Here is a 72,089-nt window from a genome sequence, read left to right on the forward strand (position 1 = left end):
AATATTGCCTTTGGCGATAACGATGAACGATAACTGAAAAAATAATTAACCGATAACGATTGGCGATAAAAATTTATCGCCGGTAAATTATCGCCAATAATGCCCATCCCTGGATGGCTGAGTGTTAAAAGTGTCACAGTGACTACAGTCAGCTGGTTCATAAAAAAATTGTCCTATGTTCAAAGCGTCTACAGATCAAAACATTCCTTCCGCTGCAGCAACCTACAGATTTCTAATACGCTCACCATATCATTTCATTGCAGCCTATTTTGTCTCACTTTACATTTACCGTTTTCGTTGGTCAAACTTGTTTGGAAGATGTAGGCTATTGCTCCTGTTTAACTTGTTTTATGCCTGTAAAAACACAAGATCCTGCCCCTTCTTTGTATTTTCAGCCTGTGCATTACGACCAAAAATAAGGCTAGGATAGCATAACACATATATTAGTATGCTATAATAGTATAGGATTGTTTTTTTGTAATGTTGACCCAAGCCTTCAAGTAATTTTTTTTCAACAGATTTTTTTCAATTCTATTTATGGCTGGCTTGGAATCTCAGTTTAAATACTGCTGTGAAAAATACCTTTCCAGTCAATTGCACAAAAGTGAATCGTGCTCTGTCTAACTCAGGGGCGGGAGACATGTGCCCCGAAAAATGATTTTATAAGGACAGCCGCTAAATTTTGTTACAATATGTAAAAAACTAAATTATCGAGTGTTTAACTTAAAACTACTAAATGTTTTTTGATTGACACACTAACATAAAACAGTTAAATTTTAGCTATTTGTTTCAGGCTGGCTACGTAGATTAAAATAGATAGATAGATAGATAGATAGATAGATAGATATATAAAATAGATAGCCAACTTGCCTTGCATAACAATTTATTATCATTAAAGTGAGGCTTCAGCATTCTGCATTTTGAAAGAAATTAAAACTGATTGTACATCACAAGCAAAGCAGGTTGAGGAATGAGGAATCCATAAAATCCAAACAACACGTTGAGTGTTGACGTCTAGCAACCTTTCAAATGCAATACAAGAGAAACTTCAATTTCAACCGTTTGGTTGATTTTTTATGCAAAACCAGTGACCGAATCTGCACAAATGATTGTTAAAAAAGTCTTTGAAACTCAATAAAATTCTGTATTTTTTTTTTACTTTTTTCAAAATTAAAGTTAGATTGTAGACTCGGTTTGAAAAACGAGACAAACCAAATAAGAACAGTTTTGTAAACAAATTTCTTTAATAATTATTTTCGATTTTTTTCTTTGAAAAATCAAAACGGATTTGAGGTAAACTATTTCTATTTGTCTTGGTTTATTTTAAACAAAGAGCAATTTCGGTTTTATAGTAAGGCTACATTAGGCCTACTGCTTTCTGCTGATGTGAAATCAAAGTAACTTCCATAATTCTTTCTTTATCTGGTTAAGTAGGTGTTTTTGGAAACAGAGCCTGCCCAGTTTATAATGCTGCCCTTGAAATGCGTTGCTCTGCAGTAGGGCAGGTTTGTGCAAGCATTCAAGGACAAACAGGACCTAATGAATCCAATATTTTACAGTAACAAGCGGAAAACTTTATTCTTTCAATCTAGAAGGTGACCAGTTTTGTGTCATTGGTTCAAAGTTTCTACAAGTAGGCCTACGCGAAACTGTTAAAATTAAGCTTCCAAAAATGCTTTCGCAGTTCAACGAAAAAATTCTCACAATCAACAGTTAATTTTAATTGAAAATAACGATTTTCAATTAAGAAAAGAAAATTTTTTTGCGTAAAAGAATTAAAGAACCACAAATATTACGATGTCACACACAAGTGCAGTTTGTTAAAACACACGGTAGAGAAATCATTCTAGAATCTATAAAGGAAACACATTGTTAGCTTAGTTACGAATCGACAGTTTAACAATGAGTTTAATCTGTTTATGAGAAAGAAACTGCATTTTCAATTACTGAAATTTCTCGAGCACGTAAGAAGTTGTTCAACAAACACATTGCGTTTATAAAATAATTATGCCTACTTCTTACCAATGACTTAACCAGATAAATTTTATAGGGGGGCAAAAAAATGGCAAGGCTTTTTCCAGGAGGGGCAACGTTTCTGATGACGTCATTGGTTGTAGTCGGTACAATAGCAAGCTTGATATCTGTAACACATAACTACTTCACTGGGAATCATGTTGTCAAGTTCCTCGTGGTGAGTCCAGGTGATGGTGCAAATCAAGCTAATGACTATTACAAATGAGTCTCCTACAACTCATCAGTTGTGAACTCCGCACATTGCAGTTGAGTAGGAGAAAGTGGCTGAAAGTGGCAAATGATTAAGCTAAGCAAGTAGAAACTGACCAAGCCGATATTTGGCATGTCACAAGTCAGCAAATGTAGTTGAGCAAGCGATGATAAAACATACACGATGCTAAATGAAAATTTCATTTGCTGACTTGCGAAGTAGCTGACATGATTGCACTTGCTGAGTTGAAGCAGTTGCTGAGTTGTCGCATGCTGGGTGGTCTGACTACTATTAATAATAATAATAATAATAAAAGTAATTTGCGTTCTTCTGGTGACTATTTACTAGGTTACCTCCTGATGTTAAAGATGATAACTAGCTTTTGTATTTCCGACGTTTCGTCAGTCAGCACGACTGACTTTATCAAGGTGGCTAAAACAGGTTAACACAACCTGTTCAGCAACGATGGCACAACACAAAAACGTACTGATAAAATGAATAAAGTAAGCAGCAAGAATCAGAATTAAAACACGCAACAAGACACCTAGAGGTTAAACTGAATGCAGTGAATGCCTAAAACCAGTAGGCTGCTTTCCAACAGCGTAAATTTATCTATCTATTGGGCCACCGTCAAGAAACATTAATACCAAACACCATACAGTTTCTGCCTCTTGACGGTGGCCCAATAGATAGATAAATTTACGCTGTTGGAAAGCAGCCTACTGGTTTTAGGCATTCACTGCATTCAGTTTAACCTCTAGGTGTCTTGTTGCGTGTTTTAATTCTGATTCTTGCTGCTTACTTTATTCATTTTATCAGTACGTTTTTGTGTTGTGCCATCGTTGCTGAACAGGTTGTGTTAACCTGTTTTAGCCACCTTGATAAAGTCAGTCGTGCTGACTGACGAAACGTCGGAAATACAAAAGCTAGTTATCATCTTTAACATCAGGAGGTAACCTAGTAAATAGTCACCAGAAGAACGCAAATTACTTTTATTATAAAATGCCTGGTGAACAGTCTCTCTCTGTTTTTAATAATAATAATGTTATGGTTTTATTTATTGTCGCTCTACAACAGCTAAGGTCTTTTAGCGACAGGGCTCATTTTTAATTTGTATCAGGTTTACGATGTTATCACATTATTACCCGATTCATTCTCACTGCGCTATGCAGGATAGAACACACTCGGTACCGTTTTTCAAGTCTTCGGTTTGACCCGACCTGGAATCGATCTCAGATCTACCAGCACCAGAGCCGAAGGCGAAACCACTCAGCCACTAAGCTGGTTTCTGACTACTATTACAAACAGGTGTGATGAGAGGAACAACTCTTGTTACAGTTTCTGCCTTGAGCATCAACTCCTTTCCTTGCCGTTTGCTGTTAACGACTTCTGCTAAAAGCAAACGTCCCAATTTAGTTTCTCTCTCTTTTGTTGTAGACGCTCTTTCAGTTAGTGTTGTCAGCTGTGAAGATGGTTGTGGTTTGGTGTATGCTATACGTGAGAGTATCTCATTGTATTGTACTTTATGTTTTCAGATGTTTCGTTTCAAGTGAATAAAGCCTTACGTTAGGTTAATCTTGAGTCTACTTTATACGACAATTTATTCACTTAATAACATGAATAAGCATTTGAGGCCAAAAGAATTTGATGTTGATCCAAATGCACATGAAGCTGCTAGAAAGTGGGAACACTGGAAACTTATCTTTCAAAACTACGTCAGGAGAATCGACGACGCTACCGACGATGACAAACTGGCCGTTCTGTTCAACCTTCTAAATACTTCCGCGTAGCCTACTCGCTCATCAGTGAAGCCACAATCTATGACGATGTCCTGGCACGTCTTGAAGGGATGTATCTGAAGCTGGTAAACAAGGTCTTCGCTAGACACAAGCTTAATACATGTCGGCAAAAGCTGGGTGAGCCTCTCGAAGAATTTTTTCAAAGGCTGCAGAAACTTAGTACCGACTGCAATTTTAAAGCCGTTAGTCTTAAGGAAAACAAAGAAGCAGCCGTTCGAGATGCTTTTATTGCTGGAATTAACTCTGCGTATATTCGTCAGAGACTGCTGGAAGACAATGTGCTGCAACTTCAGCAAGCATTCGACAAAGCTCGAGCACTTAACGATGCCCGGTTAAATGCCGAGTCGTACCATACACCGGATGCTTAGGATGTTATCGCTTGCCCTCTTGCTGAAAACGTTTCTACCGCAAGGACGCCTTGTAAAAGTGAGTGTGCTGCCATGAAGCTAGAGATGTGTTTCTTTTGTGGTGCTAAACGGCACTCTCGGGAAAGCCGTCCAGCGAAAGATTGCATTTGTTTTAACTGCCAAAAGAAGGGGCATTTCGCTAAAGTTTGTCGAATGAAGAGGGGTTCCAAGGAAACGCCGAAACTTACAGCAGCTGCTTGTGACGAGTCAACAAATCTAGCTGTCTTGTGTCCTATGCAAAATTCTGATGACGACAAAGTTAACGTTGCTGTCACAATCAATGGTGTTTCTGGAAGAGGGCTCATCGACACAGGTGCTACCCGTAACCACATCAAGATGGACTTTGCTCGCCTCGCTAAACTTACTGTTGTCAAAAGAAACACGGAGAAAATTGACTTGGCAGTTGAAGGCGCATCTGTCAATACTTTTGGGTCTTGTTCTGCCTCAGTGGATCTATTAGATCGGAGCTATCGAGATATTGAATTCTCGGTGATGGATGGTTTGCTTTGGGATGTCATTCTCGGACGTGAGTTCCTAAAACAACACCGTAGTGTCAATTTCAACTTTGGGGGACCTGATAACTCTTTACACTTAGGGGAAGGTCTAGTTAGTTGAGCCAGAAATCGATGTTTCTGCAATAAAAATTTAAGGACAAACTTTACCAAAAATCCGAATCCATTATGATAAATTTCAGTCTTTTGCGGTTCTTGTGAGCATGTTTGTGTTTGCGTCTGACCCCGATTCATATCATTTATCAGCATTTTAAAATTTAAATTCAGCCGGCTCAAATGATACCCTAAACTTCACGGTTGAGCCACCCATTGTTCACGGTTGATCCATTATGATTTCACTTCCAAAAGATATCCCAAAAGAGAGCTCAATCTGCAACAAACACAATAAACTCTTCTCTTAAACATCTTGCAAATAAACAATCAAAAAATGTTTAAACTGTCTGTTGTGTCTAGTGTCTTAAAATGAAATAACAGTGAAAACTGAACGAACAGAAATTTATATTACTGAAAACACTGAGAATCATTGAATAGGAAACTTTGACGAAGGTGCTTTTACCTTTCTGAAAGGATTTTGCGAGGCCTGTGAAGAAAACGAACATTAGCAACCAGTGGCGTTGCTATCGAAAAATAAAAGGGGAGGAGTGCTCAAAAAAATACCCTCAAACTGGCGCATTACAAAAAGAATTACTCTTAGTCTTATGGAAGTTTAAGAGGGCAGTGGACCGCCCCCGTCTACGCCACCAGTTCTACCCATCAATTACAGTAGCCTACGGTACTACAAAATTAGGGCAGTAGGCCTACGTAAGGACCATCGGCTCAAATACTACATTCCTTATGACAAAGACATGGCTCAACCGTGAACATTGCAAGTGGCTCAACTGTTAACATCGCCGCCATTTTCAAAGTTCACGAAAAATTGCCAATAACCAACTGGCTAATCAAGCAACGAGAACTACAAAAACAAAGAGTAAGTTGCGTTTACCTATCCCAGACTTTCAATTAAAACAACGATGAAACATCGTAGGAAAAAATGACACATTTCTTATTTCTCTCAAAACTACTTTTACCTACCATTTTACATTTAACTGCTTCACAATTTTTCTGCTTGTAGAAAATCCCTAAAACTACATGATTGTGCTGATGGACTTCAAGTTTTTCCATATTTTCGTTAACGGTTGACTAATCATGCACGACGTTGCGATAAAACCGGATGGATCAACCGTTACCCGGCTCAACTAACCAAACCTTCCCCTAGGTGTTCTGGATGCGTTAAGAGCGGTCAAACCAGTGCAATTATTTGAACATTTGACCTCGGATTGTCGTCCAGTTGCTTCAAAATCTAGACACTATTCAAAAGCTGATCAGGAGTTCATTGAAAGTCAAGTTACTCAACTCCTTAAGGACGATATCATAGAACCCAATTCTTCACCATGGCGGGCGCAGCTGGTTGTTGTCAAAAACGAAAGCCACAAAAAGCGAATGTATGTGGACTACAGCCAGACCGTAAATAGATTTACACATCTGGATGCGTATCCCCTTCCCAGTATGCAGAGTATTATCCATTATGTTTCACAGTACAAGTATTTCTCCACTTTGGATTTACGGAGCGCCTATCATCAGATCCCTCTTCAACCAGAAGAACGCAATTATACAGCTTTCGAAGCTAACGGACGGTTGTTTCAGTTCAAGCGGATTCCATTCGGACTGACAAATGCAGTACTCTGTTTCCAACGGGTTATAAGCGATATTATTTCCACATACAAATGCAAATGAACCTACGCTTACCTCGATGACGTCACCGTATGTGGCAATACGCGCGAGGAACACGACGAAAATTTGAAGACGTTTTTGGATGTAGCCAAAGAATGTGCTGTAGGTTAACATTAAATGAAGACAAATGTGTTTATGGTACAGAGACCATAACATTGTTGGGGTACTGCATATTAGGGTGGATCGAAAAATCCAAAAATTTTATTTTTCTGAGCTAGTATGTCAAAAAGGTGCGAAATACCCATAATAACATACATGCAATTTTTTTCGGGGTTTTGACAATTTTTTGATCGCTCCCCGCAAGGTTTTAATATCCCTAATATCGGGTTGGAGAAACTCTCCCACAAAATTGGTCAAAAGCATAAATATACTGTGTGACTCACTTATGCGCTTTATGATGTCATAATAAGCGACTTGTGTTTAAACAAATAGGTTACAATTGACCGTTTTATCACCATTGCTAAAATACTTGGTTGTGTATCTCAACAATTAGCTGATGCAGTATTTGATTCTTCACAAGAATACTAGATATAAAAGAAGCTTTATATAGTACAATTATTGGAATTTGCTTGCACTGCAGGTTCCACAAAGTAAAAGTTATATGCGCTTCTTACAGATTAAAAGGCAGTTCACTTAGACTAGTACGGGTAACCCTACTGGACGATGGCCTAGTTTTATTATTACTCGGTGCTTCCCTTCACCAATCTTCACCATTCAGCGTAGCCTATACCAGTTTGACTGCACTGGTGAATGTAGCATTGATCTGGCGATGCGAAACCCAGGATGCTTGAATCACTCAGACACTCACGATGGCTGACTACAGCTAATTAATAGAGCACTTATATGTCAGCGATAACAATCCGTATGGGGAAACTGCAAGCATTGGTTATGTTCATTATCCGTGTTTATGCTCCAATTTTTGGTTCACAATAAAATCACACTCATTTTGCAAAGATGGAGCTATAAACACATTCACCAAATGATAACCACATCACGATATCTTAGTACGAAGCACAAGAAAATCATCAACCCAGTTATAGGCTACACCGCAACTCATACTTTGCTCATCCGGAAAATATAATTTTGGCTATGATAACTTACCATCGACCACATATTCGAGAACTAGGCCTGCGTGGAGTGATGAAAGCAAGAGCTGCAAAGCCCAGCAGAAAAATACAAAAAATTAAAGTTCCCGCAAAGCTTAATTTTGATGCAGTGAAATACTTGGAATTGATTAACTGGACAGATCTTGCTATCACGGAGCCTCATATAATTAAAACAATGACGGATGCTGAGCTCCGGCAATTCATCATGATAGATGTGACTCCCAATGTATTTTTCCCCAAATTTCCATGTGACACGCAGGCTGTTGAAAGGCTCTTGAAGCTGGTTACATACGCATCTAAAGCAGTTAGTGGACCGAAATATCGAGACGGCTTCATTCGTGCCCGAATTGCTTCTCATCAGTTAATGCCAAACATTTGAGTCTAAACGTGACTTTACTCACTTCAATTTGTAACTGTTTGTTATAGTGCTTGCAGTCTTTGTATGCATGAGCGCATAAATTAATAGGAAGTGACTTTGCCAATGGGCCACCTGTCAACCCAGTCATATAAAGTTTAAAGCTTGTGAGTCTATAGTCGGCCATCTGATGGTGAATGTTAATAGGCGTTTATCTGTTGGAACCGCGGGTGGTCCATCCGCCAAGTCACTTTAAAATTAATATGCTGCAAGAGGGTGAAGTCAAAACTCTTAATTACCGTACGCACACTTTCCTTGTATTTGGTGTTATATTAGAACCTTTTGCCATGTCTGCAAAGCGAGTTAAAATCGAAAAAATAATTTGTCTTTCAGTTCTTGTATGTAGGCTACAAGTGACTAAATTTGAATGTCGCGGGGGGAGATCAAAAACTTGTTCAAACCTCTTCAATTTTTTACATTGTGTTTTGGTGATACGTTGGCAACTTTTGCCATATCTAGCTAATTAAAATTAAGAAAAAATTTTTTTTTGCCATTTTTGATCCACCCTACTGCATATCCCATGGAGTAATGAAACCCGACCCTGACCGTGTTACACCTGTCCTTGACTTGCCAATCCCAACAAGCCCGAAACAGCTCCAGCGCATGGTGGGAATGTTCGCCTACTATGTGCAATGGGTACAGGGGTACTCCAAGAAAATTAAACCTTTAGTTGCGGCACGAAGATTTCCACTCGACGACGAAGCACTGCGAGCAATCAAGGCAAGAGGATCTCTCAGCAGCTGCACTTGGAGTTATTGATGAGCAGCTTCTTTTTGTGCTAGAAACTGATGCCTCAGACAATGCTATCTCAGCAACCCTAAACCAAGGTCGCCCTGTGCCCTTCTTCTCAAGAATGCTTAATAAAAATGAACGTCATCAGTCCAGTGTTGAAAAAGAAGCCTTAGCCATTGTGGAGGCTGTACCGTACGGAAATGGTCGTATTTCCTGGCAGGTAGACATTTTACCATAATTACGGATCAAAGGTCAATAAGATTCATGTACAACTCAAAGAACTATGGTAAAATCAAGAATGACAAAATTTTGCGTTGGCGCATGAGTCTTGGCGAATATGATTTTGACATAGCATACCGTGCTGGACACTGTAACTCTGCCCCCGATGCACTTTCTCGGGTTTATTGCGCCACTACGCATAGCAACACCTTGTATAAACTTCACGATTCATTATGCCACCCTGGCGGTACGCGTTTGTACTATTTTGTTCGGGCGAAAAATTTACCATATTCTCTCGATGAAGTTCGTAACGTTGTACAAAGTTGTAGTATATGTGCCGACAGGGATGGAGGAACCATTTTAAAAGTAGGTGGGCCCAAAGGCGTAGCAGTCAAAGTTAATCAAACTTCTGGGGGGCTTCGCCCCCCAGGTCCCCCATAACAATGTTGCATTCCTAATACTTCAAATCGTTTATACATTGTGTTTTCATTATTGGATTTTGTGTCTACCAGCGAAAAGTTTCCGTTTTTAGGCCCGATTTGGCCAAACAAATTACAAAATTGTTAAATTGCTTTATAGCACTGTACAAAATATGGCGATGTACACACAAATAAAAAGGCAAAATACACACACACTTATAATACCAACCTCGGAGAAATAATCTGCAGCATTACTGTATACAGTAGGCCTACGTGCATGCACTCCATAATATGTAATGTTATTATTGTTTTAACTTTAGAGAACAATTAGATTGATTTATAGATTAATCCACCAATCACACGCAACCACACCCATATGTGCTGCCCATCAACAGTTGGGCTCAACAGAAAAGTTTGAAGATTAGATTTCATCATTCACAGGCCAACAAAATTTTTTTTTTAAAAGGCACGGTGTGAGAGTCATTTTAAGGTATTTCGAGGCCCCTGATTCCGAAAATACACTTGTTTTTTTTTCAAATTGGCTCTAGTTTTTGAGATAGCCTACAGCAAAAACATTTTCTTTGCAATTTTGAACCCCTATAGATTTAACGTCGTGTCGTTTATTATATAGACAAAACTGAAAGTAATCCCAGGCGCATTCCTGAGTTTTATAAACGCTATTTGGAACCAATCACGTTCATTACAACCCAAACAAACGGCTATTTAACGTTTACTGGCCTAGTAACAATCAAAATACGACGTGAAGCAAGCCTTAGGATACAATTAAGATGTAGAATAAATAACTTATGCTTTACGTTAATATATTTGTTGACTTCAACAGTATCAGACTTACTAACTAAGCTACTAAGTACAAACAACAAAATACATATAGGCTACATTGTTTTGCTTAACAAACTAGACGAATAAGCAAAACAAAGCCATCGATGAACAAACGCAGATCTTTATTATGGTAGGCCTACTATAGGCCTACTGAGCAACACCCATCAAGGTACGAAGGCCATTTATATAATTAGAGAATACAAAGTTGTGCTCTTCAATGAAGTACCTGCTTAAAATTTTATCCTTGTTTCGGAAGAACGTAATCTTGGTTCGAAATTCAATTCCTGGTAGTTTCGAAAATTCAAAAAAACTAAGTGCATGCTTAGAATCAGGGGCCCTAAAATACTTTAAATTGACTCTCACCTTTTGTACCAAAATTTTTTTGTTGGCCTGTGTATCAAATGAGTGAAGAGCTTTTTTTTGAAACTCCTTCTCTAATTTGCCGTTTTCGTTACCTATTCAAAGAAATTTGGCTTTTAAAAGTGGGTGGGCCAGGCCCACCCAGAAAATAAAGTAGGTGGGCCCAGGCCCACGAGGCCCACGTGTTTCCTCCATCTCTGTGTGCCGAAGTAGAACCCAAATTTTACAAGCCTCCTCCAGCGCAAGTTATAAAAGCTACACAAACGTTAGAACGTATAAGTTTAGATTTTAAGGATCCCTATTGCCATCCTCAACTAAAAATCGATTTGTACTGACAATTGTTGATGAATTTTCACGCTTTCCATTTGCGTTTCCTTGTCGCAGTACGGATGCACAGCACAATCTGTAATTTCTTGTTTGAACAAATTGCTGTTTATGTTTGGAATGCCTGCTTATGTTCATTCTTATAGGGGCTCTGTATTCCTCTCGCGTGAACTCATCACTTACTTGCATAGCAGAGGAATTGCGTGTAGCCGCACATCTGTATATAATGCTCCTGGTAATGGTCAGTGTGAGCGGTATAATGGGATCATATGGTCCGCAGTAAAACTTGCTTTGAAATCACGTAAACTTGACATATCGCAGTGGGAACTTGCATTGCCTGATGCTTTGCATTCAATGCGGTCACTGTTGTGTACTGCTACAAATGAAACACCCAACGAACGGCTATTTTCATTTAAACGTCGCTCATCCTTTGGTGTTTCCGTGCCTACGTGGTTGAGTACACCAGGCAATGTGTATTTGAAGTCTCATAGTCACTCTACTAAATACGATCCACTTGTTGAGGAAGTGGAGCTTGTTCATGCCACTCCAAACTATGCCCGCATTCGATTCCTTACAGGGAGGAAAACAACAGTATCGCTCAGAGATATTGCACCGATAGGGCAGTCTTCATGTGAGTAGAATGTTTCGATGGACGCAGAACTGCCAGAGTCGGCGGACTCATTGCAGAGACATGACGTTGATGTTCCTACTGAAATTTCACAAGATGTTCCTGATAATTGTGATAATACTGATCGTGATCTTGACGTTTCATGTGAATCTAATGTACTGTACCTACTCCTGTTGATTCCTCTCCGACTCCTCCAACTACCTTAAGGAGATCCACGCGTATAAGAAAACCTGTAGATCGTTATGAATGTGTTCCATACGTTTAAACTGTTTGTGCATAAACCTGTTTGCAAGTGTTTATGGTAATATTTTAGGGAGGATAAATGTGATGAGAGGAACAACTCTTGTTACAGTTTCTGCCTTGAGCATCAACTCCTTTCCTTGCCGTTTGCTGTTAACGACTTCTGCTAAAAGCAAACGTCCTAATTTAGTTTCTCTCTCTTTTGTTGTAGACGCTCTTTCAGTTAGTGTTGTCAGCTGTGAAGATGATTGTAGTTTGGTGTATGCTAAGCTATACGTGAGAGTATCTTATTGTATTGTACTTTATGTTTTCAGATGTTTCATTTTAAGTGAATAAAACCTTATGTTAGGTTAATCTTTAGTCTACTTTATACGACAACAGGCCAGGGCCGGATTCAGCTGATGGGGGGCCCGGGCACTTTTAGATCTGGTCCCCCCGTGCAAAAACCACCTCTACGTCTACAGTATAGCATTAATCCAGCACTGCACAGCATTTTGCAGAAACTTTAAAGGCTAAACGAAAAACAAAACAAAACACAAAATCACATTTTTTTCACGTAGGGAGCCCTTCAAAAGTCGGGGGGTCCGGGCACCTGCACTCTCTGCCCCCCCTAAATTCGGGCCTGCAGGCTAGAGACATTTCTATCACTTGCCCTGAAACCTAAAAAAATTCGTCTCACACGAAAAAAAAGAACTACTTCACTACCTTGCTCGTCTTGTCAATGAGCTAAACGCATCAAGATGTGTTCTCCTCACGATCATCAGCACTCTTGATATCGCACCATATCCACTAGGCTACCCAATCTTCATACCGTGTCTATACAAATCTTGAAATACCGTACCTTAGGCCTATAGGCTGTATTTCACAAATGCAAATGCAAGCGACCTGTTTTTTAACTTTATTCTATGGGCTCGCTGTGGTAGTAGCCTAGCAGTTTGTCACTATAGCTTTACAACTGTTAAAGGTCTGTAGCGCAACTTTACGCCTTACAGCTGCTAAGGTCTTTTAACGACATGGCTTATTTTTAATTTTTTGTCAGATTCAGAATGTCATCACATTATTACCCGAAAAATCTTCACTGCGTTATGCAAAAAAGAACACAATCTGTTCCGTAGTCTTCACTCAGTATGACCCGACTTGGAATCGATATCAGATCTACCAGAACTAGAGCCCAAACAGTGTTCCCTCTAAGAAAATTTTACGCTGAGCAAATATTTGATTTAGTGAGCATGAGCATTTTAATGCTGAGTTAAAATGAATTACCAACTTTTTGAACCGAGTTTAGGAACCACTGGCCTAGACTCTAGACTCTCTAGAACAGGGATGTCCAACCTGCGGCCCACCAGAGATTTTTGTGCGACCCGCTAGTCATTTTCTCTCCAAGTAGGCTTAGTATTTTGAACTTCATGAAGAAAAAGAAACAAAATGTGAATTTTATAGAAAATGAAGAATGGTTGAATGATTTTTCTTTCCTAGTTGACCTCACAGAAGTGCTAGCTGAGCTCAATTTTCGTTTACAAGGGAAAGATCAGTTGTGTAGTTCAATGTTCGAGTGAATAAGTAGCTTTACCAGGAAATTAAAACTTTTCATACGGTAGCACAATTGAAAGCTGGCGAAATTGTACATTTTTGTAGTCTACCTGAAAGAGCTCAATAAGACAGGTCTGTAAACTATGAAAAGTACGCTAAGTTATGTGAAGATTTGCTTGAAGAATTTACAGTAAGATTTTCTGGCTTCAAAAAGATTTAAATTAAATTAAAATTATTCAGTTACCCAGTTTCATTTCAGTGTGATAAAGCGCCACCCGAATTCCAACTTGAACTGATTGAACAGCACAGTCGAAAAAGTTTGAAAACTTTTCACAGAGAACACACTCTTCCTTTATTTTATAAAGAATTACTATCATGTAAAAAAGGTAAAGGGGGTCCCATACTTGATTCAAGTGTCGGGTATGAGAAGATAAGATTCTCATTGTACTAAGCCTTCGGCACTAAGGAGAGTATAGGATGGCTAGTTCCTTTCTCTCGGCCGCCTTTACTTCAGCAACTACGCCCACCCAGTTTATTACACCCTGGGTAGAGGTGAGCGGTGATTTCAACCACCAGCTGAAGCCGGGAGCCGAACCAGGTTTGCATAATTGGAAAGCCAACGCCTTATCCGTTGCGCCATCCCACCACCATCCTACCACTATCGTGTAATGAATTTATTAAATTAGTTAATTTGTCCAGAAAATTATTGTTTATGTGGGGCAGCACATGTTGTTGCGAGCTGTTATTTTTATCTATGAAAAACATCAAAACTGCAAAAAAAAGACCGGCAAACACTTAGCAAACATCCTAAGAATCAAGACAACGTCCTTTAATGCAAATGTTGATAACCTCTTAGCTGGAAAACAATGTCAAAAATCTCATTGACTTTGTATTGTATAAATAAATTTTTGTTTCTTTCTATGTGTGTGTTATTTGTTCCTATTTTCAAAGATGAAATTAATGGTTTTTAATTGTTTCTTTATGTACCGGTACCTATTTTTCTTGAAATTTATTAGGTCCTGCGGCCCATTGATTTATTTCAAGTGACAATGCGGCCCACTATAATAAAAGGTTGGACATCCCTGCTCTAGAAAAAGTTTAATAAAAAGCGAACAAAGCGTGTTTGTGTTTGTGAAGCAAGGACAAAGGATTGTGATGTAACAAAAGGGCATTGTATGCTCATGTGCATCAGCACACGGTATAAATGCAATAAGCGCAGAAGCGTTCTGTCCAAAAATAATGTTGAAGATCATTTTACTTTTAAATTTGGAAATTGCAAGTGCGCAAGAATGAGATTTTACTGCGCAACTTTAACTTTAACTCAAAGTCACAACTAACCCTTTAACTCAAAGTCACACTACATTAAGCAGAGTTTCCCAAACTTTTTTGGGCCAAGGACCAATATTTGTAAATCTGTTTATTCGCGGACCCCCAATACAAAGGTAAAAATGAACAAAACCGCCGAACTCTTTGCGTAGGTACCATGCGCACTTAAAAAGCTCTCGCATACCACTAGTGGTACGCGTGCCACAGTTTGAGAACCACTGCTCTACGTGGATGAAGATTCTCACAATCAATATCAATAGGCTAATAAATATTAAAAAATACAGACAAGCGCGGCAACTGCACGATTAGAACTATGAACTTCTGAGTCTGATCGGGCACAGTATCCTGCTATCTTAAGTCGTTTCGAAAGCCTTCAACACGCTTCCATCCTTGAAAAAAGATAGTGGTGTTGCTTTAGTAGAGCCCGCTGCGAAGTCGAAAAAATAAAAGTAACCTTTTCCGATGGAAGATGACTTTCTTCCCTGTGTGTGATTTGGTTTAAATTAGACAAACGTAGGCTACGAGAGAGAGAGAAAGAGAAAAACTTTTATTTTGTCTGTTGCGAGAAAAGCACGATAGGCTACAATTAAACAATAAGTTACGAATAAAATAGCACCATAGCAATCTAGATAGGCTACCAGCCAACCACAACAGACAGGAAGCAGCGAAAGACTATAGCAGTCATCAAGTCAGCTACTTCCTTGTTCTTAATGTTTGATTGATCGATTGAATCTTTATGCTCGGATTGGGAAAGCTTCGTGCAGAGCTTAATCCTGGCGGTTCCACATAGGCTCAGGCCCGGATTTAGGGGGGGAGAGGGTGCAGGTGCCCCGGGTCCCCCGACTTTTGAAGGGCCCCCTACGCGGAAAAAAAGGTGATTTTGTGTTGTTTTTTTTTTCTTTCGACATTTGAAGTTTCTGCAAAATACTGTGCAGTGCTGGATCAATGCTACTGTAGACGTGGTTTTTCGCGCGGCAGGCGCGAAATTTTTTTTTTGCACGGGGGCCCCCCGATCTAAAAGTGCCCCGGGCCCCCATCAGCTAAATCCGGCCCTGCATAGGCTACTTGTAGAGGCTTTGAATCACTGACGCAGGCCCGGTCACGGAGATTGACAGAGTGAAAGTTTCCGATTGTTCAAGTGTTTTTACCGAGGAATTATTCCATCCATTAGTTGCCTCTGAATGGAAAGCAGTCGTTAACGTATGTTGCTCAAGCGCATGGGCTACCCCCAGAGTGGAACCATCGCCGCTTGATCTTGAAGCTTCTTAGCTCCAGAAGTCAAGTGCTAACCACTGAGACAAATGTCTAGCCATGTAACAAATGTCAAACGATGAAGCACATCCTCACCAAATTCCTCCTTAGCTTTTCCTGTGACGTCAATGACCTAAAAACATCATAGATTGAACTGAACAATGCTCTTATTTGGCTCCGACACTGGCGTGACAAGCCATAAATTACTGAATAAAAAATACTGAATGCGTTGCCCAGAAATAAAACCTTCATCGTATGCCTGTCTGTAACTTTTGTGGTTTGTCACTTTTTCTTTTTGTTGGTCTTGTTTCCTTACTCTATTTTAAACATCTCTATTCTCTATTGCTGGTGCAATCTGACAAAGAAAAATATAGTGAATGGAGTTGAATGAGTTTGAGAACCACAACTTTGATTCATTTACAAAATCTTTATTGGCACCAAGTGGTAAAGTTTACGTTTTCCTAATAAATAAAAAGGGACAACAAAATTGAGCTTTATTTGATTTTAGCTTTGAGATCATTTGGTTTGCAACAATCATCAGTGTGTCAAATGAAAAATTAAATCATTTTGTTTTCAACATGTAGTGAATTTTTAAGATCTCTAACCGGTTCATTTGTTTCACATTTGCTTGATTGCGCAATACACGCAACGTATCAGTTTTGTGACGTCATTCTTTAATGATTCACCATCCCTCCTTTTCAAAGTCCTCTGAGTCGGAGTGGCTGTTTCAAGTTTTACAGTAGAAAACTAAGAAAAAAAACAAGCAAAATGGTAAGTAGTGTGAAACAATATTTTAATAGTACTATTCAAGAATGTGTTTTTTTCAAAAACGAGTAGTTACTTTCACTATCCATTTGATCTAACATTAGGATTAAGCAGATATAAAATGTCAACTCTAATCTAAAATGTTACATAACGTTCTACAACTTCTCGAAATATCTTCCTTTTTAGCAAGTTCATGTTTGTAAAACTTTCTCACATAAAACTGAAGATTTAATGAAATCGCTTTTGTCCTTGTCTTTAACTCTGCATACTGTTAACTGTCAAAAGAAACAACATTAGTGTATATATATGTGATATTAGAAGTTCTAAAAACTTAAATTTATTATATTGTGATAGTGTTTTATGTTGCATGTGAGAATATAGTTTATATACAAACTTCAAATATGACACTGACTTTAAATGCAAGGTATGCATTTTATAGTATCATCTGGCATTGTTAGGCAATGCTCAACAAGCAATTCTTTAACTTTCAAACATTTTTTTTTAAATTCATGTAATTGCCAGCCTTACGCACACAGTCATTTGTAAAGTTTTAGATTGTTAATACCCTGTTAAAACAATAGACTGCAATGTCGAAAAACACATAATAAAACAAGATATTTTAAAAAAAATTGTTACTAATTTGGCTAGGCTAATAACTCCATAATTCATTTTATAAAGAGACAGAATTTTAAAAAGTAAAGCCTTTTTGTTAAACTTAAGTAAAAAGTTATCAGTGTAAAAGTGTTTAGTAAAATTTTAACATTTTTAGGTGAACTTCACCGTTGACCAAATTCGTGAGATCATGGATCGTAAAGCGAACATCAGAAATATGTCTGTCATTGCTCACGTTGATCATGGTAAATCAACCCTCACTGATTCATTGGTGAGCAAGGCTGGTATCATTGCTGGCTCAAAAGCAGGAGAGGCACGTTTTACTGATACAAGAAAAGATGAACAAGATCGTTGCATTACAATCAAGTCCACGTAAGTTTGTATGTATCAGCCTATTTGTAGATTGCTGGGAAAATTTCAAGAGATAAGCTACGGTACCGTATTGCAATCTACAAGTGCCTTCACTTTCTGGCTTGTATAGAACATTTGGACATTTTGTCAGCTGTTAAAATGCAAAAACATTTTGTATCTACAAAAAGCCTTGATTTAAAAAAAGGGCAGTTGTTAATTTCTCCATAGCGATGTTGCTTCATGTTGTGCAACCTAATTCGTACCCTGAAAGCCGAAATCGCTAATCGGGGTTTCCGCAAAAAAATAAAGTTAGGTTTAGGGCTGAGGGTAGGGTTAAGCGGAAACTCGGATCCGTGTGCTAGTTTGGCTTTTTTTTAATCCTTTTCTCGATTTTTTCAGGGTACAAATTAGGTTGCATCCTTGCTACATCTTCCCTAATTTGAGAAAAGCATGAAGTCGTAAAAAAAAGCAAAAAATTGTGATTTACAAAATTTTAAAGGCAGTGGCTATTTGACCGGCTCCGGTCTTTTAATCTGGAACACTATTTGACTGGTCATGACGTTTGTTTTTATCTCTTTCAAAGCAAAAGACAAGGGAAGAAAAATGTGCCTATATAAATTCTAAAGCCAATAGTTTTATTATACTGAGTCAGCGGTGTGTACAATGTTTCTCGGGCTGGTATCCCCCAAGGGTATGAGTTCGACACTATCCAGAAGCGTTTTATTTCAAACTAAATTGCCTGCTAAAAAACACTGCCTAGAAGTAAACTTGACATTGATAGAACCATTTTTTTGAAGAAGTATTGTAACTTTACAGCCATCAAACTAACTTTTTGAGAGCAAAAATGTAATGCGTTTTTAGGCAAACACGGTCACATCCTCTTAGATGAACAGAAACTTACCCAGAGAAATTCCCAACTTCCAGCAAATTAAAAATGCTCTAACTTTATTACTCACATTTGAAAAGATATAAAAATTGAGCTGTAGACTACTCAAAGTAAAAATTGACCACAAAAATGCAGAAGCCTAACGATTGAGTCACTTCGGGTCAAAATTTAGATTAAAAAAAAAAACGCTTCAGAGTAGTATCGAAATCATCCCTTGGGAACACCAGCCCGAGAAATATCGCACGCACTACTGATCTAGTTGAATACAATTGTTGAATTTAGAAGTTAAATAACCACTTTTTTCATTTTTTCTCTTGTCTTTTGCTTTGGAAGAGAAGGTGAAAGAAAAAATACGTTATGTCATGTCGGTCAAATAGTGTTTTAGATTAAAAGACTGTAGTCGGTCAAATAGCCACTGCCAATTTTTAAATCTTAGAAAGAAAAAATATCCTATTCCTTACCCTTCCTATCTCTGACAATGCCTGCCATGAAACAATGCTTTTTGATTGCAACATTATCAACTAATATGAATAAATTGCCACTGCTGGAGAAAAATCAAATTTTGGAGCTTTTCAAAACAAACTAAACAAATAAACCCTGTTTTAAAACAGTGAACTGACAGTTTTAGAAAATTTCAATGCAAATGTATGACCTTTCAGGACAAATATTTTTTGCAAAACTAGAGAGCTAGGCAAAGTTGCACTCTAAAACTTATTTTGCCTTTCACTTCTCTTGGCCACCATGATCAGTTTTGCTCATGCACTATGCTAACCACTGCTTTATAAGTTAGCGACCACAACCTACATGGACTGGTATCTTCAAGGTAATGAGCTATGACGATATCATTCACTCGCCGTTCATAATACTCTATGCGTTTGATGATTGGTGCTTTCTGAGCTCATTGCCATTGCATGTTTCCAGCTACTTACCAAGGCTAGTTACTATTTTTAAATTTACAAACTTTATATAACAGAATTATTTTGACAACAGCATATTTCAAAAATAGAGTTAATTAACCTAAAAGTGAGCTTTAGTGAAGTTGTTTGACTTTTTATTGAGCTATAAGTGTACTTTAGAATTTAAAAACCTATTCCCATTTTGCCCAACTCTTACCAAAAATCACTTCATGCCTACTTACTAAAAAAAATTTGGCTTTATGGAACTAAAACTTGGTATAAGTTTCACTTAATATCGACCTTTCTGTTATGAAGAAGACTTGGGTTATTTTAATTTTGTAAAATTAGATGTGGTACCTTGCTAAACTGCCATTTCAGTAGCAAGACAAATTTGTTTGATCAATGGGTTATGATTGAAGCATTCATACAGACTGGGTTTTTTTTTTCGGTCATTTATCGGTCATTGACCGATTTTTTAGCAAAATGTCCGAAAAAAATATAGTCAATTCGGTCAAAATGTCCGAAAAATATATAGTCAAATCGGGTGTTGCAAGGTTGAGTTTCGCTGATGAACGTTGAAGAAAGTTTTCTCAGTTAAAACACGACAACGTTTCTCAGCGAAACTTAATGTTGTAGCTCATAGGTGCCTAACTATTTTTTGGCCGTGGGTGCGAAAAAGTGTTTCATCAGCAGCAACGTAAATTCAGCAAAATGTCACGCAGATGGATGACGTAATTATGTCGTCACACTGGGATTGCTTTTATTGCCACACTCGGAGTTATCGCTACGTTCGACCTACCGTTAATTATTATAAACAAAACTCGACCACTTCGGTTAAGCAAACACATGCCATGCGTTTGCGTAGGCTAGCGGTTGATGGACTGCGACTCTTTAAGCTAAGCACAACATAAAGTTTAGCAACGAATTAGATTTATTACCATGAAACAAGAGACGAAAAGGTTCTCTAAAAAGTAAAAGGTGTACTGTAAATGGAATGACAATGTCTTGAAAATGGAATGCAAATACTAACTTGATTATATGCTTGAAAATGTACCTGTTGAAAGTAAAATCATTCACGTTTACATCAATTCAACAGCACGTCACCTTGAATAAATTTAAAAGTTACTGACATCCGTAAACAGCCCTTGAAAAATAGTTACGGACAGACGTTTGATTAAGTTTTCGATATCTCAACTTATGATTGACCTGCTTTCAACTTTATGACTGACCTGTTTTCGCGTTGCAGATGAAACAAAAGATGCGCATATTCCCCGCCTTTGATCGGGTTTCTATGGCAACGGTCGTGTGTGCGCCATGCAGTTTGCGCTAGTCCGTTACTGCGTTGATTATGTCGCGTGTGCGCAATGCGGTTTGAACCAGCCCTTGTTGCGTTGGTTGGTGGTTACGTCGTGCCGAGACTTCAAGTTCATTTTCACAGCGAGCGATTCACTGCCGCGACAATTCACTGTAGAGGTTTCGACTTTCGAAAGCAACATCGAGTCTGTTTGCAAGTGCATAAAGCCAAACGCACGCTCCGTCTACGTAGCAAATTATGTTGTTTTTGGGTGCATTCAACATCTGATGACATTGAATCGACACAAAATGGTAGATTTTTGCTATGTCGCAGGCAGCAAAATCAGTCATTTTTACATTGATTCAACGTCTGCAGACGTTAAATCAATGTAAAAATGACAGATTTTGTCTGGTGTGGAATTGTAGCATCCTACTCGTTCTAGTGATTATTTATCGCGAAGCTGTTGCGGTTTGCTTTCAAAAAATGTTGTTCTGCTGCCTATCGCTAGTTCATCTATTGTTTTATGTATCAATTCAATACAGCATAAAAAGTTGGCGCCTATGTTGTAGCTAGTCAGGAAGTGCAAATTTTGGTTTGTATCAGCTACTTGAAAGGAAATATTTTCATCAGAAAAAATGACCGAAATAAATAAAAAATGACCGAATTTTTTCAAGTCATTTCGGACAAATGACCGAAAAGTTTCAGCGAAAAAAAAAACCCAGCATACAGAACGTATTGCAGTTGACATTTTTACACATGTTTTACAACTAAAGACAACTGTTTGTTCTAACAATTCAATAAATCTGTTTTCATCTCAGGTTAGGTTCTTATAGTCAGTCCAGGCCTCGAAATATCCGGCGGTCATGGCGGACATGACCTCCGGAATGACCTCGAATGTCTGCCGAAGCCGACTCATTGGTCGGTCATAAATGACCGCCGCAAAATTCTTGACAAAAATAGAGATAATGCAGCAAAAATATATTTTAAATTTAAATTGTTATAATTGTTTGTTTAAAGCGTACTAATACGGAGCTGAAACAATAATAGTACAGGCAATTGCATTAAAGATCACATTAGAGCGGCGTGGTTAACGAACTGATGGCAAAAGTAGCCATTTTTACATCATTTAAACGCCTTGCAATGTTGCCTTAAAGTTGTCTGAACTTTTCGGCAGGATATGTATTCTAATTGTAACAATGAAGATTATTACGTTACATTGATCGTTTGTTAAAAAGAAACGACACAGAGTAGCAAGTCTCAACTGGGTTCCGCACGTGCTTACAGGCGAATATGTGGCGACCTTATTCACGTTGATAGTGATAGAAATAGAATTTCTGCACAGAAGGGAAGGTGTTATAATAATAATAAATATTTGATGTTGTAAGCACCGAGGTGCTTTTTCATCCTTCTGATATATACAACGCATTCGCTGTTAATTAGGTTAACAGCTAGTTTCATAACTAATAAGTAATAACTCTAACCATCAATAACATCTGATAACATATATCATACGGTATAAACTTTTAGAAAACATATTAGTGGGAGCAAAAAATGAAAAAATACGGTCATATACACATGAAAAATACATACACAATAACACTGTCACTCAATACATAACATCATAAGATGATTTCAAGGTAAATTTCAATGGATCACTGCTCGACACATTTGTCTGACACCATTAGATAGAAATAGAATTTCTGGTGAAGCTGCTGTATTTTACGAATAAGGTTCAGATGAATTGAGTATAGCAACAAACAGCTTATAGAAATGCAACGAACGAATTAACGACCCCTCGCCCGCAGTAATCGCTTGGCACAAAGATTCTATAACGCGAAAACCATGGAACAAGTGATTGTAGTTGCTTTTGCAATAAGAAAATTTGGATTGTTGTTTTCAATTGTGTTTATTGCGTCATTACACGACTGTCATTAACGCACTGATTTATTTGCAAGCAATCTGCTCCAGTAGGCTATACTTCAGGGTCAGTTAATTAAGCCATCAACCATTGCAGAGTTATTCAGTTGTAGAAAATCTTCTTCTACAAACACGACTACACAATACTGTAGTGCGATTTTGTGCAAATCTACATGCAAAAAATATGTCTGGTTGAGATATTAAATGTCCGCTGAAAGGGCCAGTCCGGTAGGACATGCTTGACCGCCGGAAAAAAGTACAAATTTTGAGGCCTGCAGTCCATTATAAATGGAAGTGGACTGACTGTTCTTTATGTAATCAATGGTGTACAACCACAGTGACTTTTTCTTGGTACCGTATTGCCATAACATGTAAATGTATTGATTTAGTGCTATCTCGTTGTACTATGAGTTGTCTGAATCTGACATGAAATGGATCAAGCAAGATATTGATGGAAATGGTTTTTTGATCAACCTTATTGACTCTCCTGGGCACGTTGATTTTTCATCTGAAGTAACGGCTGCTCTCCGTGTTACTGATGGAGCCTTGGTTGTGGTTGATTGTGTTAGCGGTAAGTAAAACGCATTAAGTTTTGTTGACAGTTGTTGTCTGACATCCGTTGCCTATCCCAGATTAAGTTGGTTATTTGAGTTTAACGTTCATTAACTTTTTACTGCTTTTTATAAAACAAAATATTATTCAGTTTTGTCATTTTTCTCTGTTTATAGTTTGTTGAACCTGTGGCCCTCTAGCACTGCACTTGCATTATCTCCTATCTTCTATTTTTACATCATTTTAGTAGGTGCTGCGTTTTTTCACAAATGGAATGCATTGCTTTTCCAGGTGTGTGTGTGCAAACTGAAACTGTGCTTCGCCAGGCTATTGCTGAACGTATAAAGCCTATTGTGTTCATGAATAAGATGGACCGTGCTTTGTTGGAGCTTCAATTGGAAAAAGAGGACTTGTATCAAACTTTCCAGCGTATTGTGGAAAGTGTAAATGTCATCATTGCCACTTACAGTGACGAAGACGGCCCTATGGGCAACATTATGGTAATTTATATTATAAGTGTTCTAAGATTAGGTCTAGTGAACAAATACTGAAAGTGCTCGACAACAAAATGATTCAAAACAGTATGATTTTAAATCATTTGAAAGCATTTAAAACTGAAAGATAAACCATGGTGTTTCACTCATTGCCATAGTGAGCCATAAGTGAAATATAAATTTTCAAGGTGATGAAAACACTGACTTAAAATCAAATTTTATTATTTTTGGCTTTTTTATGTAGCTATTGGTGTTTGGTGTTGGGTTGATTAAATTGTATATTTGTGACGTGTTGTTTTCAAATTGTTATATGAAATATGTAAAACCACAAATTTGCAAAAAGGGATGTTGGATTAATTTGACCAAGGTCTTATGTCCTTGCTGTTCAAGCTTTGAAATATCAGTTATTTTTTTTCAACTGAGCAATGATGATAATATTCACTCGCCGTTCAAGATTTTCCATGGTGATCAGTGTTCTCTGAGCTCAATAGGTTATAAGACAGAAATTGTATATGATGCCTTCTTACTGATCTGTGGTAATATTTTGTGTGGCATCGTGTGTCCCAAAAGAAAGTCCCAAGTAAAGATTTGAGATGTTTTCTCTGAAGCATTTCTTTGCTCAAACAAAAAGTTACACTATGTGGTAACACTATTTTCAGTGTAATTAGTCTATTTTTTTTTAAATTTTAGGTTGACCCACAGAATGGAACAGTTGGTTTTGGTTCAGGGCTCCATGGCTGGGCATTCTCACTTAAACAATTTGCTGAAATGTATTCTGCTAAGTTTAAAATTGATGTTCAAAAGCTGATGAAACGTCTTTGGGGTGACAATTCGTTTAACCCCAAGACAAAGAAATGGGCTAAAACGATGCAAGAAGGGTTTGTTCGTGGATTTGTCCAGTTCGTTCTTGATCCCATATATCAGGTATGCATGTCTATCGTTGTTTTGTATATTAGACTGTACGGAATGGCCCTCTTTTGACACCCCAATTAGGCGATATCCCAATTCGGAAACAGCTTTTTCTGAGATTTCCAACAAATGATCGAAAAGTCTTGGTGAAAAAAAACAGCTACCAAGCAGCGTTTCATCATAAACGCGTTGGTAATTAAAATTGCTTGTATATAATCGCCTAATGCAGGGGTTCTTAACCAGGGGTGCGAGACCTGTGCCTAGGCGGTGCGGGGATGCTGAATTATCAAGGTTTGTAATATGTCGTAAGAAGCAAGGTTGTTTTACTAGGTTTCAACAAAAATTTCAAACTGTAGGCATCTATTATTTTTCAGCCAATCTTAGGAGGGGTTACGAGAACTGATTGGTAATTTTAAGGTGGTGCTGACAAGGAAAGAGGTTAAGAACTGCTGCCCTAATGTATGGAATAATCGTTGCTAGATATACCCCATGTCTCCCAAGATTCAGTTAATTTACATTTATCTCGTTGTGAAACAATTACAACATAAACCGTTTTGTTTGCATGGGTATGGGAAGGTAAACACAAAAACCGCCTTCTTAAATGATTCGTACAAGTTCTCTAATAAAAAATAGAAGCCTTCGCTGGATTTAAGAAAACACCGAATCGCTTGTCTCCGAAAAAGGCTCCCTCTGAATATTTAAATTAAACTATGCTTTGTGTTTTACTTGTATGAATAACAAAACATAGGGTTTTAAGTTCCAGTCAACTTGATTGTAATTTTGCATCAATTGAAAGTGGAAATGCAGGCTGCTAATTTGCAGGATGAAAAGTTTATATTTACAACAACTCTATTTTAGGTATTTGACTCAATCATGAACGACAAAAAAGACAAAGCTGCCAAGATCATGGAACAGATCGGAGTGAAACTGAAGGGTGACGACAAAGACAAAGAGGGAAAACAGCTGTTGAAAGTGAGGTTTATTCACCTGAAACATTCCTGTAGAATCTATCCGATTCTAGTACAGTCCCAGTTCGTCATGCAAAATTATGTGGCGACAGTCTCAAACATATCGACGTGTATTTCCAATTGTACCACATGTTGTCTGTTGTGGCCGAATTCGGCGAAAATTTCTGACTTACGCGTGCGATGCATCAGCGCCCTATTCTCTAACACGCCCATGAAGTGGCGACAATTGTAAGATTTAAAACAACCATCAATATTTATGATTTTCGATAGCTTACTGTTAATTGCCGCATGTTCATTGCTTTAGACTGTGATGCGAACGTGGCTACCAGCTGGAGAGACTCTTCTCCAGATGATCACTATTCATCTTCCTTCTCCAGTCACTGCACAAAAATATCGCTGTGAGATGCTCTACGAGGGACCACAAGATGATGAGTGCGCGAAAGGTGAGCCTGTTTTAAACCTACCATCTTCCCGTTGAATAACTTAACGCGTGTGTGTTGATTATTAGGTTTTGAAAATTCATCAATTTTTATTAACCTTGCCCTTTTCTAATTTAATGTTACTTATTACAGTATATAGCAATAGTGACTGACTTAACCAATATGTGGCCTTTTTTTCGCTTCTCTTGTCCACCCCACACGATTCTGCAAAGTTAACACTATAAATTAGTGACCTCATCTACAGACACTGTTTTTTTAATTTTCTTCAATGTAATGAGCTATGACGATATCATTCACTCGCCGTTCATAATACTCTATGCGTTTGATGATTGGTGCTTTCTGAGCTCATTGTCATTGCAAGTTTAAAGCTTGTCGTTTTAGGCAAGTTTTAAGTTACAAACCTTGACGCATAGGCACCTTGTTCTTGGGGTAAGAGATTGAGCTAATCGCGTTTACATTAGGCTTTTCGTTGTGACGCGAGATAATTGTATCTGTAAGCATTTTGTCACCCCTATTTTGATAAGATATGAAACAGAATCGTTGTGCTCGATGCCATTGGAAAATTAAAACGATGCACGCACAGTTATTTGCATTAGACCTACAATACAGTGTCACAAGAAAGAGAATAGTAGGCGCTTCATACTAAACATTAATTTTCCAGCTATCAAAGCATGTGATCCCACTGGACCACTGATCATGTACATTAGCAAGATGGTTCCTACCAGCGATAAAGGTCGTTTTTATGCGTTCGGGCGTGTTTTTGCTGGAAAGGTCGCCACTGGGCAGAAGGTCAGAATCATGGGACCAAAGTATGTTCCCGGAAAGAAAGAAGATCTTTACAACAAACCTATTCAGAGGTGTGTATGATTGTTGATTGTGTTATCAATACAAGAAGCAGATGAAATAAATAGTGAATGCTTTAACAGTGTAGATTTTATGTCTATTTGTTCTGGTTAACTATCATACGCGCCGACTTCCGGGGGGAGGCGCCCCCCGTAAATTTATGGTTGAGGGGCAACAAAAATGGCTATTAGGCCTACAAGTGGTGTTTCAAAGATAAAATATACCGCGAAAGAGATTAAGATCATTTAAACGGACTTAATAAATGCCGAAAGCGAAAAACAGCCTACGTTGCTCTTGCCCGCAAAACAGCAGCTGAACGCACGGCTTTCTCTGGAACGTGAATTACTACTGAGATGCGCACGGCACGCACGCTCAGGTGCATCCCTGGCTCAGGTCACACACTGCTTATCTTCCGGCGCGTGAGGCGCAACTTCAAAGTCAAAACGCGTGGGAGCGAAAAAGTGAATGTGATGTTGAATGTTCATTCTCATTTCACGAGTTATCCAAACGTCCGTTAGATTTTTTGTGACTTCAAACATGAAATCGATTTTAGCAAACTTTATCGAGTTGAAATTACGACACAACGAACAATTACATGAATACAGCTTACAGAAAAAATGCATTTTTCAAAACTGTCATCCGTGTTTTGCTTCAGTTTTGAAACGGGGTTAATAAAGCTGATAGCGGGTTTCCACTCTGCTTGAGATCATGATTTTTTTGCGTTTTATTTCGATAACTTCACTGTCTTGATCGTTGTTATTTACTCGCACGAAAAGGAAATGAATCGGCTTGTTTTCCAACTGTTCCTATTATGAGCTAACAATATCAAAATTTTTACGACTAGGCGTACTGTATGCGTAAAACTAATCCTTTCAAGCAGCGGTTCTAATAAATTCGGTTTGCGACCTAGGTGTCAATATAAGCAAGACAGTAAGCTTAATCAAAGACTATTTTAATTGAGTAAAATAGCGCTATAGTTACGGCGTCATCACCTTTCTCGCCCCCCAAGGTTTTTTGAAAAAACGGCGCCTATGCTTGTGTTATTGTTAAAAATAATCTTATCAGATCCGCGTTTTTAGTGAATGGAGTAACATGCTGATTTTTCGTAAAAAGATAATCGTTTCAATTTATGCTGACTTTTATAAAGCATTGTGGCATTGCATTCGGTTTTGCTCATTTGTAGTATGCTTGTTTCAGAATAATGTACATGGTCTGCTATTTGTTTTAGAACCATTCTTATGATGGGGCGCTATGTCGAGGCTATTGAGGACGTTCCTTGTGGAAATATTGCTGGGCTTGTTGGTGTGGATCAATTCCTCTCAAAGACGGGCACCTTGTCAACCTCAGTCAATGTAAGTTGCGCCGCGGTTAAATGTGTTTATTTTAAAATGGCGACTGAAAATGATATCACTGAAAGGAAAGCCACAATAGTCAGAAACCTTCAATTTGTTCGCCTTGATTTCAGTGACCGGGAATTATTTGCTCGCTTATATATATTTTGTATCCTTAGCGTCTTCTAAAAAAGACATTGATCAGAGCTGAATTTTTTAATCAAAAGTTCATAATTATTTCCGGGAGATGATTTGACGGGCAGTGTTTAACACCGGCCATCCAGGCTTGCTGTGTACAAAGAATATAAATCTACTGACGGCTGAAGAAGCGCAAGCATTGGAGCTCTTCGGATTTGAGAACAGATTACAGTTGTACACGAGCCGGAGTCTGATTTTTTTCCCAGTGGATACTTCTTGCGTATAGATTACACTGGTCTACAAAAACAGAATTTTTTTTTGCTCCATGAACTTTGAAGACTGATTTAGAGTAATTTTGGGGTGCTGAATCCGAATCTGACCTCAGATTTATCCTATCACGTCAGGTTTGTGAAATATGATAACAACAAATTGCTACTTTCGTCAAAAGTGGAAGATTTGGCGTTGCGTTTACCACCAACATATGCAGTGCTGTAACGAAAGGTTAGTGTTAGACAGGCCAAAACAGCCTAAATATGGTTACTGAACAAGCATTGCCATAGGCTTGCTTAAATCTTTGTGGTTTCATGCAAAACATTGACGGGAGAGGGGGTCAGTTACACTTATAGCCTCCCTTTTAGCTTGTTATTACTGCCTTGTTAATAATGTTGCTTAGAAAACAAATTGGTATCAAAATTGTAATTGGTAGGTGTATTTCAGCTACTTATGCACCACATGGCCTGGATTTCTGGATCTTGTACAATGTGTATGTGCAATAAACGCAACGTCAAATCTTCCACTTTTGACAAAAGTAACAACATGTTGTTATCATATCTCACAAACCTGACGTGATAGCATAAATCTGAGGTCATATTCGGATTCAGCACCCCAAAATTACTCTACATCAATTTTCAAAGTTCACAGAGCAAAAATCGTGTAGACCAGTGTTATTGATTGTGATTTATGCTCGAGTCGGAATGAAGTTTAAGAGCCAATATCCCCAAAATATTTGAAGCATGGAAGTCACAGACGTCAGAGTGGGGTAGGTCTAGAGGACCTGATTCCGTGCACCTCTGAAACAGACCCAAGTAAAATCAGACTGGCCTTTAATCTTATTAATTGTTTTTAAATGTTCAGTTCAGTAACGAAATGGAATTGTGGCACGACGACAGTGATGTTTAACATTTATATTGAACTCTTCATTTTAAGAATTGTTCATTTTATGTCTGCACCGTACTTCGTATTTTTATATCACGTCCATTTTCGATCAGGCTCACAACATGAAGCAGATGAAGTTCAGCGTCTCTCCCGTCGTCCGTGTCGCTGTGGAGGCGAAAAACCCCGCTGATCTTCCTAAACTGGTCGAAGGCTTGAAGAGGTAAGCTAGTACAAAGCACAAAAAGATCAGTCAACCACAGTTTTAACTTAAATGGCTAGCTTTTGTTTTTCTTAAATTACGTTTGTTAAAGCGAACTTGTCATGTGAAGTAGGGTCCGAAAGATCAGTGAAATGCACAAGACATTTTATTTATTTTTTGAACCTGATTGATAGCCAGTAATATGGCCATTGGCCAATCAATGAGGTGTGCAGCAACAAAAGCTGCCTAATTTTGTTAAAATCGGTGTCGTTCCGCTACTCGCGTCTTTTGTGCTTAGACTTATGAAGTCAGATCCCATGGTGTTGTGTCATATTGAGGAAAGTGGTGAGCATATCGTGGCTGGAGCAGGAGAACTGCATCTTGAAATTTGCCTCAAAGATCTTGAAGAAGACCACGCTTGCATTCCAATTAAGGTTTGTTTAATGTTTATATATACTATCTACAGTACACTCTACAGCAGTAGTTTTCAGCCAGGGCTCCGCGGAACCCTAAGGTTCCGCCAGTAAGTCTATGGGTTCCGCAAGTTTACATTCAAATCCGAGAGTCTATTTTATTATTATATGCATATTGTTTAAATATCATCAAATATTAATTAGGTTTGCCACTATTAATAAATTTGCTACACTTTAACACGTTCGCTGCGATCTCGAATTTTCGTTGTTTTCTTGTGGTGCGATACCTTTAAATTTTCTGCTTTCCCGCCTAATTTTGTCGACATGTTTTCTTCGCTTCAAGGAGTTCTTACAGACAGTTTAATCGTTTATACACCGGTCACCGGTGGGTCAAATCGCCATGAACGTGTTCGAGATGGGGTTCCTCGAGCTTTTGGAATGTTTCATTGGGTTCCGTTCCACCAAAAAGGTTGAAAACCACTGCTCTTTACAGTATTCCCCATTATAGCAATACCAGGCCTCAAAATTTGTTTTTGTTGACGGCGGACAAACGTGTCCGGTCTTAGCAGCTATCTCGGCGGACAAATATGACCGATCTAGATGGTACTTCCCGCGGACATCACATGCTGTAACGGCGGCCGTGAATTTCGAGGCCTGCAATACTGTAACCGAAAACAGCATGTAATCTTTAACGAAATTTTGAAATCTACCACTAACAATTTTAATTAATAGCGTTATTTAAAATGTAGCTTTGTGCTGTTAACAATCTCTAAAAAACTGCTTTAAAAAAATTCCTACAAAAGCTCATATTTTACAAATGTTCAAAACACTTTTCTAGAAATCCGATCCAGTCGTGTCTTACCGCGAAACAGTGCAGGAAGAGTCCGACAGGATGTGTCTGAGCAAGTCTCCGAACAAGCACAACAGGCTCTTCATGAGAGCCCAGCCCATGCCGGACGGTCTGCCCCAAGACATCGAAGATGTAAGATTTCAAGTTATCGGGCGATTACTATGCAGAAGAGTTTGCTTTTTCTTTGCCGTCGCACTCCGCAGTGCTTACGGAGTTATATAAGACTGGAAGGTTGTGTAAGCATGATCAATATCATTTGTTTTTGCCAATATAGAATTGCTCTATTCTGTTCTAATTCATACATTTATTGAAAGGTAGCCTAGTCCACCGAAAAGCATTTGATTAGGTGTTTTTTCACTGGTATAGACGACGTTTCAATGAAGTCGGTGTTTGCATGATACTGCATTATAAAAAGTGGAAAAACGAACGGGAAAAAAAAGCGATCAAGACACTTCCTCAAATAAGCCATTTCGGCTAATGATTTTAAATGAATGAAAACTTTTCTACATTAAATTTTGATTGATACTGTTGTGATAGCCTAGCTTTTAAGGTTTAGACTTAAGATAAAAAAATGATTTGTTTTCTTATATTGAATTAAGTACGTAAACCGATACCGTTTAGTAACTTGGACCATTAATACGAGTTGCGTCAAGTGCGCATGGCATTTGATAACTCGACTTTAAAAGCTTGTGATGTGAAAGGGTAAAGTGACTCCCAGAGACGAAGCCAAAGCAAGAGCCCGTTATCTGGCCGAGACCTACGAGTTTGACGTAAACGAAGTAAGAAAGATCTGGTGCTTCGGACCTGACGTAGAAGGACCCAACATCCTTGTGGATTGCACCAAAGCTGTCCAATACTTGAACGAAATTAAGGATTCCGTCGTTGCCGGATTCCAGTGGGCCACCAAGGAGGTACGTCAGTGGCTTTACCTATTTTGTATCTTACGGTCATAACAGAAAATTAACGAGTTCTTTGTCTATGCGAAAAGGTTGTTTTTACTTACCGCAGACACGTGAGAATATATCTCAAATGGGCTGTAATTGCCGGGGTGATAGCGGAATTTATCGATACGGCTTAGTATTTTTTAATAGCACGTCAAATAAAACTAGGACATTGTTGAAAACAAATAGCTTCGAAGATTAGTCACTGCTAACCCACAGAACTTGATTCCACGCAATTTGTACCCACTGTTTTTTGTGACCCGCTTATTTAGGGTTATTTTAGTGTATTGGTTCTCAACCGGGGGTCCGTGAAGTTTCCTAGTTTAAAACGTGTTTGATAAATTTCGAAATTTGAAAATTGGTTGTGCTTTGTTTGTGTATTACTGTAATTCTCAAACTGTACCTCGCAACGCACTGGTGCGTCGTTTCAGCAGCAATCAACAGATTGTTGATCAATGCTTAACTTGACTGCCGACTAACATTTGCATTTCTATCAGCACTTACAGTTTTGTCATAATTGTGAGTACAACAAAATATTGATTGCAAATTTAAAGATGGAGAAATTCTTATGTTGGAACAGTCGCAAAACACAATTGGCACAGTTTCACTAACGTTTACGTTTCACATACTTTTTGTGTGGCTTTGCATATCGCGTGGTTCACACCTTTCTGACATGGGAACTGTGAGAGGGATACAAACTTTATTGTACCTTAAAAGTATTTTCTTTAAGTAAGCATAAACAATGCTTTCCCAGGGTGTGCTGTGCGAGGAGAACATGAGAGGTGTCCGGTTCAATATCTATGACGTCACCCTCCACGCCGATGCTATTCATCGCGGTGGTGGCCAGATCATCCCTACCGCTCGACGTGTCCTTTACGCCTGCCAGCTTACCGCACAGCCGAGACTATTAGAACCTGTCTACTTGGTAGAAATCCAGGTGAGCTTACGTGAAAATGGCAATCCTTAATTCGTGTGTCAGCTTTCTTAATAGTTTTAGCTGCCGTGGTGTTGTATCCTATGGTGCCAGTGTCATTGGTGTCGTGTTGACGTTTGTTGTTTTGCTGGATGGTGTAACTAAAAGCAGTGCTTTGGATTTTGCTATTTGAGTACCAGTATCCAAATACAGTAGAACTCGGTTAATCCGGATCTTCGCCTAATCCGGATAAAACTGGAAGTACAAATGATTTGTAATCTTTTTCTTGAGAAACAGCTTCGGATTATTTAATGCGGATCTTCGCCTATTCCGGACAAAAGTTGCTCTTTCTCTATCGCTTTATCCGGATTTGCCCGACAGTTTTGCCATTTTATGCTAAAACGTAACGTTTTCTCGCTTATTGCGAAGAAAACGAAGAAATTTCTTATCTATTATTCCGCTAATGTGACGCAATAAATTATTACGAATTTCTTCCTTTCATGAACATTAATCCCTCCTAACGCAAAATTCGTGCGCAAATGCCCAAACTCGTACTGTAACTTGAAAAGATGTCGGTGGAATTTTCGGCGGTACGTCGGTGACGTTTTTCCAATAGAAGACTTTGTTTGACCGTGATTTTTTGTAAGTTTTCCATAGAAACTCGTCTTCCGTAACTGTTTTCAAAAATTTTGAGTGACTTACAGATTATTCCGACACGCATGTCCGAAGGTATAACTTTTGCCAGTGTGTTCTTGCGTTAGACGCAGAGTCTACAAATACATTCGTTTTACATGCATACTGCATTTCAAAAGAATTCAATCGCATTAGTGTGGTGATCGCGCGTCTCGGAATTGGCAGATGACCACACTAATGCGTTCAATTTCGGTGATTTTTACCGATACCCTTCTATCTAGTTAACGTCAGGCTTGATAGAACCGTCATCGGTTAATCCGGATCTTTGCCTAATCCGGATAGAATCGCCGGTCAAATCGAATCCGGATTAACCTAGTTCTACTGTAGTCTACCTAAAAGGCATGGAGCTTTCCAGAACTAATTCCTGATAAGCCTTGCAATTTATTACAAAATTTGTGCACAGTGTCCCGAGAGCGCCGTCGGGGGCATCTATGGCGTGCTCAACCGTCGACGTGGTCACGTTTTCGAGGAAAGCCAGATTTGTGGAACTCCCGTCTTCCACGTCAAGGCTTACTTGCCCGTCAACGAATCATTCGGTAAGTGGCTCTGACTTGCGTTTCATAGCGAGTGTGTTCTAGAATGTGCTGCTTTTTGTGATTTGTTTGTTTTCAGTTTATCCACCACGACTGTCCAACAACAAATCTTCAGGCGCAGCAAAATTTTAACCTTTTTGAATGAAAGTTTGATGTTTCAAACAGGCCCCGACAACTTTAAAAATGCTGTGGTGGACCTGTGTTTAACTCGGCCACGATTAGAACCGTATCACATCTCGTGTCATCTTTCAGGTTTCACGGCTGATTTGCGATCCAACACTGGAGGACAAGCGTTTCCGCAATGTGTGTTTGACCATTGGCAGATCTTGGCTGGAGACCCATTGGCAGAAAACACCAAACCCTCCCAGGTTGTTGCGGCTACCAGGAAACGAAAGGGACTGCCCGAAGATGTGCCCCCTCTCGATCGGTTTTATGACAAATTATAAGAACAGCATTCAATGTAAATCTTTTCATTTGAATATAATGATACATCACAAAAGACCAGCAAGGGCCTGTTTTCTTGCGTCTTCTGTCGGCCGATTCCGCCTTTCTGACCTAGTTTGTCTATCTGTGTACTTTTTGGTCACTCTCTTTTTTCCTTAATTCATTGCATCAGTTGCAAGTGTTTATTTCCAACTTAATGCTTTTGCGGTTTTTTTCTGGATATTAAAGTAAAAATAATAAGCAACATCACAGTTGCGGGTTTGGTATAAGATGCACCGTGTTGAAGTGGAAGTTATAATTTTATGAAAGCCTGCCAATAATACAAAGAAGTGAACCGTAGAACGTGATTCTGTCTTTGCAAAGTAGCCTTGGTATGGCGCAGCTTGTTAGCGGCTTTGGTTTAACCAAAGTGTTTCATGTGAATATAGCAGGTGACGATAGCTTTTTGTTGTAGTTTTTTCTCGAGACAGTTGTGTGAACTGCAGCTAGTAAAAGCTACCGGTGAGGTTCAATCTGCCTTTTAACGTAATACGCTATATGAAGGTTGCGCCCCCTTTCTCGAAGTCGATATTTATTTGCAGCGAACATGGCAAGACGCTTGATACTTAGGCTTCGCATTTATTTCAGATAATCGAAGCGACAGTAGCATTAAGGGCTGTCCAGGAAAGACGTCCGCAGTCAAGGGTGGAGGAGACAAACACCGATATTTTACCAATCATCTGACCCTGCGTTCCTATACCGAATTCACAACTAAGTTTCTCGTCTGATTGCGAAACCGCGAGCGGTTCGGACACGCACAAAAATCAATGTTGTGGAGATCAGAGTTAGATCAATTACACCATTAGCCTATTTTATTCAATTACGTTCATCATTATCTGTTCGTCTCTTCAGTGGATGAGACCTGGCGTTTGTACACGCTTGCAGGGGTCCGCCAGATTTTGTGGCTCTTTCGCCATATTTCTCTATTGTTAGGGTTGGTTCTATACAGGATTCTTGCACTGATGTCGTCTCGAACCAATTTCAGCCATCTGTTTTGGTCTTCCCACTTTCTTTCCCTGGACAGAAATGTTCTTTGTCATATCGGACAATTGGACATACGTTCCACATGCCCAAACGGTGGCTTCTAAAAATCTCATTGATGCTTTCTACTGTCATCTCTCGAATGCTTTCATTTCTAATTATATCCTTCACAGCTTTTGTACACGTCATTTGAAGCGTTCTCAAACTTGTTTAAACCTGCAATCCTCGTGGCCCATCATTGCACTTCTTGCGCATACTTTATATGCAAAGGAAAGCCGTTCATTTTCTGGGAAAGCACTTCCACACAGAATCCTCGATACTTGAATGTTTTCCAAACCAGCTCTCATTCTCGATATAGAATTTTGCATTCTTCCATCCATAGGACATCTAGGTAGCAAGACGTTTCAATCTGATTCAGTTTATCCCTATCTAGAGTGACTGTCCCTTCGTGTCTTTCGTTTACCTTCCCTTGACAACGTTTGCATTCGAAGTCTTTTATTCTCACTTGACGTTGGCTAATTCCGGTACATCTTTTGCGAACTCTTTCATTGCAGAAATTACATTTTATGGAGTTGCTGTCAACTCTTTTCTCTCATACTGAGCAAGGATTAACTTTAGCTTGGTTGACGGTCTTTCACCATAATTGAAGGTTTTTTACATTACAATTACATTGTTCTAAAATTGTACAATTACTTTCTAATGTACGGTAATAAATTACACATTTTACGCTCATCGATAATTTTTTATAGTTCAATTTTATCAACTAGTTGGATTGCATTTGATAAAGATTACCTTACAATATACAAGTCCCTTTTAGACCCCCAACTAGCGCTTCAACAAAAGTACTCGTATAATGCGTGTCACTTGCAGTTTGGACCGAAATATTTTAAAATTACAATCACACAAAAGTCTCAATTACATGAAATTGTGTAATTAGTTACATGCAATTATATTTGATCCAACTCTTGTAGAGATGTCCATTTCAGAATAAGGAGCTCCAAGAACCAGTTCCGAGTTATGCGACCGGAATAAGAACTCACCAGAGATAGCCGCATGATTGGTTGGTTATGAATCTTTATCCTCGGACTGACAATTCCTGGTAGCTTCGCATACTTGTAATGTAGAGGGTCTTGGCGCAGGGCCGGTTACCGAGATTGGCAGAATGAAGTTTTCGATTGTTGAAGTGTTGTTGTCGGGGAATTATTCCATTCACTAGGTGCCGCTGAATGGAGAGCAGTCCTGAAAGTGCGTTGCTCCAGCGCACACTGCGAAAGTCAAACTTGCGCCGCTTGATTTTGAGCCAAGAGCGTAATCACTAAGCTAGCGGGGCGGACAGAACTCATTGTCGGCTATCTGATTCATTGGGCGATTATCTCGACGCTGGTCTTTGGGTGTTCCTTTCCTCTTCAGGTTATACGAGCGAGCAGTAATAAAACTTCTTAACTACCGTACCTGATGAACTGCAAACATCGCTCGAGTGTGAGAGATTTCAGATAATCCTTCACCATATAGGGTGACGATTTGGACCCTGTAAATTTCACTGAAGGACTATTTGTGTCTCATTTTTACTATCCTCTGCGTAAAAGTCGATAAAAAATTGACTTCGGTGTTAACTACAGTAAAACAATATGCCTAATGAGTGCTAGAAATGAAACGAAAGGTATGATATAGTTAAGACAAAGAGGTCGTGTTGCATTAATTTTAGTTTTTATTTCTAAAATTAACATAAATTTTAGGACACCTACGCAAAAACTTTTCAAAATGATCAGTTTTTCTCGAGCGATTTCGTAATGGTCGGTCCAATTGTCCATTCATTTTACAACGGTGTTGCGTAAATTTTAGGCGTTTTTAGAGGTTTTAAAATGGGCTCCATACCTCTTTGGCAAAGCCATTTGTGTTTTTTACAAAATGCGGCAAAATGTTATTTTAACTTTTTTTAAAATTTGAACAGATTTTTCAGCCAAACTCTTGCCAAATTTTCAATACCGGTACTAGCTATAGGCCTAATATATTGCACGCTACTATCACAAAGAGAGACTCCAATCGCTTTTTTTATAACACTCTTCTCAGCTGTTTGTTGATAATTACCACGTAAAAAATTTCAGTAAAAAATGCAAAACTGTTTTTTGTTACGATAGCCTACCAATATATCCTGACTTGAAGCTTTGCTTTAGTTAGATCGACGACGTCCAAAGTCGGCCCACAATACGTTTTTGTATGGCCTGTTCTTTTACAACGTGTTATTTTTGACCCGCAGATTCCAGGAAATATACAATTAAAACTAGCATTATTGCAAAAATAATAATTAAATTAGCATTTTTTCAGAGAAGAGGAAAGCCATAGAGAAAAGTTAAAATCACTATTGCGAAATCAACTATTGTTGTCCCAAACAATCTATTAGTAATGAATGATAAGCGAGCATTCATTCATTTCCTTGGCAGCGAATTCAACGACCGCTTTTGGAATATGGCGTATCGATAATTAAAAGGGACTTATTGCTATTCACTTCTGTTTGTGTGAACCCTGATGAAGCTCCAGCTCACTTGCAGCTAATTGAGCTTCACAGCGACACCCAGTGCCAAATTCAACACCAACTTATTTTCCTTGTGTTTTTTACTATCAGCTCGATAAAAAAAGCCAGAAATGCGAACGTGTTGCAAAAGAACATTGAGCTTATGTGACTCAACATATTTTTTATGCTTGTTTACCTTTAACTAAATTTGACCTGCGTATTGAAATCAAGACGTCAGTTTCATTCTTGACATTAATGCAGCTGCATTTTACAAAAAATTCTGGATTTTTCAATTTATAGTGGAAAAGCAAATAACTTATTTCCTATAACCTCATCATATCAGGTGATAAGTAACTTATATAACAAATACTTAAATCGGCATATTTCTTCGTTCAATAAAAATGACATTAAATATAACATAATGTTACTTTATAATGCACCTTCCTTCAAGCAAAACAATAAAATTATCAGATATTTTGTGGCCTCGGGCTCTTCCGCATTATTAAACTTAGCCCACCAGGAGAAAAGTTTGGAAACCCATGCTTTAGTTTTAGATGCAAACGTTGTGTTGCAATTTAATTGAAATTGAGTGAGTTGTTGGTAAGATATCTGTGTTTAAAAGATGTTTGCTGTACAGCACTAGGTGGCAATTTTTAAATAACTGAAGGGTTCGGATTATTTTTCAATTTAACAACAAGAATTCACTTTTAGGTTGATGAATTAAAGTCCTTAGCCCAATTTTCTTTAAACACCTCTAGGCTACTTTATTGCGATTTGTCACGTTTCAGCAAAAGCAATCAAAGGGTGTTTTCAATGAAATAGACTAAAATTATGAATCAGTACGGTGCAAATTACAACGGTGCGTGATTAGACTATTTGTTTGCAAGCCAATAACGATTCTGGCTCAACTTACAAGCGCTAAACTAGTAATTGTTCAGAAAGTTATCTTATAATGCTGGCTAACAATATGACAAACAATCAAAACGCTGTACTAACAGTAACACAGGTGTAAAATATTTGCAAAAGTTAATATCACCATTGAACTACTGTTCTGGTGCAGAGTAAAAGTAAACCACTACAACAAATAGCCTATTGTGGTGTAGGTAATCCCGGAGGTAATCTTGTAAATCCACGGAAAATTCTTTTTGTAGAATAGACCTATAGGCTACACGAAAGACCGGTCAAACATTGCGTGAGATAGGATATTCGTGGACAGTGAATTGCAGTTGCATCAGATTGTACAATACATTGCCCATTAAACCAAAAAAGTTTACAAACGTCTTCAACCAAAAATGTAATTTCGATTAAATTTACTGAACAATCTGGCAGCTCTGATCATGAGCATGATTACAAAGGAAAAACCTAGAACATCACACAACTAAGTCGAAAGATAAATTGAAAAAAGAAAACTAATCGGGAAAAACTGATGGTTTGCGAAAATGAGAGAACTTGTATACCTGGGACTGGTATATAGTAACCCCTGGCCAAAGTTTGCATGTGTTTTCATATTTCTCTGTATTGACTCTTCTTCGTGTTTTCCATATTTTATTATTGTTGCAAATTGCAAAGTTATAGGCCTGGCATTGCTGCAAATAGGCTAAATTCAAAAAGTGAAAATGGCCAGGATTAGTCTAATGCCCATGCACTTATTGGATAATGGGTAAAGTTTGAAATGTTAGGCTATAGATCACAAGTTGCCTAAGACAAAATTTTCATGTTAAATATTTGTATTTCTTGAGTGCCCCTCAATCAAATCAATTACACTACGCCACTGTCCTTAACGTTGTCCTTGTTTTCCGGAATTGTGACTGGGATAATTAAAACATGAGAAGGTTTGAAGAATATGGGCAACTGGACATGCCAATGAATTTTCTGTGATGTAGGATAAGACAATTTTGTAACCAAAGAGCCACTTTAAAGAACCACTCACTGACTTCAACACCATTCGTCATAGCACATGACCAGGGAACTGTGTTCCGAAAGCTAGTGTAATTTGATATTGCCAAAAAGAACCTGAAGCATCAGGCTATAACAGATCGTTTGAATCTACACTGTGAAGTAGGCTAAAAGACAATTTTGTTGAAAATTAAAGTTGCGTAAGTCTGAAGTAGCCTGAGTAAGTTATTAGCAAAAATTTATTATTGAGAAAAAAGGCATATGTCGCATGCAGGGGTGTATTCCTAGCATTTTATTTGGGGAGGGGGCTCTATTAACACCTAGCTGTGTTGATATAAACAAAGTATGTATAATTATGTAATCTTGCTACACTGCAATCTCTTTTGCTTTTTTTTTTTCTGCGTAGGCCTACAATTGAAACTCGCTTTGCATGAGCTATTTCCTATTTCCAATCTCTTGATTTAATTGTAAACTTAGGCCTATTTGTATGAGCCAATTCTAAGCAAACTTGCAAAAAAATTGACTGTAGGAAAGTGAGGAAATGAATTTCTTGAAATGAGCGCTTGTATTTGCAGCTTTGCTAGTAGGCCCCAATAAGCTGCCAATGTGACAGTTACACTAAAATCTCATGTAACTCCAAATACGGCAAAAGCATATTCCAAGTTGGTGCAAACGAGATTATACAAAACAAATAGCCTGTCTGCTAGGTCTTTGGTTTTATGGGCTACGGTAGCCTACGTTATATAAGCACCACGACAGTCTTTGATTTTAGCCAGCAAACAGTTTTTACACAGATCTGAGTTCATTCAATGTTGGCAGCTTAGAATGCTTAACTTGAGTAATGAGTATCATTCTACAGCCGATCGTTCCACGTTCGACTTCAGCAGAACTTAAAGCAATCATATTTAGTACTACGTTCTTGAGCAAATTTATCGTATCTGATATATGGCAAGGATTGTCAACGTACAATCGGAAATAGGAGTGATGACATGAAATCTCTCATCTATTTCTCGTAATCTCTGCTCTCTTTCTTGCCATGGAACTTCCATTGCAGCAGGCCATAACTCTGGTACAATAATTTCCAAGCTAGCTCTTCACAGAATTTTCATTGTTGGTGTCCACCATCCTGCTTCCAATGTTGTCAATTAAAGCTTGAATAAACCGATTACGATCAAAAGAAGGATAGACTCTACGACTACGTCGAGCTTTGAACTGGTCCACCGTTATGCCTTTAAAGGAGTAGTTTTTTGTACTTGCAGGACTCAAGTTAACAACTTCATCAAACAAAAATGTTCCTTCTTAAACAGCTTTTTTATTTGAAATAGAGAATTAACAGTCCATTTGACGTGACGGTTAGCTACTTCAAAGTTGATATTCCCAGTCTGGAGAGTTTCGCATGCAGAGACGAGGCTACATTACTAAAACCGATATTTCAAACAAATTCAATTTCATGCAGAAAAGGTAACAGTTGAGAAAAACACACACGGCACTTTCGCTAAATGACGAAAGTAAAGAAAGCTATTTGATGTAACTTTTTTTCCGAATTTCTTAATGTATCTTATCATGTTACTTTCTCTCGGAAGCTCTGTTGGCAGGGCCGTTGAGACGATATTTTGGACCCGGTAACAATGAGATCCCTGGCCCCTAAGTCAAGACATCTGTAAGAAAAAGCTCTATATCGAAATAAGACGCTGTGTTTTTTTTTATATGTTTGTAAGCCCCTTGAAAAGATTCCGGTCTCGGTCCAAAAGTATCCCCTAGACTCCCCTGCCAACGCTACTGTGCCCACCGATTCAGAGGCGAACAGTTTAATCACAAAGTCATGGACCCGGTTTAATGTAACTTCGTTTTTAAATACATTGCATGTGTAGTTGTATAACGTAGGCCTAAGTTACTTATTTTGCTAGACTGTTATGATCAATTCAAAAAGCTTTCAAAAAACACCATTAAGTAGTAGGCTATACCGATAGAGTAAGTTGTCTGGAAACTTGCAGCATACAGAACTTTATCACGTTTTTTGAATCGTAGGTAAATTAAGCAGAATTATATTTCACAGCAGGTAACTTATAGCAGGAAAATTTGTACATACTGTTTAATAGACCTCCCCAATCCCCGGACTTTCTTTTGTTTTCTTCTAGGCTATATTGTGACTTTTCTACATAAGTTTTCAATGCTGATATCAAAAATATGCATAAAAATCTTTTTTGATCAACGTCTTGAAAGTTATTCGCTGTTGCTTAGCAACAACTTTTCATAAAAATTACAAAAATCCCCTTTAAAACCCCTGTTACAATCAATGTGCAAGGCTTCGCGTCGGGCTGCTTTGCGTATTGACAGAATGTGCTGTTTTCATTATGGAATTTTGAGCGATGTGTTATTATCGGGTATTGACCTGAAGTAACCTTTGAATGAGAAATCTGTATTATGTAACGCATTTCCAGAATCGTCTGTAAGCATGCAAATCTGGAATGTTCTGTTGTTTTTCATAATTTCTGAGCGTCGTTTGTCATGACGTCATAAGGTTGTTTATCAGTAAATGTCCGATTGCGAAATCGTTATTATGTAAGAATCTTCTTGCGAATGTGACATTCTTTAGACTTCTTTAAGCTTCTGCTTGTTGACATTTATTGCAACTTGACAGAACAATGTGACATTACGTAACCTTCTCGATGTTACTAGACCGAAACAACCTTCTATAAATAGTGGTGTAATTTATTATGATGATTATTATGAGTTGATTATGAGAGTTGTGTTATGAGTTGTGGATTGGTAGTTGGTGCAGAAATTATTGGTGATTGAGACTTGAAGTATTTGAATACAAGTAGATGAGAATTGGTGCTGATATAAATTGTGTTCGAAATTAGAGTTAGAAGAGAAGCCGTTCGTTAAAGTCCTTCAAGAAGTTAGAATATCATTTCACTAGTAGAACTATCCGTGAATTTAATTGACTGCTTTTCGGTTATACCCATTAAACTACGTCATTGAACCTTTCCAAGTCTCTTTCCTGGTAAGAGATAGAAAGAAATCGTGACATTCTGGGGGCTCGTCCGGGAATATTTAACCGAATACCGAAGAATACCGAAAGATTTATTGAAAGAATAATAAATTAACAACAAGCTGTCAAAATGGCGGATACCGTCAAACATGAGATGATTGAAGACTTACGGAGCATGGCTGAACGAATGGGGCTGAGTGACAATGAAAAGTCTCAGTTTGTGATGGAAGAGTATCACAAGATAATGGACCAAAAAGCTCAGCGAGAAGCTGACGAAAGAGAAGATAGAAGAGCTGCTCGTGAAATAAGGAAAGCAGAACTTGAAGCCGAAGAAAAACGAGCACAGCGTGAAGCTGAAGCTGAAGAGAAGCGAGCACGACTTGAACTTGAAGCTGAAGAGAAGCGGGCACAACGCGAAGCAGAAGCTGAAGAGAAGCGAGCACAACGCGAAGCAGAAGCTAAAGAGAAGCGAGCACAACGCGAAGCAGAAGCTGAAGAAAAACGTGCACAACGGCAGTACGAAGCAGAAGCTGAAGAAACAAGAGCGCAATATGAATTGGACAAGTTAAGGCTTGATTTAGAAAAACAAAAACTGGACAATGGTGAGCGATCTAATTCTACTAACGATAATGTTCGAAATGTTATAGTGGCGCAAGTTAGACGTCCAGATTTGCCATCATTTGTTGAGGAAAAAGATGAGTTAGATAGTTACTTGCTAATAGATTTGAAAGATATGCTGCAATAGCCAAATTGGAGAAGTCGACGTGGGCTACCCAGCTAAGCATGTCATTATCGGGACAAGCTCTTGATGTATATTCAAGACTTTCGCAAGAAGAGGCCATGAACTACGACAGATTGAAGTTAGCTCTGTTAAAGCGATACAATTTTACCGAGCATGGATACGTCAAAGATTCCGTGAGGCAAAGCCTGAACGACACGAAAGCCCAGGTCAACTTATTGAACGTTTAAGAAACCTTTTGTTAAAATGGTTTGAACTTTCGGGGCCGAACTATCATTGGACGGATTGGCAAACCTTATCGTTAAGGAACAATTCACAGATTCATGTTCAAAAGATCTGTCTGTTTATTTAATGGAGAGAAGTCCAAAGACTCTAGAAGACATAGCCAGTGTGGCGGAACAGTATTTAGTAGCCCATGATTAGAAGTTGTCGACCGAAGAGATGATATCATTCGATGATGACGAGGAGCAAACAAATAATTTTAAAGGAGGTGCTGTTCCAAGAGAAGTACGTTGTTTTAATTGTAATGGCTTAGGTCATAAGGCTGTTAACTGCCGGAGGAAAACTAACAGAAATCATCAGGAATCGAGGAAGTGGTGCAATCGTTGCAATAGGCAAGGCCACGAAGCGAAGGAATGCAAGGACAAGTCGTTTTCCTTATCCAATCAGTCTGGAAAAGATAAAGACACGGACGTTTATCGATGCGGTTGTGCGTTAATGATTCCTGAACCCACGCTTGGGGATGAGAGATGGGATGAAGATGATCAGTTGGAGAAGAAAACGGGAAAGAAGGCAAAAGAAGATGCTTACGAAAAAATAATACCTGAATATTACCTACCAGTAGTGAATGGAACAGTTGGAAACAAATAGGTAAAAGTTTTACGTGATTCTGGTTCTACGGGTATAATGGTGAGGAGAGAATTAGTTAAAGAAAGTCAGTTAACGGGAAAAACTGGAATTGTGATGTCGATAAATAGGGAACGCGCCAGAAAATCAACAAGAGAAATAGATCAGTGTCGCATTTATATCATTTGCCTTGATTTACTTCATTGTTGGAACGATCACACAATCGTAGCAATATCGCCACTGGAAGGAACTCAACAACGGCTTAAGAACAAAATCAGTATCATAAGATCATCACCCGCAATAGTACCAACAACGCATCTACATCGCACAATGACATATATCATCAAATACTTTAAGAACATACAACTTATTATCACAGCAACAGAAACTACACATTGACTGCACAAGACCTTATCTAATACAATTACATCATTAACTGAACAGTATCAAAATCGACTGACTAATATCAAAACCGACTGACTAATATCAAAACCGACTGACTAATATCAAAATCGACTGAATAATATCAAAATCGACTGCCTAATATCAAAATCGACTGAATAATATCAAAACCGACTGAATAATATCAAAATCAACTGCCTAATATCAAAATCGACTGCCTAATATCAAAACCGACTGACTAATATCAAAATCGACTGACTAATATCAAAATCGACTGCCTAATATCAAAATCGACTGAATAATATCAAAATCGACTGCCTAATATCAAAATCGACTGAATAATATCAAAACCGACTGACTAATATCAAAACCGACTGAATAATATCAAAATCGACTGACTAATATCAAAATCGACTGAATAATATCAAAATCGACTGAATAATGTCAAAATCGACTGAATAATATTAAAACCGACTGAATAATATCAAAACCGACTGAATAATATCAAAATCGACTGACTAATATCAAAATCGACTGACTAATATCAAAATCGACTGAATAATATCAAAACCGACTGCTTAATATCAAAATCGATTGACTAATATCAAAACCGACTGCTTAATATCAAAACCGACTGAATAATATCAAAATCGACTGCCTAATATCAAAACCGACTGAATAATATCAAAATCGACTGATTAATATCAAAATCGACTGAATAATATCAAAACCGACTGACTAATATCAAAATCGACAAAACAATATCAAAATCGACTGCCTAATATCAAAATCGACTGCTTGATATCAAAATCGACTGACTAATATCAACATCGACTGCCTACCAACAAAACCGACTGACTAATATCTAAATCGACTGCCTAATATCAAAATCGACTGCCTAATATCAAAATCGACTGAATAATATCAAAACCGACTGCTTAATATCAAAACCGACTGAATAATATCAAAATCGACTGCCTAATATCAAAATCGATCGCTTAATATCAAAACCGACGGATTAATATCAAAAATCGACTGAACAATATCAAAATCGACTAGTTGCTTAAAAGATCAAAGTCCCAATTGGTGTACAATAGAAAGTCCAGCCCAAGCTTTTGCTCGCGTTAGGCTAATGCGATAAAGCAATTATCCCTTGCTCCTCCCTGCAGACAATGGAAGAATTGCACTTGTATAGCGGATTAGTAGGCCTACAGTTTTCCTAGAAAACTGTCTGATAAAAATAGACTTAATCTACTTTCTCGCTATTGTTTGTTTTCGTTCCAACTTTGGAAAACTAGTCCAGCTGTGATTATTATTTAATGTTGAGGTAGGTGCTGAAAATACCGTATTATATTAAAAGATAATGTATTTGATCAAAATTATTGAAATTATTTTAATATGCTGTAGCTGAATAATATTTAGGAAAAGTCAAGAAATCTCGTAGTCGTAGCTTCAGTGATTTCAAAGATACAACTGTTGATACAAAAAAAGTTGAATTGACATCCCCCCAACCCCATAGCGTAGCCAGCCCAAAATTTTTGGGGGGCCAAATGTTTTGACTTTAAGCGATTAACAATACTTTGTTTAAGGCATCGCCCATCCAAGCACATCACGACAAAAAATGCTTAGTTGGCAAACCAAGTTACCGTAATAATTAAGCTAAGTCGCTATAAATTTCAGCAACATAAAATCCACTTTTCCAAACAATTTTTTTTGATCTAAAACATGACAAATGTTTATGACGCCATAAGCAAACAGCACTATGATCAAACCTCCATTCGTCGCTTTCCGCCAACTAAGCTCGTGACAACTCGATAGTAGGTAGGCTACCTATGGCAATACTCTACCTAATGACACTTTGAACCAGGAGTTTGCAACCTTTTTTCTACCGCGACCCCCTCAGTGCAATCAATGGAGTCTTGCGACCCCCCTTAAAAGTATTCAACAAAAGCATATTTAATGCAAAATTTACCAAATTCGATTCATGCCGACATCCCGTTATGTTTAGTTTTGCTGTTCCAACGTATACTTCCGAAACGAAAAACGTTTTTTTGCGATGTTGTTAGGCCTACGGCTTTTATTATATTTCCTCCGATTGTTATTTCCATTTTCTATCAAGCTTGGATAGATAGATTATAGGGAAAAAATAATGAGAATAATCTACGTTTTCGCACTTTCACCGGTTGAGTTTATTGCAATCTTTTATGGATTTATTTAAATCAATTTCAGTGAGATATACTGTATAACTAGGCTATCAAGTTTGTCAATGCGTGCACATGTTGCTAAAAGAACTTCCAAAATAGCCGACACTAATTTTTTTAATGCCGTTGAAAACGATACTGAGAAATCTATATTTTGCATAGGATTCTACATAATTTTGCTTTTTTACCATAGCGTTGTTAAACGATATAATAACCTCAAGTAGAGGAACGCTCAATTGCGAAAAAACGCAGTTTTTAATCTTTTCTGGCAAAAAAGAATTGAAAACAATACACTGGAATTTCAAGCGCCTCGCAACCCTCCGACAAACGGCTCCCGGTTGAAAAGCCCTGCTCTAAACTCAATTTCGATAAAAGTGGCGCTTACGTGGTATTGGAAATGGGCTCTTCATATGTATTGACTCAACTCAGTCATTCGTTTTTAAGCAAAAACTGTAGGCCTACTGTACTGGATCTGTATCACTACCAGCTTTACAAAAATTTAACCTTAAAAAAATAATTGAGGGCCGAATTTTTCCAGGGCCTAAGGCTATAGCCTTATTAGCCTAATGGTTAATCCGGCCCTGCCTATAGCCTACTCCTATGAATATGATTTTGTTTTTATCGTGTGAAGCTGACAAACAATTCACAGTTCATACGTAAAGTTGCGCCAAAAACAAAACGTTTAGTGTTTTTGTGAAACGATTAAGCTTACTTTGATCGCTCTGTATCTCAACAGTTTTGTGTTTAAGTATTCGACACCATTCACACCAGGCACTAAAAGTTTATTGTCATTCCAAAATTTGCTTTTCAACCAGAAAATAAATCTTTTCCGAAGAAATACTGTACTGTTGAAAATTAACTAGGTTTTTCCTCACAATTTTCTTGGGACAATATTGTTTGTTTTGAACAGTATATTGCACAAAATGAACATGTTATCGTACAGTAGGCTATCTATCAACAATCGCCTATTAGCAATTTGTATTGAAAATGTTGCCACTAAAAATTGTGGAGAAAGAATCAAGTTCACTTTGAACAGTAATAACCTATCTCACAAATGGATACATTTGTTGATCTGCTCTAAAATGATTGGTTTTGCTTTCAAAAAGACAACTAGAGAACAGTGGCGTAGCCTACCTAGAGAATCGGGTAAGTTCGGGTAAGTTTGAGAGTATTGCGCTCGGGTAAGTTTGAGAGTTTGCACCCCTCTAATGAAGTCAGCATTGAACAAATTATGTCATTTTGTTGTTCTAAAAATAATGTTCTTGTTTAATCGCTTTTTTCGATCCCAATCGCAGCAAAAGCACAGTACCAACTACACGATACACACAACTCTGGGTTTGAAGGCAGAGCCCCCAGCTGCTGAGAAATGCTTTTAGTGTCATTGATCGATAACCTTTTTTAGCAAAAAATGTCACTTGATAAGGGCCCCCACTTTCAGCTCAGCCCAGGGCCCCATAAACCCTTAATACGGCCTTGAATATAATTATAGGGAAAAAGTGACTGGTAAATAAGACTAAAAACGCTGTTTAGACATTATAAAACGTAAAATTTGTGAAACATTAAAAACTGCCCAACATTTGTTGCAAAAGTTATTGTAAAACTGTTTATAAATCAGACGTAATTAAATACTGAGAAACAATGGAGGCAAACTTATGCTGACTCTAATTTCCTGATTGATCTGAGTAACCTACATTGTTTCTCAATATTTAATTACGTCTAATTTCTGAACAGTTTTACAATAACTTTTGCAACAAATATTTCGCAGATTTTCAATGTTTACAAATTGTACTTTTTAAATTGTCTAAAAAGTGTTTTTAGCTTGAATTACTCGTCAATTTTTCTGTATAATATTCTTACAATTTCGCGTTATTTATTTACGTGTGCTTTCCAGATACTGAAAAAGTTACCGAAACTGGATGATTTTGTTTACTTTGTACATTCTATCGTTCGGGTCGCTTCCTAGTCTATCGATCCTTGTATAATGTGTAACTCTCCATAACACCGAGAAGCTGGAACAAAAGTCGGGGTACATCAGCCATTACTTTCTTACTATAATGTAACCATTGATAGGCAAATCTTAGAAATTTGGGAGGGCATGGCCCCTTTGCCTCCCCCCCCCCGGCTACGCCTATGTCCCAACCTTCAAAGTGTCAAGCCACGATTAAAGGAATTTCACGTGCAAAACCAAACATTTACAGGGTGTACAAAATGATCGGATACAGTTGCAGGTTTAATAAAAATGAAATAAAGTAAGTAATGAAAAAATTACGTTTCTTTTTCGGATAGTACGTGTCTGCTAGTAGCAACATGAAAAATTAGTTCTTAACGAAACACAAAACAATAAGGTAAGACACAAGTAGCCTATACAACAAAGTAGAAACATTGGAGCAACACAAAAAACAGCGACGAGAGATAGCGAATAAGACCAACCTGAACATCATCATTGTTTTAAAGTCGAATTCACAAAGTCGGATCGCATCTCCTATAACTCGACCTCGGATTGAGCCCACAATTTTGTAGGCTTATTCAGAAATTAGAAGTTAATCACTGATTCGCCACTTCTTTCATTAATGAAAGATTGTTTAAATCTGAGATGAAAGACAAGTAGAATCAATAATCAAAGATTAAATCCGAGTTTGTGAACAGGAAATTGTGGGTTCGATCCAAGATTCGATCCGACTTCACGAATTCGGCCTTTTGCTGAAGCCTAGAATTGGGCGAAACCAATTTCAAAATTGATAGATCGTAAGTGACGCTGGTCTACTGACCCAGTACATTCATTAAACTAATCTAACATGCAAAACAAAACACAAACAACGTTAAAACTATGAAAATATTTTAATTATTTTGGCCACAGTTACACGACATGTCGGACAATGATATCCCAAGTCTACGATCTGTGACGCGCAACTTTCACATGCATTAGCGTGGCCACAGGGATCGAAGCAAAATGTGGCTGAACGAGGCTGAAGGCAAACGACACACTTTTCTTGTGATGGCTGACTTGTCACAACATCCGTTCCAATATTCGAAGCAAGATGAACTGCTTCTAGATCTGCTTCATTGGCTGATATGGACTGGATATATTCCAGAAGGGTAATCTGATTACTTCTAAACTTCTCCTTCAGATCAGTTCTCAAATCGAACAGATCTTGAGTAGCCTGTCTGCGTGGCCGCGAAATTTCCAGCCCATTTGCTAACCGCTGATATTCGTTGTCGAAATCAGCTATAACATTGTTAATGTTCTTCATAAAGACCCATACATTGGGCTTGTTTACTTTCACACGCTGCTTTAGTTTGGCGTGAAAGGACTCTGCACCGTTGTTTGTGGCGATGTCAACATCAAATACAGAGAGTTCCATCGCTTGCACCCTATCTAACCAGTATGATTTAACATACTTTTTGAACTTTTCTAATTTCAGCAATCCTGATGGTTGTAAAGTGATGTCGATGTGCTCATTCAATGCATCATATGCAGCATTTATATCTGAGGCGGGTGCGAACGGAAGTGCCATTGCACATTTTATCCAATTTTTCAAGGAGCTGTTTGAAAAGTAACTACTGACTAGACCATGGTGTTGCAATTGGCGCCAAAGTGCTTGTTTGTAATGAAACATACAACCTACAAGGTTGATGTTGGGAAATACTTCCTTAATAGCGCCTCGTGATGCTGCCTCAAAATCAGAGATGGCCCTTGTCGGCTGAAATGAAGGCACCATTGTTTTAATTTCTAAAAATACTGCCTTATAATGTTTCTTCGTTTTTGACACCATAAAACATATCACGGCTGGTAGCGTATGGTTGTTTTTGAAGACAAATATGGTAAACATCTGAAAGAAAAGCTTTGGAACTGTAAAAAAGGTTCCATCAAATTGTATGGTGTGCGAATTTTCAAGTTCACTCTTCATGGTATCGCTGGAGAGAAGGATGGCACACACACTTCCTTCGCACTCAACATTCCGTTGATAGTAGGTGTTAAACCCGCTTTGCATCAAGGAATCAATAAAGTCTTCTATCGTTTTAGGGACTTTGGGCACTGTAGAAGCTCTTCTTTTTGACATCGAGCTTTCCATTTCCTTGAATGAAATACTTGCACCAAAGGGGTTACTTCTCGTTTCGTTATCGAAAAGTTCACGCAAACTTCCTGTTTCATTCTCAGCTTTCCTTTTGAGAGCGCTTTTCAAAGCAACAACTTCAGCTTGATACAATGTCTCATCATGGTTATGAGGTTTCGTAACCAATATACTCAATGACGATGCATCAAAAGTACCCGCACCTTTGCAGTTATTTGATTTGTACAAAGTACATCGCACGTACATCTTTCCATTTCGACTGTAATTTAACAAATATCGAAAGCCTTCGTGTACGTAAATATTGGAACCACGCCTTTGGCCTTCTTCAATTTTAACACTCATTATCAGTAAAGCACACGATTATAATAGCAAGCAAAAAATACTTTCAAAACTAATCTGAAACAAGCAATAACAGTTGAAACAAGCAAATCGATTGAAGCTGAACGTTTCGTACAATATTTTCCGACACACCTAAAATACGACAACCAAAATTAGAGTGATCTAGCCTAAGTCTGCTTTTTTTCGTGGTTACTGGTCGAGCGGTCGTATCTGCATGCTGCTGATATAGGGTTAGGTTAGGCGGATAGTTGCAAAAAACGCTGTTCGAATAACGAATTTATCCAGACATTCGTCTGAAATTCGCAGCTCTTACCAAATCCTTGATTCGTAATACATGAAGAATCCCTGCAGTTTAGTCTGTAGGTGCCAAAACGAAATGCTCTCAAATAATTTCTATTAATTTCCAACGTTTCCACTCAAAAAGACAGTACCCTTGCAATAGACAAATTCGAAATAAACTATATCAAATTGAGATTGGTATTTAAAGACAAAGAAAAAGAGAGATTTCGAATAGTTGTGGCAAACACCTACAACGAGCTTAAATCTGAAAGATAGAACTAAACTATTACTGTTTATATTCATGCCATAAATGAAGCTGCACTAAAAGTGCGAATACATGCTATGGCAATGCTCACATCAAGCTACTAAACTGATCAAATAAATTGAAGGATGGATGGAAAGCGCCGTTTGCGCCGTTCACTTTCGACTGCGCTTAGAAAGCAGTGGCCCATATCTTTACTAAATACATAAAAGTTACGTTGAACAACAAAACACAGACATCATAGCGAGAGGGCAAGAAAGTCGCTGTCCCATGATTCCACAGGATTCGTATCGAAAGTTTAAAACAGCGCCACTCTGGCGACAAATGTAGGAGACCTAAACATGACGTTGCCAAGACAAATATTTACGCAATATCTACGTAACATTAAAATCAGAGAGAAAGCATTACAACCTTCCCGAACCGACGATGTGTTTGTAACAACTCCACTGTTGTTTTCTTACTACAATAATTGACGAAAACTAATCGCTTAATTCAGTGGTTCCCAACCTTTTTTAACCGGTGGACCCTTTCAGTCGTTATTCAAATCTAAATTCCCCCCCTATAAATTTAGTTTGTTAAAAACTCGTTTACATTAATATTTTAATCTAAGTCTTGGAAAATAAACTAAACTTTCGCTAGTAATAAGCTTTTTAGCCTGTACGCCTAATATTCCTTTTCATACTAAAATAATTTAATTAATGCTAGCTAGTAATAAGCTTTTTAGCCTGTACGCCTAATATTCCTTTTCATACTAAATTAATTTAATTAATTTAATTAATAATTAATAATTGTGCTAAAAAGTATTTTATTCAAAGAATACACTCAATCAAAATACAGTATAAGAGTCAGTGCATTTAACAGTCTGTGTGAAGCTTGTGATTTGTTGTTTTGACAACTCATGAATGTGGTGGAAGAATAGTGGAAAGAGCACAACGAATATCATTCTCCACGTCTAATCTGTTTCGCTCTTTTGTTTTCATTTCCAAGAGTTGAAAAACCTGATTCGCATAAATAAGTGAAAGCAAACGGGAGGATATTTCGAATAGCTTTCTCTGCCACTTTGGGATAGAAATTACACATTATTGGCCAAAATCTAGTGATTAATTTTTCTCTGAATAAGTCTTTTGCGCAAGAAACCGTTTTGAGTTGTAAAATTTCATCCTGCAATTTATCTGGAAGGTTTTTCATCAACAATGTGAATGAATTTCCTATTAAATCAAGCTCATCGTCATAAACTTCAGGAAAATATCGAATGAATTCCAGTTCTAATGCTGTGAGATGTTGCAAATCAATTCTTTTTCCAACTCTGGAAGAACTTGTTCTTTGCCGTCAACAAGCAGCACCGATGACAATTCTTTAAACATGGTAACATGTTCAATTGTTCATTCTAACTTGAACATGTTACCATGTTTAAAGAATCATCATCGACTTTAAAGAATTGTTCATTCTAACTTTTCTCTTTCGATTATCAAGCTTGCTGGTGAAAACTACCAAAGCATCTTTAAGTGCTGAGCGGTACTGGCATCTGCTTCTTGAAGGGCCACCCAAGCCAGGATGGTCGAAAGGTAGAGGCCAGACAAAACGTAGTCCCCCTCGACCAGGACAGCAGAGCCTTCTAGTATCTTAAGACAACTCCTAATAACAGTGACATTAATCAATCACTCACTTCCAACCTGCCTTGAGCCAGCATGGAAGCAGTAGGCCTACAGCTTGTAAATTCACATGGTAGCCTACCAATATCTCAATGACTCAAAGATACAGATAACCCATGTTGAATTGTTGATGCGCAATCTGCTTTGAACGGAGATGGCGATTGGATATATACCGTATATTGGTGTTTTTCCCTTGCATTTTCAGATTTAGTTAATTCAATGGACCAAACAAATAAGCAAGTAACCTAATCCATTTGTCATCATTCAGCAATGCAACAAATTCCAATTTTATTTAAAGGTCAAAAAATAATTTAAGCTCGTCTATGAGCTCAAACACTCGTTTGGTTACGTTTCCTCTTGAAAGCCATCGAGTATTTGAATGAAAAAGAAGTAGGCCTACGTGATGGCCTGCATCCATGTCAGTGCACAGTTGCTTAAATAATCGGAAGTTAATCTAATAATAATTTCCTCTTTAACACTCTAGTGTAGGCCAACTTACGAGGCTTAAAAAGGTTTACATTTCCTAAAACCAAATTCCCCCCTAAAAATTGCAAAATTCCCCCCCCTAGTGGGGAATTCACCCCCGGTTGGGAACCACTGGCCTAATTACTAGGGCTAGGGCCTATCATATGGCGACAAAACCCTGCGAATAACAAGAGATTAAATGTAGCCTACTTTTGTTTTATATCTGCTAATTTGATTTTGATATTATGCAGTCGGTTTTGATATTAGGCAGTCGGTTTTGATATTAGTCGGTCGGTTTTGATATTAGTCAGTCGATTTTGATATTATTCTGTTGGTTTTGATATTAGGCAGTCGGTTTTGATATTAGTCAGTCGATTTTGATATTACTCAGTTGATTTTGATATTATGCAGTCGATTTTGATATTAGGCAGTCGATTTTGATATTATTCAGTCGGTTTTGATATTGAGCAATCGATTTTGATATTAGGCAGTCGGTTTTGATATTGGTCAGTCGGTTTTGATATTAGTCAGTCGGTTTTGATATTAAGCAGTCGGTTTTGATATTAGTCAGTCGGTTTTGATATTAAGCAGTCGGTTTTGATATTATTCAGTCGGTTTTGATATTATTCAGTCGATTTTGACATTATTCAGTCGATTTTGATATTAGGCAGTCGATTTTGATATTATTCAGTCGATTTTGATATTAGTCAGTCGGTTTTGTTATTAGTCAGTCGGTTTTGATATTCTTCAGTCAAATTTGATATTAGTCAGTCGGTTTTGATATTAGTCAGTCGGTTTTGTTATTAGTCAGTCGATTTTGATATTCTTCAGTCGATTTTGATATTATTCAGTCAGTTTTGATATAAGTGAACTGATTATTTCAATCAAGTGTTGATATTGGTGATGTGATGGCAACGATGCTGAGATGGTATTCATATTGCGATGATACTGTTGTGGTGGTGATACAACTACTAGGATGGTATTGACACGTGGCTGATATAAGTAACGTTTAGGTTACGTTCCTTCATTGATATTGCTATGGTGTAGCTCCACGGCTGCTTTTGTGATTAATACTACGGATTTGATATTATTCAGTTGCTGTTTTCAGTCTGTTGTTGGTACTAATGGTGGAGTCCGATAAATAATACTTCAATCCAAGGACCGTTAGCGAGAATATATATCGAAACTCCGTATTGTAGTGGGACTGTGAAAGCATTATGTTTACAAAATCCTTTAGTTGATCTTATAATCGGAAATGTAATTGAGAGAGATTCTGAAGTTACTTGTTATTCTTGTGGCAAGAATGGTCACTTTGCTCGAGATTGTTCTGCAGATAATCGCGACGACCATTTGGAGTTTGCTATAGATGCGGTAGACGCGGACACTTCGCTAGGGAATGCGTTGCTGACGGCGGACATTCAGAAAACAGACGTTGCCGTGACAACCACTGCTACCGATGTGGAGAGAATGGACACATAGCCAGGAGTTGCCCTTTTGATGAAAAGGCTTGCTACAACTGTCACAGAGAAGGTCATCTGGCCAAGGACTGTCCGGAGAGAAAGTGCTTCCGATGTAAGAAGATGGGTCATCTTGCTCGCGGTGCACTGAGGACATTGAGGACGGTGGAAACGGTGTAAACGTAATGATCATTGTTTTGAGAAACGCTGTCGTTGGTAGATCATGCAACGATGAACTTATGAGAACTGTTTTATTGAGTAATTAATTGTTTTGTAATGTGTTTTGTATTGATTGTGTTGTTATATTGTTTACAACAATATTCTAAGGGGGGGGGGGGGGGGTATGTCACAATCAATGTGCAAGGCTTCGCGTCGGGCTGCTTTGCGTATTGACAGAATGTGCTGTTTTCATTATGGAATTTTGAGCGATGTGTTATTATCGGGTATTGACCTGAAGTAACCTTTGAATGAGAAATCTGTATTATGTAACGCATTTCCAGAATCGTCTGTAAGCATGCAAATCTGGAATGTTCTGTTGTTTTTCATAATTTCTAAGCGTCGTTTGTCATGACGTCATAAGGTTGTTTATCAGTAAATGTCCGATTGCGAAATCGTTATTATGTAAGAATCTTCTTGCGAACGTGCCATTCTTTTGACTTCTTTAAGCTTCTGCTTGTTGACATTTATTGCAACTTGACAGAACAATGTAACATTACGTAACCTTCTCGATGTTACTAGACCGAAACAACCTTCTATAAATACAATGGTTGAAAGTAAAGGGGTTTTAAAGGGGATTTTTGTAATTTTTATGAAAAGTTGTTGCTAAGCAACAGCAAATAACTTCCAAGACGTTGATCGAAAAGAAATTTTATGCATATTTTTGAAATCAGCATTGAAAACCCATGCAGAAAAGTCACAATACAGAAAAAAAAGGAAATTCCGGGGATTGGGAAGGTCTACTGTTTAAACGTTATTAGGAAGTACAAAGCGCCAATTGCTGAATCGAGATGGAGATTCATCCAAATCTAGTTTGCACGAAACAACATTTACATAAAGTTTGGTTTTCATGTTTTGAAGCGTGTGCTTTTCTGTGTCCATCATTTTCTGGTAATGAAATAACCTTTTATCATCATGCACAGCCTCACTTCTTGGTGGTTCCCCTATACTGAGGGATAGACGACGCTTTTCTACCACCATAAAGTAATGACTTCCATTGAATTCCATTCCAATCATTCGATAAAAGTTGTTGGTGGGACAAGCCCAGAAAACCCATCGGGCTGTTTGGGTCCATGTGTCCACTGATTTGGGCTTTACTTTCGCGCTGTTGCGTATCTGCTTTACCGACAATACCTGAAAGAAGTGCATTTTAATTTTTGAAGCTATTGGCTCGCACCATAAATGTAGGAGCTAGGCGTGCAGGAAGGAGAGGGGGTAGGTCGCATCCCCAAAACTTTTGATTTGTCAATAATTCGGGCAAAACTGCAACAACAAAAAAATGAACAGAAGTTTTTCGGATATTTTGTCGATTAATTAAAATTACATTTCTTTTCAGCTTCTTTGCTTTAAAAAAACTAATCAAAACTGCATTTTATATTTTAAAAATGCACTAATTGGCAAAAATTCAACAATGTGAATAAAATATATGCATTTCCCATATCTTTGAATGACGACACAACTCAAGTAGGCCTATGAACTTTAAGCAATATAAATAAGCCAAAATTGTTGCGAAAAAAATTTGGACTCAATGAGAACAGCTTGGAACACATATTGTATTTTGTTGCGGTCTAATTTTGTGTAACTTTCAAAACTCTTATATATAGTAGGCCTATGACTTTTAGGCATAAAAATTAACTAGTTCTTGTTGCAAGGAAAATTAGTCAAAACAGTGTGAGATTTTTCTACAACCTAGTTTGGTGTGCGGTAACCCTCAAAAGTCATATAGTACGAACTTTAGAAAAAAAATATTAGCAGAATTGTGAAGAAAATTTGGGCACAGTTAGTCAGAACAGTGTGGAACACATATTTGTTGCAACCTAGTTTTGTGTAGCCCTCAAAACTCTTATAGTACGGTATAATAGTTGGGCAAAAAAACTAGCCAGTTATTGCTGCGAAGAAAATTTGGGTATAATTAGTCAGAAGTTCAGAACACCGTGGGATACATTTTGCTTCAACCTAGTTTTGTGTATGGTAGGCCTAACTCTCGAAACTCATATAAGTTAGGCCTAGTATGAACTTTGGAAAAAAAAGATTAGCCGAAACTGTTACGAGGAAAGTTTGAGCACAGTTAGTCAGAATAGTGTGAAACACATATTTGTTGCAACCTGGTTTTGTGTAAATATAAAACTCTTCTTTTTCTTCTTCTTCGTGTGAACCTTCTTTGCCACTCCAGTGGTAGAGATGCTCTACCTTTTACCACACTTGGGCAGTGGCGACGACTCGGTCTAGATGTTTGTGAAGGTGTCAAGCAGCTACTAAATAGATTCGTCATACAGTTCACGCAGACCACACACACCATTTGGCGCACATGGCAGTTGCAGATGGAGTGGTCTGCGGTTTGTTCCTCCTTGCCACACTCACAGATCGAGGATGAAGCCATTCCCCATATGTGCTTGTTGGAAAGGAATAGTCCGACGCCAATACGCAGGTAGTTGAGTTGCACCTAGGCCTTCCTTGGCAAAAGCATTCCGGTTGGATGGGGGCCGGTGTTGGAGATGAAACAATGGAGTCTTGACGAGTTCTTTTTCAACTCCAAGCTCCATTGGTGGTCCGCCCAGGTGGCCGCACTGATGGATTGATTTTTAGCGGTTTTCTTCAAGAGTTGTGCGGCACGTACTAATGGGTGTCTCGATTTCAATCACCGGGGTTGCTTGCATACAGACTCGTAGAGACTTGAGTGGAGCAAGTAGTTGGGGTACGTAGCACGGCAGGAAAGATACAGCATGGCTTCTTCGCGACGAAGCTCAGCTGGTGAGATGCCTGCAAAGACAGGGAGATTGTCCGATGGTGTAGGTCACAGGCAGTTTCAATATTGATGGCAGTGAACCCTGGGACTCCAGACAGGTGAACAGTATTCTGCTATAGCGTGAACTGGTAGCGATGGTAGTGGTAGCAAAACGCATTGCGCAGGGTGTCAACTCAGGCCCCCCAGCCTGAGCCGATAAGACGCCTTAGCAAAGCTGTGCGTGTGGAGATCTTTTTGCGTAGTAAACTCCAAATGTTGACGGTATTAAGTGAGTTACCTGTCCTGGACTACCCCCAGATATTGAGAGTTGGGAAGAAAGACAAGCTTTTTGCATTGGTGTTGATCTTGAGCTCACGCTTTATTTCCCGGTTGTTTAAGTGGAAAGCTGTGGTCATTCTTTTGGTTTTGCCGAGCTTCAATCTTCATCTCTGGAGATATGCCGAAAGTGTTGACATGTCCTGGTTTAGAGTCCCTTCCGATGCTTTCCAATCGTTCGACAAGTGGAGAATAGCCAAGTCATTGGCATAAGTATACTTCGCGGATACCGTGTTTGACAGGTCGTGGGTGTAGATGTTAAACAGGAGAGCCCGGACGCGAAATTTTTTTTCCCACAAACTTTTTGTCTCATTTGCATATTTCTGTAAGTGCAACCATTACTGGTTACCGCGCGGTGCGCGTAACTGTTTTTTACCGAATTTCGCCCTCACAGCAGCCGATTTTCTCCCTCCAGGTCCAAATCTAAACATTGAATTTAAAAAAAAACGTAGCCTGGAGACACGCTTAGTCTAGTCAAGTTTAAAAAATTTGAGAAAAGAAATTGATTTTGGTCACTGGTCTAAAAGTAAGATTTTCCGAATTGATTAAGTATTACCGTACCTTACTTTTCTTGAAAAGCTTTTGTGCACCGCAAAATTAATGTATATAAAGAAAAAAAAATTGACTTTGATGGGCGTCGAACCAGTGTCCTCACGAACATAAGGCACAAGACGAAACCACTGAACTAAACACGCCAACCAAAAATGCTTGCATTTACACGGTATAAATACAAACTCTATGCGAAGTAACAAAAAGTTCGTGGGAAAAAATTGCAGCCCAGACAGATCCCAGACAAACGCCATTTTATAAAGGGGTCTTAACCAAGTTAGTTTATCACTTCCGGTAGTGAGGGTAAAGCTTCTGTTGGAAACGATCTCCACGATCATGCGGACCATGTGCCTGTCCGGGGGAAGGCGGAACAGTTTGCAGGTGAGGCCTTAGTGCCATACCGTGTTGTAGGTGGCTGTAAGGTTAAGAAACACAGCGCCAGCCTTCTTATTTACCTCAAAGCTGTCTTCGAATATGTCATAAGTCATCAGAATGACTTGGTCTACAGTACTGTAGATCTTCCATGACGGAAACCAGCTTGCTCCCGGGGCAAGAGTGGATCTGCAATTGGTTTGACTCGGGTGTAGATAAGACGTTCAAAGATTTTAAAAGGGATGCAGAGAAGATATATAGGCTAAGTCGATAACTCTTCCAGTCCTCTTGTGACTTATGAGACTTGGAAATCGACTACTTTGGCTCGTCTCCAAATGTTGGGGATTTTAAGTTGGCATAATCAGGAAGACAGGATTTTGCGCAGCCAAGGCTTCATGGCGGTGCCAGCCTGGAATATAAGTTCGGGGCAGATGTTATTGGGGTCAGGGGCCTTATGGGTCTTGGTTGAGTGGAAAGCAACGGTGAACTCATCTGATGTGAATTTTGGCTGCCGGAGATGCTTTCTCGTCTGGTATTGGAATTTTCCAGAGATCAGACGTTTCCCTCTTTACATTTTTAGAGAACTTACGTTCGCCTGATCTAGGATAAGTCCGTTTTTCACTAGTTGTGATGCGCAGTGTTGTACGTTGACGCCGTCAATTTGATGGCGTCAACTTTCTAATGACGCTGAGGCTAGTGCCGTCAGTTTATTTTTTAGTTGACGGAAGTGATAGAGCGGTCAACTATTTTGCCAATTTTAAGCGTCAAGCGCTATGCGTCACTTTTTGTTTTCATGGAAAATCTCGTTTCACATTGAGAGTTGGACGATGTAGGCCTATTCTGACCAGCGCGGCTCATTCGAATTACCCGCTTTCGCGTTGGTTGGAATGGATACCTGGAATACAAGCGGAATAAGTTCGCCAAATGGTGATCACTCATATCGTGAGCAGTTTCGAGAACGAGCAAAATCAATGAATGTCAGGTTGAAGATACTTGAAGATAGTCAGGTTGAAGATACTCGCGGAGGTTGAAGATACTTAATTTCAAGTGCTCTATGCCCTTGAAAATAGCGATGTTGGTGCAGTGGACCTCGTCAAAAGATTTATACAGCTTATGCTAAGCCATCACAGCACGCTTGGAACAGTGATAGGCCCCCCTCTCCGAGTAAACGTTTTCAAGACTTGTTTTTGAAATACAACACACCAATACCATTCAGCGCTGCTGTGGAACGCATGTTTTTACTTGGAAAGGACATTATGCGTCCCAAACGCAGCAGATTGTCAGACAAACGTTTTAAAATGCTTGTGTTTCTTTTCTACAAGTAAATAACTGAAGCCAAGCAACTAATTACAATACAGTCTCAAAACATAAAACCTACTGATGAGAGAGACAAGCTTAGAGGCAGTGATAAGCGAAGGTCAGTGTTGAGAACATGGGAACTTTTCCAGCACACGTCTGTCAAGAAAAGAGCTGTCTGTGTCCATGCTTTCAAAGGCCAGATCGGGGTTCGCACCCGTTCCCCCAGAGTCTGGACCAGAAGCTGCCTGGATCTTTCGGGTTGTAAAGAAGAGCGAGGTTGTTATTTGCAGCCCAATCAGTCAGGCATTATCCGTCGCTGCTGATGTAATTGTAATCCCAGTCGGTGTACTGGCAGTTGAAGTCGCCAGCGTAGATACTGGGTGAGGAGAATGTGGGTATATATAATGGGTTCAGGCGTGATGGTGGCTTATGAAGCTTATACATTGATGATGTTGTAATGTTCAATGCTCACACAAACTTATTCTATTTCCTGGTTAGCGGAGGAGTTTGCAAGCGTCCAGTTCAAGCTCTCATGGACAAACGTGGCAAGGCCATGCTTTAGGTAGACCCAGCTAGTGAGTAGTGTGAAATTACTATAGCTTGTCTGCAGAAGTGTAGTGGGTATCCTGGGGAGGATGACGATAGCTAGGTTCTTATGAGCGAGCTGCTCGATCACATTGATCTTGCTGAATGTAATGCCTTTGGGTTTTAATAATAACTGAGATGTGAAATCAATGCATTGTATCTCTTTTTATTCTGGATTGTTGCTTGACCAACTGTATAGCCTACGTGCAAAAAATGGTGACATGTTATGAGGTGGAGCATATATTACTGTAAATTTTTTTTTGGGCAGCATTTCTATTGCATCCCCAAAAGTAACCTTCTCCTACACTTATGGCTCGAACATTAAACTTTAGAAAACTATATATACAATATTGATTTGATTTAAATAAACAGTAGGCTACTAATCTATTCGTTTACTTTTTCTTCCGTTTTGAATTTTTTAAATTCATGTTTACCAACGGGTGCTTAGGCTGCTTTTTTACAACACTAATTTATGCTAAACGAAAACCTGATGTAACTTAATGCTGTAGTTTTAATGCATTTACGATTTAGACCAGAGCAGTGGCCGAATGGTTTCGCCTTCGGTAGGTACTGGTGCTGGTAGCCTACACCTGAGATCGATTTCAGTCAAATCGAAGACTTTATAAACGGTACAGAATGTGTTCTTGCTTGCATAGCGCAGTAAGAGTAAATAGGGTAATAGTGTGATTTTATTGTCAACCTGATATAAAATTAAAAATGATTCCTATTGCTAAATGACCTTAGCTGTTGTAGAGCGACAATAAATAAAGCTATGACATTATTATTGTAATTTGAATCAGATCAGTGGCCGAGTGTTGATTGCTTTTGGCTCTAATGCTGGTAGATTTGACATCGATTCCAGGTCGGGTCATAGCAAACACAACGGTACCTATTGTGTTCTTTCTTTCATGACGCTTTCTTGCATTAACCTGATACCTTCAGCTGGTAGACCTGAAATCGATTCCATGTCGGGCCAGAGCATAGAGCATACACTTTAAAAACTATACTGATTAGGTTCTTTCTGGCATAACGCAGTGAAGATGAGTCGGGTAATAAAGTGATGAGATTTTAAATCTGATACCAAATTAAAAATGAGCCATGTCGCTACATGACTCTAGCGGCCTAGCAGTTATTGGTAGACGACAATAAATAAAAACATGAGGTTTTTGTGGTTTCGGTAAAACTTTTGGTACTCAAGATTGGCGATGGAAGAACTGCTACAAATGCTCGTTTTTGCAGTTCACGTCCCTAATTTGAATGAACAAAACTTGCAAACGCCCGATATTTGGTTAGATACAGGCTGTAGAAAGAGAAATTGATGCGACCCAGACTTAAAGTTGTTGAGGAACAGTAGTACAGTCAGTGAGTGACAAGAAGTGCAAATGACTTTGCAAAGCTGTTGAATATAGACGGCATCAGTACATTTGCAAAATGAGGCCGAGAAGAGCTTAGCTGTAGATCAAAGTCAGTAGCCTAAAATTGTTAATTGAAACTCAAGAGTTAGTTTTTTTCTGCAGTTCTGCTAGATTGCACTATTCAAACTTTAAAAAATTGGTTTGATTTTTGTTGCATCCAGGCTTACGCCCGGTGGTTGAAAATTTAGATTAAGTGGGCCAGAAAATGAGGAAGCCAATCTTGGTGTCCACCTTTAGCATAGGCTACTGTACATTTAAGTCAAAGTGTCCTGCCAAAGAAAGCCGTACGCTCTAGCATATTGAGAAAAAAACTAAACAATTTTATCACACTGGTCCCTGATCTTGTGTGTGTAGTGAATCCACTCTTACAAGGTTAGAGGCCCACCGAATTAAAAAACTCAAGGTATAGAGGTTATACGGATTAATCGCATGTGCAGTTTGTAAACCAAAGTCTACTGGCTCAGCTTCACGCAATTTTGAGACTTCAATACAAAGCAAACAACAGAAGCTGGTTTGTGTTTTAGCTTTTTATCCATCTTATCAGCATTGCCCTAAAACCTTTGTTTGAGGTTTGCTTGTGAAGAAGTGGAACTCGTGAGTGTGCAGGAAGTTAGTAATGACTAAGAACCACTGGCTATGTAAAGTTGAAAAGTTCAAAGCAAAAATGTTACCTTTGCTGTGGTTGTGTCACGTATTTCGACGTCATTCATCCTTAACCAGGTCCTTTCGCCTTGTTGGGGTTGGCTAGTCATTGCAAGAGCTGGTTTGGTATATAGGTCAGAAACTTGTCTTTAAGCTATTTACATGACATCAAGTTTTCCTGCTGATATGAGATAACAATTTTTATGAAGTCATTTGGCCTATCGGTTTTAAAACTATCTTTTCTTAAGCCATATGGCATTGTTTATGATAGGACTCACAACAATATGACATCGTGTTCTTGCTGCTTGTCATCTTTTTTCCAATATTAGGCTTTCGATAAAAATAAAATTATTAAGCCTTTGGATTAGTCTACATAATATTATATCAATATTGGCGGAAATTCATCATTTCTGAGATCAAAGCTAAACAAAACAACTACGATCGAAGTACAGACATATTCAAGGATGAAAACAGAAAACAAGTAAGCTAATTTATCTATTGACTTGTCCTGCCTATCAGGCAAAAGAAAATATATCGCCAGCAAACAGTTTTCAAGAATATTATGCTGTACTTGGCCTAGACACCCACTTGTACAGACCTTCATCAAATATAATCAGGTCGTACCCTGTCTGATAAAGATCTGCACCAAATTAATTTATGTTGAAAGACTTATTTCTATTCTAATCCAACTAAATTGTTTGGATTAGAAATAGTTTTGACCGACAATACTAACCAGTATAGCCTTATCTATTTCTTATGAAAGCTGTCTTTGAGACATTTTCGCAATATATGAGTATGACTACTATAGGCCTATCACTTGTTTGATTACTAAGCTTAAGCCCTACTGAAAATAATTGCAAATTTATGCAATAAATTTTAGAGAAATTTTAAAAAGCGTGCCTGTTTTTGAGTAGGTTATTTATATTAGGTTAAACCTAATCATTGTTTTAAATGTGTTGTCGTAATTTGTTGTCAGTAGCCTATAGATGCCTTTTTTTTATTCGTAAGCAAACGTTTGCGCTACGAATGCACTAACAAAACTTTGGGCATCAAACACAAATATTTTTTCTGTCAAAAACATTTGAATCATTTTTTTTATTCTTTCAATCATTATTTTCGAGAAATTTTGACTGTTTGTAAAATAATGTGCGTAAGTCAAAAGCTGCGTGTTTAAAAACAGTCTCACAAAGCTTCCCGAACAAAATATAGCCTACATGAATGGCTTACAATTGACGAATATTTGTGATCTTAGAAAGAGCATAATAACTTATGTGGCCCCATGAATCCAACCAAAGACCGACAAGAATTATGAATAAATATTTCAGTTTTTTTAATCTACAGTCTTTTAAAGCCATTTTATTGGTACCTCATGTAACTGCAACAGAAATGTTGGCTTACTTTTATGATCAGAATCAAAAGCGAGGTGAGCTAAATCTGATAGAACCAATATTAAATCTAAATCATGCGCAAAAAACTACTAAAACAGAACAAAGACTGTCAAAACTTCGTGATGAGCATGATCCAAGAGAATCAAGCCTTTCTTTGTTTGTGCGTTACATAGTCTATCTCATATTCTTCTCAGGAAATTTGTTTCAACAAAACTTTGGTGCTTCGTGATATTTTTCCTGTCTGCTGGCCTGCGACCTTCAAACGAATTCCAGTAAGTGCATATTATGCTGGAGCTCGAGACTACAAAAAAGCCTATGACTGAAGGGTCACTTCAAACAAGTGCTTAATAGGCTTATATGATGAACTTTACAAGTGTTTTCAAAATCAAAAACATTTTTGAGTCATCAAGATTCTACATAATATCTGATCACTTTCTTTGCTTTCGTAACTGCATGTCCTAATGTAGCCTATACTCTGCGTTTTGTATTCACACTACAGGGAATCCATGAGTTGTTTTTCTTTAAGCACAGGCGTCGTTATATTGAATTATCTCTCGGTAGATTAATCCCCAGAGAAGTTTGCTAACCTCAAACACGAGATAAGCAAATTACTTAAGATGGGTCACAAACCGTCAACCAATTTTTGTTGATTATGTAAAAGTGCTTTACTGTATTACTGTAGTGTTGTAATAATGCATAGCCTATACGCTTGAAATGCAGCCAAGTGAGTCTAACCACAAGTGCATTTCAAGCATTTAATGCATTTAGTGTATTGAGAATAAAAGCGAGAATGCAAATAGTTGAGGTAAATGTGGCAATACTTTTTGATTTTTCAAGTTTGTTTTTTTTCATTTTTTTTTTTCAAGAAAAGCAGAAATTTTCGTTTGCTTTTTGATGTCCTATTGCAGTTAACGGAAAGAAGGATTACAAGAGTAGTGGCCTACCGTAATAAAACAAAGTAAAGCTTTGCTGGCATCAGACCAGCAGACTATTTTTAAACTAAGCCATGGAGAACATCAGTCGCTAAACTCTTCGGAGATCAGCGACAACAACGAAACTCTTCTTAAAACAAGTTCAGCTACTAATCTCAACTTGAAAAAACAAGGCTTATGCAATAGAAACAACAAGTCATACGCGGAAATGAAGGTTCCACCATCAGAGTATCTTCCCCCAGGAGTAAACGCATCTTGGGCAAAGCGGAAAATCTTAAATCGACTTCTAACCGATGTTGGTCGTACTAAATCTGCAATGGTAACGTGGGGCTACAACACAGGCCCAGTAGCATGCATCTGTGGTACCAAGTCCCAAACAGCGGACCATCTTATTGTGTTCCCCCAGCTCACCACCCAGTGTAACAAGTGAGATCTTTAATATAATCTACAACTCTGTCGCACAAGAATGTGTAGATCTGTGATGTATCAACCAAAATTGGAAGACTCGATAAAAGAAGAAGCGACAACAACATGGGAGCAGTATCTGGTGGTATACTCTATTAAAAACGTTGTTTTGCGAAGACTGCTCTCTAATTAAAGACTGTATATCGATCAAGAGCTAGCCAACACACAAGCTGGCCTAAAGAATTTGTACCATGGGTCGAGGAAAACTGAAGACGATATTGTGAACCTTCATAAAAGGATATATCGGTGTATGAAAGAAAAATTTTACATAATGCAAAAATACTCTTTTAAAATAATAAAAAGCTTAACAGAATATACTCTTGCTGTGCATAAAGCATGAGATCACAAAAATAATAGTAAAATACTCTATTGACAATACACCGAGCAACACGATTCAAGTAGTAATAATTATTGCTAATATTACTATTAGCCTATCATATTATTATGCACAAAAACGATACTTTACTAGAAAGGGAAACCAACGATCAACTTTTCACACCAGCAGACCTCCAGGTAGCCTTCAAACGCTTGAAAAGTGGTAAAGCAACTGGCCTAGATGGATTCACTACTGGACAGATCCTCCATTTTGGTACGAAAGCTAAATCCTGGCTCTTAAAACTCTTCAACAGTTGTCTGGCCAGTGCAACAATCCCAAAGATCTGGAGAAAAGCAAAAGTAGTAGCTCTTTTGAAACCCCAAAAAGATTCCTCTTCCCCAAAGAATTATAGACCAATATCACTTTTATGCATCCTCATGAAAGTATACAAACGCCTCATACTAAGTAGGATCTCAACGCAAGTAGACGACCAACTCACACATGACCAGGCAGGTTTTCGACCAGGGCGCTCTTGCTGCGGTCAAGTTTTAAACCTAACTCAATATATAGAGGATGGATTCGAACAGAAACTCGCCACTGGAATCGTCTTCGTAGACCTATCTGCCGCTTATGATACCATCAACCATAGGGCCTTGCTTCTTAAACTGGATCAAGTCATCAAGAACCCCACAATCAACCAAGCTATTCAATCACTTCTTCCAAATAGACGATTTTTTGTTGAGATGAATGGTCGCAAAAGTTGTTGGAGAACCCAACGTAATGGCCTGCCGCAAGGCTCTGTGCTTGCACCTATCTTATTTAACATATACACCAACGATCAACCAAAACCTCCCAACGTACGTCGTTTCATTTATGCCGACGACCTCTGCTTAGCTACCCAATCAAAAAACTTCTCGGTGATAGAAAAGACTTTAACAGGAGCACTCTCCGAGTATTCCACCTACTACAAGTACTGGAGCTTAAATGCAAACCCTTCCAAAACTCAAGTAACATGCTTTCACTTGAACAATCATAAGGCTAGCCAAAAACTTATCACCAATTGGGAAAACACTGCATTACAATACACCCCCTTCCCTGTATATCTTGGCATAACACTGGACAGGACCTTATCCTATAAGACACACCTACTGAAACTCAAGAAAAAATTATCTGCTTGCAATTACCTTTTGCAAATGCTGGGAAACTCAAACTGGGGAGCAAATGAGCACACACTGAAGCAAACAGCACTGGCTCTTTGTTATTCGACCGCTGAATACTGCGCTCCAGTATGGGCTAGGTCAAGCCACACTAAAGTAATTGACTCCGAATGAAACCAAGCATGCAGAATCATAACTGGCACACTCCGTCCAACACCAATCTCCAACCTCTATAACTTAGCAACTATAGCTCCACCTCATATCCGAAGAGAAGTTGCTACAAAAAAGGAAAGAGTAAAGCAAATATCCGACCAACGCCACCCTCTCTATGAACACAAACGTATTCCAACAAGACTCAAATCACGCAAGAGCTTCATCAAAGTCGGCCCATTGGAACACATAAGCGCGGCAGCTGCAAGATTAGAAATGTGGACCTCTGAGCCCGATAGGACACAACATCCTGCCATCCCAAGTCCTTCCGAAAGTCTTCAACAAACTCCCACCCTTGAGAGAAGAGAGTGGTGCTGCCTAAATAGAGTCCGCTGCGGAGTCGGGAGAAATAAAAGAAACCTTTTCCGATGGACGATGAAGCACATCCTCACCAACTGCCTCCTTAGCCCTTCATGTGATGACAACGACCTCAAAAACATCACCAACAATGCTCTTACCTGGCTCCGACACTGGCGTGACAAGCTATGAATGAATATTATTATATTACTACACTTTGGGTATAGAGAGGTAACTTTTTTAAATCATAAGCAGAGGTAACCCAGCAACAACACTACATTTAACATAATAAAAACAAAAAACAAAAACAATAAGCTAACGTTTTCAGCTAATCATACAGCCCCTTTCAAGCCTGTAAAAAAAATATTTTCTTAAAAGAAATACTAAAGAATAATGCACTATCGCAACAGAATATGGACAAATCTAAACATTTGAGAAACTTGCTTAACTAGCTCACACAAACTGATAACTACAAATTACGCAGCACAACGGGTCAAGTATTTGAGAGGTAAAATTAATTAATTGTTCAGAAAAGGACTCAAGTAGATTACGCAAGATGGACAGAAGCACAGCACGAGATAGTGGCACAAACAAAGTAAAAATACGAGAAGCACAAGACGTGACAAATCAATCAAAAACTGTTAAAAGATAAGAAGCTCCGCAAGCAAATAATTGCCTGTTGAGCCCTAGATTGAAAGATTTCATTAATTATACACTGCCTCATGAATCTTGGTATCGAACTCGGACAAACACTTACTAACAATATCGAAGGACTTCAATGAGGGTTTATTGTTAGAACAAGATTGACAGTTTCTAATATTATCTTTAATTGCACTGTTTTGATTCAAATTAGCTACATTCAAATGCTCTCCCACTCTTGTCACCAAATGTCGCGTGGTCACTGGTCATACCAATGTGTGTCGAACTCGCATCATGCGAGCAAGTGAACTTATAAACGACGTTTGAGCATAAACGGAGAAAAGTTTTAGACTTCAACTGAAAAGAGAAACCAGCTTTAAATGTTTTATAGACGGGAAAAATCTTAACGTTAAACTTCAAGGCAATAAATCTGGACAAACTTGTGGCAAAACGTTTGGATTCCTTACCAATAAAAGGGATTGTTAGAAAGTTTTTGAAATCAGGCTCCTCAACTGGAGACCTAGTATAGGCTACGTAGTACCAAACGTTTTGCTACAAGTTTGTCCAGAGGGATTGCCTTGAAGTTAAACGTTTTAAATCTCACGTCAAGTTACTCACGTCACGTCAAGTTGCTCCAATCTAGGAAAGTTGGAGAAGAGATAAGAAACGACAATACCCATGAGGAAAGGGGCATCGCAAAAACTCTTTTCTTTGAAAAGTCTTTATCGTACGAGCTAATGTGAACCCCAGACCAGTACCTGAAGAAAAGAGATCAATAAGTTGTAGCAAGCTATCTCAGCTCCAAACTAAATGTTCCTTTAAAGCAGGGCTTCTCAAACTGGGGGTCGCGGAAAGTACCAATTTGCACAAGGTACTGCATATTAACACTTCTGTGCAAGATGCTGTGACAGTTATTAACTTTATTAAGAGCCGGCAACTCAATAGGCTGCCCGTATTTTTGAAAATTTAAGATGTGAAATGGAATCGGAGGTAAAAACTCTTTTAGTGCATCGTGAAGTGAGGTGGCTTTCAAAAGTCAAAGCTTTAAAATGGCTATAGCCAATTAACGTTGAAAACCGAAATCGTGATTTTTCCAACAGAATAAAATTCAGTCTTGGTCCACCATTTTCGCAATGACATCTAGCTTTTGGAATTATGCAAAATATCCTATTCAGATTTGTTTGAAAAACTGAACGAATTTAATTTATCCTTCCCAGGAGAAAACATCAATATTTTGCATTGAAATTTAAAATTGATGCGTTCGTCAACAGATTGAACATCTGGAAACAAAATTTCAAAATGATTTATCTGAAATGTTCTCACTTCGCCTACTGGTCCAGTCTAAACCACATTGAAACTGCCTTGAGATCTGCATTAACAAACATTGAGCCACGGATGGACTTGCTTTATGGCAGAAAGCAGTCACACCCATCACACTGAATAAATGTGTTTGCTTTTTTGTTTTGTTTCCAGTAGGCTTCCCATAGGCTTCGTTGTTATGGTCAGAAAAAAATAAAAACAAACCGAACTGAGAACGGTAAATTGTTTTTGGTTTTAGTTAGATTTAAGCTTTTGAATAAATATCACAAAAGTATATTTCGCACTGTTCGTCGTTTTAATCGTAAGTGATCTCGAAAATTTTTCGGAGATTAAAAGGGGTTGCGAGCAGAAAAGTTTGGGAAGCCCTGATAAAATGCTTGCAAACTCATAACAATACAAGAGCAGTATAGTAATGACTATTTTTTTCTGTGCCAATTGCATGCTATCGTTATTGTAACGTTAGTATAATGTAACGTCAAACAATTGCAAGTGATCAGCATAAAGAACAAATCAGGCTCAAAATTGACAAGTGGTTCACAAATCACAATCCGAAGTCCGCGCAGCTACAAATCGCAAATTTTTTGTGTCAAATGGGGCACTGGCCTATTCTCTAATAGTAATAGGCCTACCTTGCAACTTGGTTGTAGTTGATGCCCAACAACATTGAACGTCTTCTGGGATGATAAAAACACAAGTAACTACTAAAGTTCTGCTTCTGAGCATCGCTCCCTCTGGTAATGCAGTTTTCTGGTTGAGTAATCGTCACATTTTGAGCAGAAAATAAAGTTCTGGAAGAAACGTTTAAAATGCTCCATCAATTATGCTACAAAGCACGTCACATCTACGTCGTCGGTGAAAGATAAGCATTAATAAATGTCAGATGCATTGGCAGGCAAGGAAATCCGCTTCGCTTATGGTTGAAGCGTGAGGCTTGAGTCCTAGAGAGCAAATCAACTGTGTTTTAAATTGATTCAACGTCTGCATACGTTGAATCAATGTAAAGAACGGTTGATTTGCTGTCTGGGTTATTGCATCCTCAATTGGGCAGGTGACTTCTATAAGGTCTGACTTTTCTATTAGAGAAAAATTAACTGTAAAATCGCATTTCTACTGTAGCCTACATATTTATACATCACTTTTACAGTTTAAAGTTTTTACAGTTTTGAGTTTAAACTCTTAAGACAGCTTATAATGCATTAACAGTTTTTTGTAAGTGGTAAGTCAGTAATAACAGAATATTACTTATAGGCCCTATAGGGTTACTTTTACTTTGACAACACGGTAGTCTTATTTATGGTCTAATCATCCAACAATGATTTTAAAATCATCCCAGCGATTTTAAAGCTGTGTTGAAAAACTCCTAATTAATAAGCGGGCATAGGCTACTGTAGTTGAGAGAGATGGTAAAAAAACACCGGGGTACAAACATGCGCAATAGAAAATTTGTAA

General features: G+C 38.3%; 2 protein-coding genes across 2 annotated transcripts; one reads left to right on the top strand and one right to left on the bottom strand.

Annotated features, from left to right (window-relative positions):
• Nucleotides 1–16,772: 16,772 nt before the first annotated feature.
• On the top strand, nt 16,773–35,079 carry LOC145772155 (eukaryotic translation elongation factor 2-like). Its single transcript, XM_082583997.1, has 16 exons — nt 16,773–16,873; nt 17,637–17,851; nt 23,213–23,394; nt 23,667–23,875; nt 24,560–24,793; nt 25,637–25,750; nt 26,051–26,189; nt 26,848–27,043; nt 28,258–28,381; nt 29,767–29,873; nt 30,151–30,286; nt 31,104–31,247; nt 31,817–32,026; nt 32,811–32,993; nt 34,066–34,198; nt 34,448–35,079. The coding sequence occupies exons 1-16, from the start codon at nt 16,871–16,873 to the stop codon at nt 34,639–34,641; spliced, it is 2,523 nt and encodes an 840-aa protein (XP_082440123.1). The 5' UTR covers nt 16,773–16,870; the 3' UTR covers nt 34,642–35,079.
• A 21,556-nt stretch (nt 35,080–56,635) lies between these two features.
• LOC145771642 (uncharacterized) lies at nt 56,636–64,048 on the bottom strand. Its single transcript, XM_082583368.1, has 2 exons — nt 63,946–64,048; nt 56,636–57,127 (listed from the first exon to the last, which is right to left on the bottom strand). Exons 1-2 carry the CDS (start codon nt 64,024–64,026, stop codon nt 56,741–56,743), a joined length of 468 nt encoding a protein of 155 aa, XP_082439494.1. The 5' UTR covers nt 64,027–64,048; the 3' UTR covers nt 56,636–56,740.
• Between the last annotated feature and the right edge of the window lie 8,041 nt (nt 64,049–72,089).

This window comes from Aplidium turbinatum, chromosome 6 (assembly GCF_918807975.1).
Source record: "Aplidium turbinatum chromosome 6, kaAplTurb1.1, whole genome shotgun sequence".
NCBI classification, from domain to species: Eukaryota; Metazoa; Chordata; class Ascidiacea; order Aplousobranchia; family Polyclinidae; genus Aplidium; species Aplidium turbinatum.

Coding starts and splice junctions, on each gene's coding strand:
- LOC145772155 (XM_082583997.1), top strand. Junction 27,044..28,257: donor TACAACAAACCTATTCAGAG/GTGTGTATGATT, acceptor TATTTGTTTTAG/AACCATTCTTATGATGGGGC. Junction 34,199..34,447: donor GCCCGTCAACGAATCATTCG/GTAAGTGGCTCT, acceptor GTCATCTTTCAG/GTTTCACGGCTGATTTGCGA.
- LOC145771642 (XM_082583368.1), bottom strand. CDS start 64,026: ATGACTAGCCAACCCCAACAAGGCGAAAGGACCTGGTTAAGGATGAAT. Junction 57,128..63,945: donor GTGACACAACCACAGCAAAG/GTAACATTTTTG, acceptor CACTTCTTTCAG/GTATTGTCGGTAAAGCAGAT.